Consider the following 71,027-nt stretch of genomic DNA (forward strand, 5'->3'; position numbering starts at 1 on the left):
ATTTTTACTACCGGTTCTCCAAACTACTCAAAATTTCCGCTACCGGAAATTTAAGTTAAAATTTAAGTTAAAAAACTGTATGGTTATTTACTGGAGGTAAAATTGGAAGAAGAACAAGTTAAAGAAACAATGATAGCATGGGGGAAAAAATTTTGGTTATGGAATTGACTTAAGAAATGGCAAAAATTGTGGGTGGAAAATTATAAAATGACAATGTCAATAGCATATAAGGAAAATTTGTATAAGATATTTTACAGGTGGCATCTTCCCCCGACGAGAATTGCCAGAATGTTCAAGAATAAATCGGAAAAGTGTTGGAAATGTCATCAGATACCGGACTCATATTACCATATATGGTGGACATGTGTAGAAGCCAAAAGATACTGGACTAAAATCCACACATGGTTGGAAAAAATGACAAAAAAACACATAGACTTTAAACCAGAGATTTTTTTTATTAGGAATTGTGCCAGAAACATATAACAGAGAATTGAGATATTTGATTGTGAATGTATTGACAGCGGCTAGAATTGTGTTTGCTAAAAACTGGAAAAATGAGAAAATACCAATGCAAGATGAAGTTATTAAGAAAATCATGGAATGTGCTGAAATGAGTAAATTGACATTTGAAATTAGAGAACAAGAAGATAAACAATATTATAAAATATGGGAGTTATTTTACCAATGGCTAGATACTAAAACATGGAAATGAAATATGAATTATAAAATGAATGTTATAATATAATATGTGATAATTTTTATTTTGGAATGATAATGCCATTGTTAGATAAATGACAAATGATGATAATGATATAAAGATATATATTAGATTGATATTATGAGGAACTGGATACTTAGTAAAATATGAATATGGGGATGAAGCACAAAGGATTTGTAACCAATCGACACACTGTTTGTAATTGTTAATGGAAGATGGATTTTTATGTTTTGTTTGTTTAAAAATAAAAAAAAAAATCCAAAAAAAAAAAAATCCACTACCGGTTCTGTAGAACTGGTCAGAACTGCTGAAACCCATCTCTGATTTGGTGATACTTTCAATATGTAACTTTTTTGGCTGTAGTTATTTCTTCTGTTCCTGAACTGTTGCCAAGAAAAGCTTTTGGCAGTTTGCCTAATTATCCCAAGGTCAGAGATAAACTAAAGACTGGTGTTTTGAGGACTTTGCTTTCATTTCATTTAGATTACGCTGAGAATACGCTGAGAATGAGTTACAAGGAAGACACTACTGCCTCTTTGCAGCCTCCATGTTAGGAAATGGTCATTGCCTAACTAGTTAGCCAGGCAATATATAATCCAACATTGTATGTTTGTATTGTGTAAATGTATTATGTTGCTTTAAGAATATTGCCGAGTCATTCTGCATGCTGATTGGATAAGATCTGTAGCCAATCTATTTAAGGAGAGCTTTATTGTGATTAGTTGTGTTCACTGCACCAAATTTTTACCTGCTACTATGCTGTAACTATTATTGATCTCTCTAAATGGTCAATGTTTGATCATGGGTTATTTATTAATGTTTCCTGGTATTTATTGAACTATTTTTATATTCCTGAATGTTCCTTGTATTTTTCTACAAACTGGTAAGAATATTTTATTTCCCTGAATTGATCTTATATTATTATTATTATTATTATTATTATTATTATTATTATTATTATTATTATTATTATTATTATTATTATTATTATTATTTAAATTTGTATACCGCCCTTCTCCCGAAGGACTCAGGGCGGTGCACAGCCAAAATTAAAATACATACAATACAAAATTTAAAATAATTTAAAAGCAGAATTAAATCGAATTGGCTTCCCAAAACATTAAAACCCATTACCCTTAAAATAACCCATTAAAATTTTAAGCCAGCCCAGCTTGCTGAAATAGGAAGGTCTTCAAAGCTCGACGGAAGGTCCGGAGGTCCGGGATTAGTCGTATTCCTGGGGGTATTGCACTTTATATATTGCACTTTATATATTGCACTTATATTTAAATCATAGTCATTTAACAATCCAAGACTTGGATTGTTAAATGACTATGATTTCGCTTTACCCTCAAAGTAAAGTAATATAAAACTAGTTTGTCTACATGTTATTCACAATTACTCTCAAAACCATTTCCGTGCATAAAAACTTCTGATGGTACTCTGCTTTATGAGCTCCATGACTCTGGTGGTGACACAACAATATCCTTAACACTCCAAAATGTCTACTTCTCATGTTTCACGACAACTCTGGGCACCAACTTCAACATGATGGGCTTCTTCGTCTTGAGGAATCCTTTGTCCTCCAGCTCCAAGGGGATCTTCCCCATTGACCAAAAGAAAGGGAGATAGAAAACATCACAGACATGGAATTAAACAGAGGTGATTCCACTAACAAGGTGACTACCAAGAACCGTGTTTTACATACATGCTTTTTCCTACACCTACACAATGCTTTGTTCAATTCAAATACTTCCTCCCCACCACCACCGTCTGTGTTGCAATTGACAAAGGTGCTTCACTAGGGGCTTCACTCTGCTGTGAGCATCAAATAAGATTCTATTCTCAGTTAAGACGTAGAAGCAGAACCTAGTCGTTGGAGAATCACACACAGAGAATCTCTCTCTCACACACACATACACACACACACACATGGGATGGAGTAGGCTTTTCACCCTGATAAGATGACCCTGTCTTTCCAAAGAGATCTTGCTTTCATGCGTTCATCACCTCCTTGTGTCTTTGAACAACACATATGTGTGAAACGGGAAATCGGTTGAGTAAGCTCTTTAGCAGATGAGCAGGAACCAACCCAAGTTGTAAAACTCACCGGTGTTTCTTTGCAGGTTTGGAAGCGAAATCTTTGCAGCGAAACCACCAGACCCATTTTCAGCACCAGGAGGGCGAAACGCATAGCGATGCAGTTCCTGGGACCCGCTCCGAAAGGGAGGAACACATACGGGTCTAGGCTCTCTTTGTTCTCTTTACTAAACCTGTTTGCAAATCGGAAAAAAAAATCACGGTTGAGTAAAGCTACTATTCCCAATAGTCTGTACCTCAGTTCTGTAACTCTAATTGTAACTGGCTCCTTCACCACTGGATAAACTGGACTGAGACCAATGAAGAAAGATAAATGTTTGTGGAGAGAGATCATTGTGGATCTGATGTGGTGGAATGTAGTCTGGAGTCCCAGAAGGGAGGGGCTGCATTTCAGAGGACCAAAAGACTGAAATTTATATGGTTTGGTTGGCGGGAAGAGAATTAAGATGGCCCTTCTGTATCAATTCTCAGAGTATTTTAGGAGAAGAGTGGGCATAGCTGGGGAGGTGATCGTTAACCTAGAGTTTTTATGTTCCCACGGTCTAACCCCCATTCACCCTTATCTGGTGCCAATTTAGTGCTGAACTTTAGATGATTAGATTTTTGGCTGGAGCAATAAATCTTCTGAACTGCAACTTAACGTATGTTCTGATTCTTCGCCTCTGACAAGAATATTTTTAATGATGCAAGAAGTTGCTTTAGTTTGGCAAGATTCTGTCTACAGGTGAGGAACAATGTTGTTGTTAGTTGCGAAGTCATGTCCGACCCATCGCGACCCCATGGACAACGTTCCTCCAGGCCTTCCTGTCCTCTACCATCCCCTGGAGTCCATTTAAGCTCATGAGGAACAAGAAAGAGAAGTATTTAGAAGTACTTTCTGCTTAATTAATTTGGATTTCTCGGGGAGTTATGCCCACGAATCCTTGAGCCTTCTACGGCATCCAATTAGTGACAGCTACAATGTAGGTCAACAAGGCCTATTTCTCCTATTTTGACCCACCTGTCACGGTTCAAGGAGGGAATCTTTTTTAAATGAAAAGATGGTAGATGAAATGTAATTTCCTTCATGTACTTTTACTCTTCAACTCCTATCAGTGTGGCTTGATGCCAGCTGCCCTACAGCTTTTCGTTCAGTTGTTGGGACATTAAACGAAGCCATTGTCTCAGCTGCTACAGTCAGTTTAGGCATCATTTTCTCCCATGGAGTTAATTAAGTTCCACGCACAGTTTATGGGGGTGGATCATAAAAAAATGTCCTGTGTGACTTCAGAAGGACAGAGTTCCTCACAACATACCTCTCAGGTCTGTACTCTTCGGGCTCAGGCCAATATTCGGGGATCCGATGTAGGACATAAGCGGGAATCATAACCACAGTCCCTTGTGGGATGGTCACTCCATGGATTTCCACTGTCTTTTTGCAAATTCTGTCAAGCCGTGTCCCCGGAGGGTAAAGGCGAAAAGTTTCATTCACCACCATATCGAGATATTCCATTTGATGGAGTGCGTCATAGGTGGGCGGGGTCTGCACAAAAGGCAAAAACAAAACAAAATAAAGTAATATGACATTCTAGTATATAAGAAGTGACCTGCATATAGATACGTTCGTTGTGTTGGTTGTGTACATGTGTACACATGCATGTATGCATGCATGTAGGTATATACGCACACACACAATTACACACACACATACGTATAAATACAACATACACACACACATACATATATTGCGAACTATCCTAAAAATACAAGTTCCAGGTGTAGCTATAAAAGAAGAGAGAGACATCACGATCTTTGGAACTTAAAATATACTATCCAGTGGATAATATATTTTAAATTCCAGAGATCGTGATGTCTGTTTCTTCTTTTATGTATGTATGTATATCTATCTATATCTTTCTTTCTATCTTTCTATCTTTCTCTCTCTCTCTCTCTCTCTCTCTCTCTCTCTCTCTCTGTGTGTGTGTGTGTGTGTAATTGTGTGTGTGAGCATATATATGTGTGTGTATACATTCATCACACAAAGACACACAGTTATATAGATAAAGATATGTGTGTGTGTATGTCTGTCTGTCTATCTATCTATCTATCTATCTATCTATCTATCTATCTATCTATCATCTATCTATCTATCTATCTATCTATCTATCTATCTATCTATCTATCATCTATTTATCTATCATCTATCTATCTATCTATCTATCTATCTATCTATCTATCTATCTATCATCTATCTATCTATCTACCTATCTACCTATCTTTCTACCCCCTCCCCCCCTCTCTCTATTTCTTGTGGAATAGAAATTGTGGAAAACTGGCCACCTCCCATCTAATTAAGATTCCCATTTCAGTTACGTAAGAATTGCAAAAAGGAAAAGAAATCCTGTCCTGTCAGAATAAGACTCTGGTTTTGCTCTTCTGGACAAACACATCTGCTACACTTGGGAAGCACCCAACCTGACAAGGAGGAGGGATCAAACGAGGAACTAGCCTGGAGTCACTGCGCAACCACAAAAGAACTAGGGCTGATCCCACTCCAGTTCCTTGGAGCTTTATCTAATTATTCCCAGGAGCTGGCTGCTAGACGGGGAGATTCCTGTACTATAGGCAGAACATAATAAAGTAGTTAGCTTGAACTCTGCATGTGTAGGTCTAGTTATTTGTGCCTGACAGCTCCTAAAATGACTCATCCTCAACCAAGAGAGCACCCCAAAAAAGAGAGTCTTACCTGATTGGGAAAAGTGTCATTGATCTCTTGGTACAATTTCTCTTGAACGTCGGGGTGCGTGGCCAGACAATAAGACATGAAGCTGAGGGAGGTACCGATGGTCTCATAGCCACCAAAGATAAAAAAAATTGACTGGGCCAAAATCTCTTTGTCTGTTAAAGCTGTTGGACGAGAAAGGAAAGCACAGAAGACGTTTGTGATCATCCAAACTGCATTCACTCTTACACCACACCTACACAACAGCAAATATCTCAGACTGATTTGTTGTGGCTTTCAGGGTAGGTCAATTATCCAGGGGATCCGATTTGATCAACAACTTTAGACAGCTCCCTCTCTCTCCCTCCCTCTCTCTCTCTCTGTCTCTCTCTGTCTCTCTCTCTCTCTCTGTGTGTGTCTCTCTCTCTGCCTGTCTCTCTCTCTCTGTCTCTCTCTCTCTGTCTCTCTCTCTCTGTCTTTCTCTCTCTGTCTCTCTCTCTCTGTCTCTCTCTGTCTCTCTCTCTCTCTGTGTGTGTGTCTCTCTCTCTGCCTCTCTCTCTCTCTCTCTCTCTCTCTCTCTGTCTCTGTCTCTGTCTCTCTCTGTCTCTGTCTCTTTCTCTGTCTCATCACATGAAGAACATCAGCAGCTGTATTTGCAGCTGCAGCCTGGGGAAACTAAAATACCAAATGTTAGTTTAATCAAATGAAGTTGCATCCCTTCTGGATCACGATGACCTAAAGTAAGGTAAACTGAAAATCCAAGGCGATAGTCACTTAAAGGAGTGATGTAGGTGATATCCTCCATCGAAGATTTGAAGGGATGCCACAGAGAGGAGGGGGCCAAATTATTCTCCAGAGCACCTGAGGGCAGGACAAGAAACAATGGATGGAACCTAATCAAGGAGAGAAGCAACCTAGAACTAAGGAGAAACTTCCTAACAGTGAGGACAATGACCTCGTGGTCTTAGCATTTTTTGCTAATGCTTATCTTGAGTTCATCCATGTGCCTCAATATGCTCCAAGCAACCTTATATATATATATATTTTCAAAAGCAAGATCTGTAACTTTACCTTTCTCTGAATCCCCAGAGGCGATGGCTGCAGCTTGTACGTCCATCATGAGCTGAAGAAAATCAACTCGGTTCTGGAATGGTAGAGAATGGTCATTAAGGAGATGGAACTGTCATTGATGGGTCCAATTGCCCACTGCAGAATTAGAAGGCGTGTGAGGGCTCCTTAGTGCGCTCTGAGCTTGCTTGTTTTCTTGCAATGTTTCACTACCCAACTAGGGAACATCATCAGCGGTAGAAGGGAAGGGGGAGGGTTTGTTATCATCATAGCACTGATGGTGTTATGAAACGAGTGAAAGAAAATAAGCAAGCTCAGAGAGCATCAACGACCCCACAGTTTTTCTTCCTCCTCCTCCTCCTCCTGATCATCATCATCATCACTCCACAAATCCCACTCCCTTTATTCTCCTTTATCAGAATCTGTTTGAAACGCAAGTGGAAGTTCTGAAACCTGCTTGGAACGCACAAACACACACCGAGAGCACAAAAACCCAGCTCCCGAGGGCCACGGAAGAAGAGCAAGCATGAGACGAAAAGCCCAGACTGACCGTGTGGTCCTTCTTTTGTCGATCTTCTTTGATCTTTTTCAAGATCTCGAGGAAGAAGTCTACCGAAGACTTGGGGAATATGGTCAAGTTGAATTTCTCCAGAACTGGGATAAGGAATGGGAAAAGGACTGGGGGGAAGGTGTGGGGTGAGGAGAAAAGCAAACAGATCATTTACATAAACACAACCAAGTTGCAACACAGCGACGAGAAAAACCCATAGGAGGTCTCCATGAGCTTTGTTGAGGTAAGAGATTCTAGCAAAATTGTAGTTACATCAGAAGGTAACAATCATGATTGAGGCAGCCTAAAACCAGGGGTGAAATGCTCCTGGTTTGGTCCGGTTCGCCCGAACAGGTAGTAGAAAAGGCTACTGGTTCACCGAACTGGTAGTAAAAAATGCCAAAAAAAATTTCTGACGATGAGGTGAGCGACACACAATTATGTCCTCCATGATAATGTCAAGCATGAAGGGTGGCCTATGTGGCCTAAATATGTCAAATATGAAGGGCAGCCTTTGCAGCCTACAAAGACATCTTACCAGCCAAGATTAAAGCAGGGCTGAGGAAGCTAAATCTGAGGAACTTCTTCATGTGCACAACAACCGGATCGTCGGGATGGTTGAGGGAATCAATGTTGACACTGAATGAAGTGCTGGTTACCACATCCAAGCTGTAGGCTGCAAAGATCCTGGAGGGATGAAGGAGAAGCATAGCATGGAGGTTTATTTATTTATTCATTTTATTCATTTATTTAGTTTGTCAAACATGTACGAGATAACAGGTATAAACAGGTATAAACCTGGCTAGAAGAGAAAAACACACATAAACCCTACGAAGAAGTAAGAAAATTGATACTGTACCTTTACAGGGAGGATACATAAGATATGGGTGTGGCCTACTGATGAAAGCAAACGAGCTAGAAATGGATCTATTTAGGTCTCCCACCTAGCAGTTAGAGCTTGCTAGCTGTTAGAAAGGAAAAAAGCCCAAACGGAGTAGATGTGATTCTACTGAGCTGGAGCTACAAAAAAACCTTGGTTACGTAGGGAAAATCTGGCTAGAAGAGAAAAACACACATAAACCCTACGAAGAAGTAAGAAAATTGATAACAGGTATAAGTATGAACATGGACAAGAGCACATGAAATGAGTACAAATAAATGGGGGAACAGTAGGACAAGGACGGTAGGCATGTTGGTGCACTTATGCACGCCCCCTTTACGGACCTCTTAGGAATGGGGTGAGGTTGACAGTCTAAGGTTAAAGTTTTGGGGGTTTGGGGAAGAAACCACAGAGTCAGGTAGGGCATTCCAGGCATTGACCACTCTGTTGCTGAAGTCGTATTTTCTGCAATCGAGTTTGGAGCTTGAGTTTGTATCTATTGTTTGCCCGCGTATTATTGCGGTTGAAGCTGAAGTAGTCATTGACAGGTACGACGTTATAGCAGACAATTTTGTGTACTATGCTTAGGTCAGACCGTAGGTGGCAACGTTCAAGGTTGTCCAAGCCCAAAATTTCAAGCCTGGTGGCATAAGGGATTCTATTGCAAGCAGAGGAGTGGAGGACTCTTCTCATGAAATACCTCCGGACCCGCTCAATTGTATTAATGTCCAATATACAGTGCGGATTCCAGGCAGATGAGCTGTATTCGAGGATTGGTCTGGCAAAGGTTTTGTATGCCCTAGTTAGCAGTGCAGGGTTACCGGAGAAGAAACTTCACAAAATTAGGTTAACAACTCTTAATGCCTTTTTGGCAATGCTGTTACAGTGAGCTCTGGCGCTTATATCATTTGAAATGAATACTCCTAGGTCCTTGACAGAGTGAAGGTCGTCTACGAGGTCGTATTCGCCCAGCTTGTATTTGGTGTTCTGGTTTTTGTTGCCAATGTGTTCAACCATTAGAACCATTAGAAGCCACCTCACAATACCTTCAACAGATGATCTCAGGGAATCCTTAACAGCTGCACGAGGGATTCCACGTATTATGGAAAATGTGAATCCATTTGGATTACAAATTTGCATTACAAATTCCCCTTTTGTAAATTTCTGTTAGCAAAGGGATGCTCCCTAGCCAATCTCACAGATATTACTTACAGCTTCATATCTATGGTTTCACCCTTCTCCACTTTCTTCTGGATGTTCTTCTCCAAGATTTCATTATAATGGTTGATGATGGGCATCATCTGAAAGGAAGACCAACGGAGAAGATGCTGAAGACACTTTATAGAATGAAAGCAACAAGTCAGCTCAGAGAGCCATTTACTTTTTTTTTTTTAATAGTTTTTATTAATAATAAAAAGAAAAAACAAAACCAACATAAATACATTGAAACAACATACAAAACGAACACACATCAATTCAGTCCAATGACTGACTCTTAGAAGATATTACAACGGTGGGTTATTTTTCATATTTCTATTTGTATCAATATCTACAGTCACCTATTTACCTAGTTATATATGCACACTAGAACATGGCAATTCGGCTTTTCTGGAGCATGGCTCTGACGAGCGCATGTGCACGATGTTTCTGTGCGACCATTTCAGCACTCAGTGCTGAAAAGGTTCGCCATCACTGCTCTATGCTAACTAAGGCAGACTTCGCTTCAAATCAACCGCTGACAATGCTTAAGGGCAGCTTTCTTGGTTTTCTTCAGGCAACACAAGAATCCTTGAGAAGTCCAAAGGGCCTCCAACCTGTTGTGGCTCCATCCTCCGAGCCTATTTTATCGGAGAAAGAAGGCTCCGAACATGAAGGAGAGGAGACGGCCAGGCCTCCCTCTCCAGGACCCTCCTCTCTGGCAATGCCTCAGGTGTCTCCCGAAGGAGAAGAGATTGGCCAGGAGCCAGGTGTTTCCAAGCCATCGGATAGTGACGAAGAAACATTGTGGTTGGACCTACGCCAGCGTCAGAGAGACAAGCGTGAGCAGCAGAAAAGGAGGTGTGCCAGAGATTAAGTTGAGTCACTGGACCACACCCCACAGGCTATAAAAGGGAGTGTGGTGGCCATTCGGACTCTGTGACGGACAAAGCTAATCTCTAGTGAGGCACTTTGCACCTTCGGGCACAACATCTATTTGCCGTGGATTTAATTACAAACTGGACTATTCAAACTGTGTGTATTTTTGTCTGTGTTATCGGAGTAAAAACTCTTGGCAGGCAGCCACGGAGTTGCTGCCAAGTTCCTTATCACTGACGTTGTGTGTTTAAAGAGTTTATTTAACCCTCGGCTGGCTGGTTGGTTGTGTGCATGGTACGGGGACAGAACACAACCCTCATCTCTTACCTCTTTCAGCCTTCCACTGGTGAAAGTGGGAGACAAGGCACTGCGAATCTTCTTCCACTGTTCATCGACAACGACGGTTATGGCTGTGTCCAGATTTCCATTCAGACCAAAGTCCTGAATAAGGTGAAAGAGCAAGAAAATAAAAACAGAAATGCCTCCTGTTATTCTTCTCTGTCCTTTCTTTTCAATTTGCTGTATTCTTAACTAAGTATACTATCTATCTATCTATCTATCTATCTATCTATCTATCTATCTATCTATCTATCTATCTATCATCTATCTATCCATCTATCTCTATTATCTGTTTATCATTATCAATCTCTCTATCTATCATCTATCAATCATCTCTCTATCATTATCAATATCTATCTATCCATCTATCAATTATCATTGATAATGATAATTATCAATATCTATCTATCTATCTATCTATCTATCTATCTATCTATCTATCTATCTATCTATCTATCTATCTATCCATCTATCCATCTTTCTCTATCATCTGTCTGTTTTCTGTCTGATAGACAGACAGACAGATATCTACTACTATTCTGGAATTCAAGATGGCATATATATTGTTCCTTCTCCAATCTCTTCCACAACCATTATATGAGTTAGGTTGAGAAAGAGTGATTGGCCCAAAGTTACCCAGGTGGCTTCCAGTTTTGAGGGAGACCTTGGACCCAGGTCTCCCCAGGGTCAGCCCAACATCTAAACCACAATACTAGGCCTGCTCTTCTAAATTCCCTTGCAGGACTTCTATTTCCCAGCCCCAGTGAAGTTCTCACAACCTCAAGTTAGGATACCTACCCGGCGATTGGTGAAATAAGTATAGAATTCTTTAACCAGGATGGTTTTAATGAGGGCGGGATCCAAAATGGCCATCACAGGTTGCCGGCCATCAAATATTCTAATTGTCAAAATATAAAAAGATTTGAAATGTAGACTATTATCTTTATAAGAAGACAGGATCAAGGCTTCCTATTTTTCAGCTAAACAATTGGCCAAGCAGAGAACATGGTCCTAAGGTTTGGTTCTCGACTCAAAAGGGATGTGTGAGGAGGTCCTTGGTGCTCTCTGAGCTTGGTTGTTTTCTTGCAGACATTTCACGACTCAACAAGGTAACATCATCAATCCCAGCTGCAACATACACAGCCCTCTGGATACCAATAAAGGAGAATATCTGTAGCTCAGGGTTGAAGTGAAGGGTCCTTGGTGCTCTTTGAGCTTGCTTGTTTTCTTGTTTTCTTGTTTTCTTATTTTCTTGTTTTCTTGTTTTCTTGTCTTCTTGTTCTTCTTGTTCTTGTTCTTGTTCTTGTTCTTGTTCTTGTTCTTGTTCTTGTTCTTGTTCTTGTTCTTGTTCTTGTTCTTCTTCTTCTTCTTCTTCTTCTTCTTCTTCTTCTTCTTCTTCTTCTTCTTCTTCTCCTCCTCCTCCTCCTCCTCCTCCTCCTCCTCCTCCTCCTCTACCACCACCACCTCTCCACAAACACAACTCCCTTCTAGCACTGATGATGTTCTCTAGTTGGGTCATGAAACTTCTGCAAGAAAACAGCCAAGCTCAGCGAGCACCAAGGACCCCTCATGTCAACCCCGAGCTACAGATATTCTCCTTTATTGGTATCCAAAGCGGTGCGTATGTTGCAGCTGTGATTCTGCACAATTGATTACCCCTTAAGGAATTGAGGAGGAGAGGAACTAAGGACGGGGCTCTCAGGAATGGCAAGAGGCTATCCTGCCTACAACTCTCCCTGGTGATCAAAACCAAATTAAATAATGCAGTTCTTAGAGAATCACGGGGTGAACTGTGAAGTCCTTCTGGAGGGGACATTCCGACAGGTGACTTACCCCCAGATCTTGCCATATTTCTCAAAGCATCTTTGGTCGAACTTCAAAACACCCTGTCGAATTAAAGAAGGAGATGTGTGAAAACTTGGCAATGAAATCCTTTCTCCAGCCAAGACTGGAAGAGTATAAGGGGCCATTAAAAATGCTTCAATCCATGCATGTTGAGTCTCCATTGATGTGATGTTACAGTTAAACCGATACGGGGACAAGAGTTTCAGAATGAAGACCGAGGGATTCTAAGAGAGGTGCCAAAGAAAGGCAGATGGCTTCAGAGGTACTCCTCAGCTTACAACTGAAATAAACGGTCCTAAGTTGAGGACTAGCTGTACTAGTTGCCCTTGATTCTCCTGAATCTTCTTTTGAGGAGGCCAAGAAGAGGTGACACTAGTCACAATCATAATCCTCCTCCTCTTTTAATGACCCCATAATCCCTTGCGGGGTGGAGTCCGGGCAACTGAATGGAGCTGAGCGTTTACATGTTGCCAATGCGGAGTTTTGTTTAGCAGTTATATTCTCAGTGTGCCCAGAGAGAGAAATAACTGCCTGTACCTAGGATCGAACTCACAGCCTCCTGATTGTGAGGCGAGAGCTCCACCTCTAGGCCACCGCAACACTCCTGACACAAGTCACAATATCCCCCACAATTTAGGAAAGGGGAAAAAAGAAGGACCCCTTTTCACCCAAAGTCATTCAGTTGGTCTACAAGCTACTAGTACAACACACTCACATTCCGATATTCATGGAAAGTTCCGATAAAAGGCAGGGGTCTTGGCCCAGGAATTCCCAACTTCTTAAAGAAATTATACGGCCAGATCCCATAACTGGAAAACAAAACAAAATAAAAGAATATCAGCAGGATAATCAGGCAGGACAAGAAGCAATGGGTGGAAACTCATCAAGGAGAGAAGCAACCTGGAATTAAGGAGAAAGTTCCTATCAAGTGAGGACAATTAACCAGTGGAACAATTTGCCACCAGGAGTTATGGGTGTTTCATCACTGGAGGTTTTGAAGAATAGATTGGACAACAATTTGTCTGAATTGGGTGTGGGGTTTCCTGCCTACACAGACGTTGGACTGGAAGACCTAAGTCCAGAAAAGAAGCACTTCAAAACTGTTCAAGCAGACAACTCCCCGTTATGTAAGGAGGGGAAAGGCAGTCCAGCACAATAATGCTTGCAATGACTTATTATCACAACTGATCTCCATAAAAGTGAATTTTGCCTCCCAGTGCAATTGATTTCCTGGTCCAGTCTTGCTAACAGGAAGAGTGACATTGATAGCTATTAATTAGCCACACCGGGTGAGTTTTGTATGTGCCCAGCCGGATTGTGCCACCATCTGGATATCGCAGGCTCTGCGGTTTTTCATCTCCTATTCTTTTGCATGTAGCTCAAAGTTGCTTGGAGTAGAGCAAGAGGAAAATGACAGGAAGAAGAAGAGAGGAGAGCAAAGCAGAGAAGGGAAGGGAGTAGAGGAGATGAGAGGAGAGGAGAGGAGAGGAGAGGAGAGGAGAGGAGAGGAGAAGAGCAAGTAGAGTAGAGTAGAGTAGAAGAGAAGAGAAGAGCGAGTAGAGTAGAGTAGAGTAGAGTAGAGTAGAGGAGAGGAGAGGAGAGGAGAGGAGACTAGAGAAGAGAGAGTAGAGAAGAGAAGAGAAGAGAAGAGAAGAGAAGAGAAAGGAGGAGAGCAGGAGAAGAAAGGAAAGAAGAGAGAAGAGGAGATAAAAGAAGAGGAGAGCAGAAGAAGTGGTGAAGAAAGGAAAGGGGGGAAGAGAGAACAGGAGAGGAGATAAAGGAAAAAAAGAGGAGAGGAGAAGAAAAGTATAACAGAGAAAAAAAAAACACACCCTAAAACCAAATCAAATGAAATCACAACTTAACAGAACTACAATCAAATCACCGGCTGGAAATTCCGCTTTTACGCCCCGAAAGCGCCCCAGCCCGTTGCCCCTGCCCTGCAACTCCGGGGAGGGGTTTCCCCCCTTTTGCCCCCCCCCCCACCTACAGCATCAGCAGCCCCAGGAGCAGCAGGAGGAGCGCCCAGGTCTCCAGCGCCCAGCCGAGGACCGGCTCCCCCATGGCCAGCGCTTCTGCACGGCCTCCGGCGACCTTGGCAGCTTCTGAGCCGCGGCTGGGAGTCCCCGAGGTTTTGTAGCCGCCCTCGGGGCTCCTCCTCGGGCCGGCCTCCTGGGGCCACTCCCCGGTAGGATGACCAGCCCTGGAACGCCCGGCCAGCCCAGGACTAGGCAGTTCGAACAGCTGGAGAGGCTCGCTCCTCTCCTCCTTTTTCTCCTTCTTCTTTCTCTTCCTTTCCTGTCTCCTTCTCCACCACCATTCCTTCTTTTCCATCTCCTTCCTTCCCCGTTCCTTCTCATTCACCATCATTCCTTCTTCTTCTCCTTTGTTCTCTTTCTCCTTCTCCTCCTCCTCTCTTCCCTTCCTGTCTCCTTCTCCACCCCAATTCCTTCTTTTCCATCTCCTTCCTTCCCCATTCCTTCTCCTCCACCATCATTCCTGCTTCTTCTCCTTTGTTCTATTTCTCCTCCTCCTCTCTTTGTTTCCTGTCTCCTTCTCCACCATCATTCCTTCTCTTCCATCTTCTCCTCCTCTTCCCCCATCATTCCTTCTCCTTCGTTCTCTTTCTCCTTCTCCTCTTCCTCTCTTCCCTTCCTGTCTCCTTCTCATCCACCATCATTCCTTCTCCCCCATCTTCTTCTTTTTCTTGGACCAGTTTCGCTCTCCATCCATGCTGCTGATCCTGGGGCGCACCTCTGCTCTCTCGATGCTTGATGTGTCTGCTGTTCCCTGCGTCTGCAGGAGAGTCCATTCCTCCAGGAACCAGATTCTGCTTGTGTGACCTTGGAGCAGAGCTTCCCACCTTTTGCACCTTCCTCACTGCTGGGAATTCCAACTTCTGGCCGGTGTCTTGGTGGGAAGCAGCCGGGTTCAGAAGAAGAAGAAGGGTGTGAGCTGTCCAGTTGTGGTACTGAAGAGGCTTGCCAAGGAGAGGGAGGGCTCTCCATTCGAACAGCAGCTTAGGAGATCCCTTCCTCTGCAGGATGTGGTCATTCTCCTTGGGCGCTGTGCAGTCACCTCCATCGTTTCTTTTCTTTTTCAGAATCAGAATAGAGCTGGAAGGGACCTTAGAGGTCTTCTAGTCCAGCCCCCTACACCATTTCAGACAAGTGACTTTTCCAGTCCCTTCTTAAAAACCTCCAGTGTTAAAGCACCTACAACTTCTGGTGGCAAGCTGTTCCACTGGTTAATTGTCTTCACTGTTAGGAAGTTTCTCCTTCATTCCTTTTACTTTACTGCATGCTTATTTTCCCTTTCTTTTCGATTTTTCTTTCGATTTTTTCTTTTCGGTACTTTTTCTTTTTCTTATTATTCATTTTTTAGTTTGTATTAATTTTTATCTTTTTAAGTGTAAGTTTTAACGCAGCTGCTGTTTAGAAAAGGCAATGTCGAATACTTGCCAAGTATCTAAACGGTACCTGTTTTCTTCATCTTTTGATTTAGTTCTGCAACACTGTCAGAAATTTTATCACGGGGGCCTCTTTGTTTTTATCCAACACTTCTGGAAATCTGGCGCGTTAAGAAGAATGCCGCACCAACTTATTTTTGTTCTGTAGGCAACAATTTTTTTTTTTTATCCCCACGCGTGTTGATTCCCAAGGCTCAGAAGAGAAAAAAAAATGAAATAAAAATATGTAGCTCAATCAATATTCCGCACCCTTTATAAATTTATGCAAATTAGACAGTAGGAACGATCTATTTGGGATGATTTATTCTGCAATGATGGATCTTCCACGTAATTTCCCAGGGATGAGAAAGAAGGCCGAACAGCCATTCATAACCGAAGAATGATTGAGTGATGCCTCGTCTTCTCTTTTCTCTGAATGTTTGATGGCCAGGAGACAGTCATGGCCACCCCGGATCCTCTCGTCATTAAAGTCTCCTCCGTCAAAGACTCCAGACCCAGTTGACTGACTGCCAGGGAGCGATCCACCAGAGAAGCTGCTGTGAATTAGGAGCTGTAAAGTTGAGAGCGCTTTCATAAACAGATTCCCTTTAGACCAGGGTTAGAGGTACATTGGGAAAAAAAAACTAGATGAAAATGACTGGATTGAGATCTACAGTTAGAATTTGAACCAAGATCCTGTGAGGTGTTAATACCACTTTATAATGCCTTGGTAAGACCACACTTGGAATCCTGCATCCAGTTTTGGTCGCCATGGTGTAAAAAAAGATGTTGAGACTCTAAAAAAGAGTACAGAGAAGAGCAACCAAGATGATTAGGGATCTGGAGGCTAAAACATATGAAGAACGGTTGTATGTCTAGTTTAATGAAAAGAAGGACTAGGGGAGATATGATAGCAGTGTTCCAATATCTCAGGGGCTGCCCCAAAGAAGAGGGAGGCAAGCTATTCTCCAAAGCACCTGAAAACAGGACAAGAAGCGATGGGTGGAAACTCATCAAAGAGAGAAGCAACTTAGAACTAAGAAGAAATTTCCTGACAGTGAGAACAATTAACCAGTGGAACAAATTTGCCTCCAGAAGTTGTGAATGCTCCAACACTGGAAGTTTTAAAGAAGAGGTTGGATAACCATTTGTCTGAAGTGGTGGAGGGTTTCCTGCCTGAGCAGGGGGTCCTGGCAGCTACAGCTGGAGTTTCATAATGACATGGAGAGCAAAGCACCATCTACTGCAAATACCCTCTACCAGGTCATTTATTGCTAGGATGATTTACTCAGCCCCTAAAAAACCATATCCAGAGGTTTTCTGGATACCCAAAGAAGACACAGAGACAACAATCTCACCATGGATTAACTATTTCTGCTTGGCTTCATTAAGGTTGCCGACACAGGTTTTGCTGAATTTACAGATGTGGGGCAGATTCTTCCTTTTGGAGAGTGGGGCAAAACCCCCACAGCTGGTTTTGAAGGCATCTAAAATTGTATCTTTTATCTAAGGTAAATTTTGTAAAAGTTCCCCTTGCACATATGTGCTAGTCGTTCCCGACTCTAGAGGGCGGTGCTCATCTCCGTTTCAAAGCCGAAGAGCCAGCGCTGTCCGAAGACGTCTCCGTGGTCATGTGGCCGGCATGATTCAATGCCAAAGGTGCACGGAACGCTGTTACCTTCCTACCAAAGTTGGCTCCTATTTTTCTACTTGCATTTTTTACGTGCTTTCGAACTGCTAGGTTGGCAGAAGCCGGGACAAGTCACGGGAGCTCACCCTGTTATGCGGCGCTAGGGATTTGAACTGCTGAACTGCCGACTTTTCGATCAACAAGCTCATTGTCTTGGCCACTGAGCCACCGCATCTCTAAGGGTACCTTAGCACAGTAGGTAATATTTGGGTCTTCTAATCTAGCCATATCTTAAGACTTCTTCAACCGCTTTGCCAAGATCTTTCTCCCAAAATAGAAATCTTTCCCTCCAGGCCTAAACTCTATTATGTCATCTGATCGACACCCAGAATTGCGTTGTGTAATGGGATGAGGTCACTTTGTATTAAGTGAGCATTATTCCAGGTCTTGAGAACTGGCTTGGTGGAGGACATCTACTTCACAGGTAGAAAGTCCAATATCTGACATTTCCTGGTAAGATTAAAGCTGTTGAAAAACTCAGGGGTTTCCCCCGATACTTTGTAATGACTGCCCTACTCAAAAGTTGTGTTTAGACAGGATGCTAGTATGTTTTTATTGTGAAATCTTTTCGTGACCAACAGGTGCTTTTCCTCTCTCCAGGTACAGCAGCTCTTCACAAAACCTCTTTTATGTATTTCATCACCATTCTAGTCAAGGGACTCTGAGGCAGCCCGCAGGGAGATGATGTAGGAGCTTCCTTTGGCAGAAGAAGAATGAAACTTAGAGAGGACTCAGAGACCTGCACTGGTACACAATGCGGCTCCTTGGATGCTTTGATTGGCATGAGTCACTCAAAATGAAGTTTGTTTGTTTGTTTTGTTTTATTCAATTTATATACTGCCCTACTCCCGAAGGACTCAGGGCGGTGATCAGGCACAGAATAAAATACAGAAATACAAAAGTTAGAAACAATTTAAAACCAAATTAAATGATTTAGCCCAAGACAATTAAAAATCCCAATAATTTCAAGCAAATTAAAATTTCAGTTTAAAAAATTAAAAAGAAAAGGGAGAAAATTTGGCCAGGCCGGCTTGCTGGAATCGCACGGCGTGAGGTGTTTATTAAATAAACAGGTTTATTATTATTATATTCTTTTTAAAAAGTGAAGACAGGAGGGATTCCAAGAAAAATTGGGAGGGAGGCAGGGAGGGAAGGAAGGAAGGAAGATGGAGGGGGAGAGAGGAAGGAAGGAAGGAAGGAAGGAAGGAAGGAAGGAAGGAAGGAAGGAAGGAAGGAAGGAAGGAGTAGGAAAGAGGAAGGGAAGAAAAGGGAGGGAGGGAATGAGGAAGAAAGAAAGAAAGAAAAGGGAGGGAGGGAGGGAGAGTGGGAGAGTGGGAAGAAGGAAAGGAAGGGAAGGAGGGAGAGAGAGAGGGAGGGAGGAAGAAAAGGAAGGGAGGGAAGGAGAGTGGGAAGAAGGAAGGGAAGGGAAGGAGGGAGAGAGGGAGGGAGGGAGGGAGGAAGAAAAGGAAGGGAGGGAAGGAGAGTGGGAAGAAGGAAGGGAAGGGAAGGGAAGGGAGGGAGGGAGGGAGGAAGGAAGGAAGGAAGGAAGGAAGGAAGGAAGGAAGGAAGGAAGGAAAGGAAGGCACCACTGCCTCTTTGCAGCCTCCAGAATGTCTACTCCTCATGTTTCACGATGACTCTGGGCACCAACTTCAACATGATGGGCTTCTTCGTCCTGAGGAATCCTTTGTCTTCCAGCTCCAAGGGGATCTTCCCCATTGACCAAAAGAAAAGGAGACAGAAAACATCAGAGACATGGAATTAAACAGAGATGATTCCACTAACAAGGTGACTACCAAGAACTGTTCTGACCTAGGCTTCCCCAGCAGCCGAGTCCTCGTCCCGATAAACCCCTTTTATTTAATTTACAGTGAATTCCTCTCCAGCAAAGTCTTTCGTCTCCCACCGTCTTTCAAGATCGTTCACAACTACCGACCTTTATCAGGCTTGGAGAGTGGCCCGGCCGATATCTTTCAGACGCCCGCAATACTTGGCAAGAATGCAGGAATGAACTAATTGTCTCCTGCAAACTCCACTCCCTTTTTGCTCCCCTGTTATTCCCTCTGGGAGGGGCCCTTCATCGTCCACCTGTGGCCTTACTCCTGAGTTGACCCTTGGTCCCTAGCTGTTCCCTTCTCCTGGCAGCTCTGCGTATCTGCACACTGGGAACAGGATCCAGCTGTTCGTCTGCCTCACTGATGTCCGACTCCGAAGGCAGCTGACAACTGTCAGACGGCCCTGGCTCCCTCTCTGCCTCCGACGCAGAGCCCTCATCAGAGCCTTCCCCAGACTCCAGGACTGGCCCATGTTCCTCCCCAACCTCTTCACTGTCCGAATCTGCTGCCAGATCTGCTGGCTGCTGACAGGCCACAACAAGAACCATGTTTTACATACATGCCTTTTCCTACGCCTGCACAATGCCTCGGTTATATTTTGTTCAACTCAAATACTTCCCCACCCCCACCACCACTGTCTGTGTTGCAATTGACAAAGGCGCTTCACTAGGGGCTTCACTCTGCTGTGAGCATCAAATAAGATTCTATTCTCAGTTAAGACGTAGAAGCAAAACTATGTGTTCGAGAATCACACACACACGGGATGGACTAGGCTTCTCACCCCGATAAGATGACCCTGTCTTTGCAAAGAGATCTTGCTTTCACGTTCATCATCTCCTTGTGTCTTTGAACAAGAAATATGTGTGTGTTGTGGTTTGCTGGCAGTCTGCGGAGCTGGCAGCAGAGTCGGACAGTGAGGAGGCTGGGGAGGAACATGGGCCAGTCCTGGAGTCTGGGGGAGGCTCGGACGAGGGCTCTGCATTGGAGGCAAAGATGAGGCCAGGACCATCTGGGAGTTATGTGCTGACTCCGGAGCCTCCAGAATCTGATGTCAGCGAGGCAGAGGAACGGGGGAGCCTGTTCCCAGTGCGCGCATGCACAGAGCTGCCAGAAGGCAAGAACAGTTAAGACAAAAGGGGCGACTCGGGAGTAAGGCTTGGAGATGATTGGCCCCTCCCATAAGACATAAAGGAGGAGCAAAGGCACATGAGCCTTTGCAGGAAGCAACTTTGTTCGTGCTGGTTGGTTTAAATTCTGAAGCTCCGTTTTGACTCTGTGCTCCGTGCGGCCTTGCAAAATTAATTGCCAATTAGGTCTTTGGCAGCGTGTCAAGGGAGATAAAGGTGGGTGCTTACCAGCCTTATCCCGAAGGACTGTGGGAGACTTCTGTTGGGCTCTTTACAAACTATTTGTACGGGCTGTGAATGAACGGAATTCACAGCCATTGAAATAAAAAGAGGGTTTTTGGGACTAATTGTGTGCTTTTTACTGTCTCATGGAGCCTAGGTCAGAACAGTGTGAGACGGGAAATCGGTTGAGTAAACTCTTTAGCAGATGAGCAGGAACCAACCCAAGTTGTAAAACTCACCGGTGTTTCTTTGCAGGTTTGGAAGCGAAATCTTTGCAGCGAAACCACCAGACCCATTTTCAGCACCAGGAGGGCGAAACGCATAGCGACGCAGTTCCTGGGACCCGCTCCGAAAGGGAGGAACACATACGGGTCTAGGCTCTCTTTGTTCTCTTTACTAAACCTATTTGCAAATCAGAAAAAAAATCACGGTTGAGTAAAGCTACTATTCCCAATAGTCTGTACCTCAGTTCTGTAACTGTAATGTAACTGGTTCCTTCACCACTGGATAAACTGGACTGAGACCAATGAAGAAAGATAAATGTTTGTGGAGAGAGATCATTGTGGATCTGATGTGGTGGAATGTAGTCTGGATTCCCAGAAGGGAGGGGCTGCATTTCAGAGGACCAAAAGACTGAAATTTATATGGTTTGGTTGGCGGGAAGAGAATTAAGATGGCCCTTCTGTATCGATTCTCAGAGTATTTTAGGAGAAGAGTGGGCATAGCTGGGGAGGTGGTCGTTAACCTAGAGTTTTTATGTTCCCACGGTCTAACCCCCATTCACCCTTATCTGGTGCCAATTTAGTGCTGAACTTTAGATGATTAGATTTTTGGCTGGAGCAATAAATCTTCTGAACTGCAACTTAACGTATGTTCTGATTCTCTGTCTCTGACAAGAATATTTTTAATGATGCAAGGAGTTGCTTTAATTTGGCAAGATTCTGTCTACAGGTGAGGAACAATGTTGTTGTTAGTTGCGAAGTCATGTCCGACCCATCGCGACCCCATGGACAACGTTCCTCCAGGCCTTCCTGTCCTCTACCATCCCCTGGAGTCCATTTAAGCTCATGAGGAACAAGAAAGAGAAGTATTTAGAAGTAGTTTCTGCTTAATTAATTTGGATTTCTCGGGGAGTTATGCCCACGAATCCTTGAGCCTTCTACGGCATCCAATTAGTGACAGCTACAATGTAGGTCAACGAGGCCTATTTCTCCTATTTTGACCCACCCGTCACGGTTCAAAGAGGGAATCTTTTCTAAATGAAAAGATGGTAGATGAAATGTAATTTCCTTCATGTACTTTTACTCTTCTACTCCTGTCAGTGTGGCTTGATACCAGCTGCCCTACAGCTTTTCGTTCAGTTGTTGGGACATTAAACGAAGCCATTGTCTCAGCTGCTACAGTCAGTTTAGGCATCATTTTCTCCCATGGAGTTAATTAAGTTCCACACAAAGTTTATGGGGGTGGATCATAAAAAAATGTCCTGTGTGACTTCAGAAGGACAGAGTTCCTCACAACATACCTCTCAGGTCTGTACTCTTCGGGCTCAGGCCAATATTCGGGGATCCGATGTAGGACAAAAGCGGGAATCATAACCACAGTCCCTTGTGGGATGGTCATTCCATGGATTTCCACTGTCTTTTTGCAAATTCTTTCAAGCCGTGTCCCCGGAGGGTAAAGGCGAAAAGCTTCATTCACCACCATATCGAGATATTCCATTTGATGGATTGCGTCATAGGTGGGAGGAGTCTGCACAAAAGGCGAAAACAAGACAGAATAAAGTAATATGACATTCTAGTATATAAGAAGTGACCTGCATATAGATACGTTCGTTGTGTTGGTTGTGTACATATGTACACATGCATGTATGCATGTATGTAGGTATATACGCACACATACAATTACACACACACACATATAAATACAACATACACACACACATACATATATTGCGAACTATCCTAAAAATACGAGTTCCAGGTGTAGCTATAAAAGAAGAGAGAGACACCACAATCTTTGGAACTTAAAATATACTATCCAGTGGATAATATATTTTAAATTCCAGAGATCGTGATGTCTGTTTCTTCTTTTATGTATGTATGTATATCTATCTATATCTTTCTTTCTATCTCTCTCTCTCTCTCTCTCTCTCTCTCTCTCTCTCTCTCTCTCTCTCTGTGTGTGTGTGTGTAATTGTGTATGTGTAATTGTGTGTGTGAGCATATATATGTGTGTGTATACATTCATCACACAAACACACACAGTTATATAGATATAGATATGTGTGTCTGTCTGTCTGTCTGTCTGTCTGTCTATCTGTCTGTCTGTCTGTCTATCTATCTATCTATCTATCTATCTATCTATCTATCTATCTATCTATCTATCTATCTATCTATCTATCTATCTACCTATCTACCTATCTACCTATCTACCTATCTTTCTACCCCCTCTCCCCCTCTCTCTATTTCTTGTGGAATAGAAATTGTGGAAAACTGGCCACCTCCCATCTAATTAAGATTCCCATTTCAGTTACGTAAGAATTGCAAAAAGGAAAAGAAATCCTGTTCTGTCAGAATAAGACTCTGGTTTTGCTCTTCTGGAAGAACTCATCTGCTATACTTGGGAAGCACCCAACCTGACAAGGAGGAGGGATCAAACGAGGAACTAGCCTGGAGTCACTGCACAACCACAAAAGAACTAGGTCTGATCCCACTCCAGTTCCTTGGAGCTTTATCTAATTATTCCCAGGAGCTGGCTGCTAGACGGGGAGATTCCTGTACTATAGGCAGAACATAATAAAGTAGTTAGCTTGAACTCTGCATGTGTAGGTCTGGTTATTTGTGCCTGACAGCTCCTAAAATGACCCACCCTCAACCAAGAGAGCACCCCAAAAAAGAGTCTTACCAGATTGGGAAAAGTGTCATTGATCTCTTGGTACAATTTCTCTTGAACGTCGGGGTGCGTGGCCAGACAATAAGACATGAAGCTGAGGGAGGTACCGGTGGTCTCATAGCCACCAAAGATAAAAAAAAATGACTGGGCCAAAATTTCATTGTCTGTTAAAGCTGTCGGACGAGAAAGGAAAGCACAGAAGACGTTTGTGATCATCCAAACTGCATTCACTCTTACACCACACCTACACAACAGCAAATATCTCAGACTGATTTGTTGTGGCTTTCAGGGTAGGTCAATTATCCAGGGGATCCGATTTGATCAACAACTTTAGACAGCTCCCTCTCTCTCCCTCCCTCTCTCTCTCTCTGTCTCTCTCTGTCTCTCTCTCTCTCTCTCTCTGTGTGTGTGTCTCTCTCTCTCTGCCTGTCTCTCTCTCTCTGTCTCTCTCTCTCTGTCTTTCTCTCTCTGTCTCTCTCTCTCTGTGTCTCTCTGTGTCTCTCTGTCTCTCTCTCTGTGTGTGTGTGTGTCTCTCTCTCTGCCTGTCTCTCTCTCTCTCTCTCTCTGTCTCTGTCTCTGTCTCTGTCTCTCTCTGTCTCTGTCTCTTTCTCTGTCTCATCACATGAAGAACATCAGCAGCTGTATTTGCAGCTGCAGCCTGGGGAAACTAAAATACCAAATGTTAGTTTAATCAAATGAACACATTGTGGGGTGAGGTGTTTTTCCCAGTTGACTAAGCCTTCCGTCCTTCTGAGATCAATAAAATGAGGACCCAGATTGTTGGGGGCAATATGCAAATAATTCTTCTACATTGTAAACTACCCAGAGAGCGCTATAAACCATTATGGGGTAGTAGATAAGCCGAAATGCTATTGCTATTGAATTCTGGCACAGTAAAGGAAAAGCAGAGAGAGAGACCAATGGAATACCGCAACCAATTTTGGTCATCGTACTGCAAAAAAGATGTTGAGACTTTGGAAAAAATTCAGAGAAGAGCAGCTAAGATGATCAAAGGCCTGGAGACTAAACCACATGAAGAACGGCTGCAGGATTTGGGTCTGGCTAGTCTAAAGAAAAAAAGAATGAGAGGTGACATAATAGCAGTCTTCCAGTATCTGACGGGCTGCCACAAAGAAGAGGGGGTCAAATTATTCTCCAAAGCACCAGAAGGCAGGACAATGGTTGGAAACTGATCAAACTGACAATTAACCAGTGGAACAGCTTGCCACCAGAGGTTGTGGGCGCTCCATCACTGGGGGTTTTTAAGAAGAAACTAGGCAGTCACTTATCTGAGATGGTATAGGTTCTCCTGCTTGAGCAGTGGGCTGGACGAGAAGACCTCCATGGTCCCTTCCAGCTCTATTCTATTCTAATTCTAATAGATCTAAAATTAATCAACCTTAAACTTCCAGAGTCTTTAGATTCTTCTCTCTTTCCCTTCGCTTTCTCCTTTCAAACTCACTTCAACTAACGTTAACTAAATTTTGCAGAAAACAACCTAAAGCTGTCAATAAGCCATAGGCAAGCATAATTATAGTTTAAGGCTATATTTGAATGGTGACTAATTTAAAATTTGATCTCCTTCTGGTCACTCTGTTCTAAGAGGCAGGCATGGAGAGCGAGAAAACTTAAAGGAAGAGGTCTGAAGTTAAAGTTGCATCCCTTCTGGATCGCGATGACCTAAAGTACAGGTAAGCTGAAAATCCAAGGCGATAGTCACTTAAAGGAGTGATGTAGGTTTTATCATCCATCAATTATTTGAGGGGATGCCACAAAGAGAAGGGGACCAAGTTATTCTCCAGAGCACCTGAGGGCAGGACAAGAAACAATGGATGGAACCTAATCAAGGAGAGAAGCAACCTAGAACTAAGGAGAAAGTTCCTAACAGTGAGGACAATAACCTCGTGGTCTTAGCATTTTTTGCTAATGCTTATCTTGAGTTCATCCATGTGCCTCAATATGCTCCAAGCAACCTTATATATATATATTTTCAAAAGCAAGATCTGTAACTTTACCTTTCTCTGAATCCCCAGAGGCGATGGCTGCAGCTTGTACGTCCATCATGAGCTGAAGAAAATCAACTCGGTTCTGGAATGGTAGAGAATGGTCATTAAGGAGATGGAACTGTCACTGATGGGTCCAATTGCCCACTGCAGAATTAGAAGGTGTGTGAGAGCTCCTTGGTGCTCTCTGAGCTTGCTTGTTTTCTTGCAGATGTTTCACTACCCAACTAGGGAACATCATCAGCGCTAGAAGGGAAGGGGGAGGGTTTGTTATCATCATAGCACTGATGGTGTTATGAAACGAGTGAAAGAAAATAAGCAAGTGCAGAGAGCATCAACGACCCCACAGTTTTTCTTCCTCCTCCTCCTGATCATCATCATCATCACTCCACAAATCCCACTCCCTTTATTCTCCTTTATCAGAATCTGTGGAAGTTCTGAAACCTGCTTGGAACGCACAGACACACATCGAGAGCACAAAAACCCAGCTCCCGAGGGCCACGGAAGAAGAGCAAGCATGAGACAAAAAGCCCAGACTGACCGTGTGGTCCTTCTTTTGTCGATCTTCTTTCATCTTTTTCAAGATCTCGAGGAAGAAGTCTATGGAAGACTTGGGGAATATGGCCAACTTGAATTTCTTCAGAACTGGGATAAGGAATGGGAAAAGGACTGGGGGGAGGTGTGAGGTAGGGAGAAAAGCAAACAGATCATTTACATAAACACAACCAAGCTGCAACACAACGACAAGAGAAACCCGTAGGAGGTCTCCATGAGCTTCTAAGAGATTCTAGCAAAATTGTAGTTACATGAGAAGGTAACAATCATGATTGAGGCAGCCTAAAACCAGGGGAGAAATGCTTCTGGTTTGGTCCGGTTCGCCCGAACAGGTAGTAAAAAAGGCTACTGGTTCACCAAACTGGTAGTAAAAAAATGCAAAAAAAATTAATTCTGACGATGAGGTGAGCGACGCACAATTGTGTCCTCCATGAAAATGTCAAGCATGAAGGGCGGCCTATGTGGCCTACAAAGACATCTTACCAACCAAGATTAAAAGAGGGTTGAGGCGGCTAAAACTGAGGAACTTCTTCATGTGCACAACAACCGGATCGTCGGGATGGTTGAGGGAATCCATGTTGACACTGAATGAAGTGCTGGTTACCACATCCAAGCTGTAGGCTGAAAAGAACCTGGAGGGATGAAGGAGAAGCATAGCATGGAGGTTTATTTATTTATTCATTTTATTCATTTATTTAGTTTGTCAAACATGTACGAGATAACAGGTATAAGTATGAACATGGACAAGAGCACATGAAATGAGTACAAATAAATGGGGGAACAGTAGGACAAGGACGGTAGGCATGTTGGTGCACTTATGAACGCCCCCTTTACGGACCTCTTAGGAATGGGGTGAGGTTGACAGTCTAAGGTTAAAGTTATGGGGGTTTGAGGACGCAACAATGGAGTCAGGTAGGGCATTCCAGGCATTGACCACTCTGTTGCTGAAGTTGTATTTTCTGCAATCGAGTTTGGAGCTTGAGTTTGTATCTATTGTTTGCCCGCGTATTATTGCGGTTGAAGCTGAAGTAGTCATTGACAGATACGACGTTATAGCAGTCAATTTTGTGTATTATGCTTAGGTCAGACTGTAGGCGGCAATGTTCAAGGTTGTCCAAGCCCAAAATTTCAAGCCTGGTGGCATAAGGGATTCTATTGCAAGCAGAGGAGTGGAGGACTCTTCTCATGAAATACCTCCGGACCCGCTCAATTGTATTAATGTCCAATATACAGTGCGGATTCCAGGCAGATGAGCTGTATTCGAGGATTGGTCTGGCAAAGGTTTTGTATGCCCTACTTAGCAGTGCAGGGTTACCGGAGAAGAAGCTTCACAAAATTAGGTTAACAACTCTTAATGCCTTTTTGGCAATGCTGTTACAGTGAGCTCTGGCGCTTAGATCGTTTGAAATGAATACTCCTAGGTCCTTGACAGAGTGAAGGTCGTCTACGAGGTCGTATTCGCCCAGCTTGTATTTGATGTTCTGGTTTTTGTTGCCAATGTGTTCAACCATTAGAACCATTAGAAGCCACCTCATAATACCTTCAACAGATGATCTCAGGGAATCCTTAACAGCTGCACGAGGGATTCCACGTATTATGGAAAATGTGAATCCATTTGGATTACAAATTTGCATTACAAATTCCCCTTTTGTAAATTTCTGTTAGCAAAGGGATGCTCCCTAGCCAATCTCACAGATATTACTTACAGCTTCATATCTATGGTTTCACCCTTCTCCACTTTCTTCTGGATGTTCTTCTCCAAGATTTCATTATGATGGTTGATGATGGGCATCATCTGAAAGGAAGACCAACGGAGAAGATGCTGAAGACACTTTATAGAATGAAAGCAACAAGGCAGCTCAGAGAGCCATTTACTTTTTTAAAAAAAATATATTTTTGTTATACATTTTCCTTTATTATACATCACATTTCCAGTTTTACTGGCTGTATCAGGTCCTTTTTAAGTCCAAATAGTATTATACACTCTGAGGATATCCATTATTCTCGTAGGCATACAGTATAGTCTCTTTTAAATACATAATGTTGTACGTCATCGTTATAACCATTGTTTTCATAGTTATGCCATAAAACTCTATAGCAGTGATGGCTAACCTTTTTCTCTTCGTGTGCCAAAAGCACACCCCCACGCATGGGTGCACAACCCCCCATGTCCCTCACGCATACACACATGACCCCCCCAGCTTTTCCAGAGCATGATCTCTTCGCAGGCTCTGCAGTTCCAAAAACTGTGCATGCATGCTAGCCAGCTGATCATTGGGCCCGTATGCACACTAGAACATGGGAATTCGGCTTTTCTGGAGCATGGCTCTGACGAGCGCATGCGCACGATGCTTCCGTGCGACCTTTTCAGCACTCGGTGCTGAAAAGGTTCGCCATCACTGCTCTATGCTAACTAAGGCAGACTTCGCTTCAAATCAACCGCTGACAATGCTTAAGGGCAGGTTGGGTTTTCTTCAGGCAACACAAGAATCCTTGAGAAGTCCAAAGGGCCTCCAACCCTCATCTCTTACCTCTTTCAGCCTTCCACTGGTGAAAGTGGGAGACAAGGCACCGCGAATCCTCTTCCACTGTTCATCGAGAACGACGGCTATGGCTGTGTCCAGATTTCCATTCAAACCCAAGTCCTGAATAAGGTGAAAGAGCAAGAAAATAAAAACAGAAATGCCTCCTGTTATTCTTCTCTGTCCTTTCTTTTCAATTTGCTGTCTTTTTAACTAAGTATACTATCTATCTATCTATCATCTATCTATCATCTATCTATTCATCTATCATCTATCTATCATCTATCTATCCATCTATCTCTATTATCTGTTTATCATTATCAATCTCTCTATCATCTCTCTATCTATCATCTATCAATCATCTCTCTATCATTATCAATATCTATCTATCCATCTTTCTCTATCATTATCAATATCTATCTATCTATCTATCTATCTATCTATCTATCTATCTATCTATCATCTATCTATTCATCTATCATCTATCTATCATCTATCTATCCATCTATCTCTATTATCTGTTTATCATTATCAATCTCTCTATCATCTCTCTATCTATCATCTATCAATCATCTCTCTATCATTATCAATATCTATCTATCCATCTTTCTCTATCATTATCAATATCTATCTATCTATCTATCTATCTATCTATCTATCATCTATCCATCTATCCATCTTTCTCTATCATCTGTCTGTTTTCTGTCTGATAGACAGACAGACAGATATCTACTACCATTCTGGAATTCAAGATGGCATATATATATTGTTCCTTCTCCAATCTCTTCCACAACCATTATATGAGTTAGGTTGAGAAAGAGTGATTGGACCAAAGTCACCCAGGTGGCTTCCAGTTTTGAGGGAGACCTTGGACCCAGGTCTCCCCAGGGTCAGCCCAACATCTAAACCACAATACTAGGCCTTCTCTTCTAAATTCCCTTGCAGGACTTCTATTTCCCAGCCCCAGTGAAGTTCTCACAACCTCAAGTTAGGATACCTACCCGGCGATTGGTGAAATAAGTATAGAATTCTTTGACCAGGATGGTTTTAATGAGGGCGGGATCCAAAATGGCCATCACAGGTTGTCGGCCATCAAATATTCTAATTGTCAAAATAAAAAAAGATTTGAAATGTAGACTATTGTCTTTATAAGAAGACAGGATCAAGGCTTCCTATTTTCCAGCTGAACAATTGGCCAAGTAGAGAACATGGTCCTAAGGTTTGGTTCTCGACTCAAAAGGGATGTGTGAGGAGATCCTTGGTGCTATCTGAGCTTGGTTGTTTTCTTGCAAACGTTTCACGACTCAACAAGGTAACATCATCAATCCCAGCTGCAACATACACAGCCCTCTGGATATCAATAAAGGAGAATATCTGTAGCTCAGGGTTGAAGTGAAGGGTCCTTGGTGCTCTTTGAGCTTGCTTGTTTTCTTGTTTTCTTCTTCTTCTTCTTCTTCTTCTTCTTCTTCTTCTTCTTCTTCTTCTTCTTCTTCTTCTTCTTCTTCTTCTTCTTCTTCTTCTTCTTCTCCTCCTCCTCCTCCTCCTCCTCCTCCTCCTCCTCCTCCTCCTCCTCTTCCTCTTCCTCCTCCTCCTCCTCCTCCTCCTCCTCCTCCTCTACCACCACCACCTCTCCACAAACACAATTCCCTTCTAGCACTGATGATGTTCTCTAGTTGGGTCATGAATTGTCTGCAAGAAAACATGGAAGCTCAGAGAGCACCATGGACATCACAACCCTCCTCCTCCTCCTCCTCCTCCTCCTCCTCCTCCTCCTCCTCCTCCTCCTCCTCTTCCTCTTCCTCCTCCTCCTCCTCCTCCTCCTCCTCCTCCTCCTCCTCCTCCTCCTCTACCACCACCACCTCTCCACAAACACAATTCCCTTCTAGCACTGATGATGTTCTCTAGTTGGGTCATGAATTGTCTGCAAGAAAACATGGAAGCTCAGAGAGCACCATGGACATCACAACCCTCCTCCTCCTCCTCCTCCTCCTCCTCCTCCTCCTCCTCCTCCTCCTCCTCCTCCTCCTCCTCCTCCTCCTCCTCTTCTTCTTCTTCTTCTTCTTCTTCTTCTTCTTCTTCTTCTTCTTCTTCTTCTTCTTCTTCTTCTTCTTCTTCTTCTTCTTCTTCTCCTTCTCCTTCTCCTTCTCCTTCTCCTTCTTCTTCTCCTCCTCCTCCTCCACCACCACCACCAGCACCACCTCCTCTCCACAAACACAACTCCCTTCTAGCACTGATGATGTTACCTAGTTGGGTCATGAAACGCCTGCAAGAAAACAATCAAGCTCAGAGGGCACCAAGAACCCCTCATGTCAACCCCGAGCTACAGATATTCTCCTTTATTGGTATCCAAAGCGGTGCGTATGTTGCAGCTGTGATTCTGCACAATTGATTACCCCTTAAGGAATTGAGGAGGAGAGGAACTAACCCTCAGGAATGACAAGAAGCTATCCAGCCATACAACTCTCCCTGGTGATCCAAACCAAATTAAATAATGCAGTTCTTAGAGAATCACGGGGTGAACTGTGAAGTCCTTCTGGAGGGGACATTCCGACAGGTGACTTACCCCCAGATCTTGCCATATTTCTCAAAGCATCTTTGGTCGAACTTCAAAACATCCTGTCGAATTAAAGAAGGAGATGTGTGAAAACTTGGCAATGTAATCCTTTCTCCAGCCAAGACTGGAAGCTTCAATCCATGCATGTTGAGTCTCCATTGATGTGATGTTACAGTTAAACCGATACGGGGACAAGAGTTTCAGAATGAAGACCGAGGGATTCTAAGAGAGGTGCCAAAGAAAGGCAGATGGCTTCAGAGGTACTCCTCAGCTTACAACTGAAATAAACGGTCCTAAGTTGAGGACTAGCTGTACTAGTTGCCCTTGATTCTCCTGAATCTTCTTTTGAGGAGGCCAAGAAGAGGTGACACTAGTCACAATCATAATCCTCCTCCTCTTTTAACGACCCCATAATCCCTTGCGGGGTGGAGTCCGGGCAACTGAATGGAGCTGAGCGTTTACATGTTGCCAATGCGGAGTTTTGTTTAGCAGTTATATTCTCAAGTGTGCCCAGAGAGAGAAATAACTGCCTGTACCTAGGATGGAACCCACAGCCTCCTGATTGTGAGGCGAGAGCTCCACCTCTAGGCCACCGCAACACTCCTGACACAAGTCACAATATCCCCCACAATTTAGGAAAGGGGAAAAAAGAAGGACCCCTTTTCACCCAAAGTCATTGAGTTGGTCTACAAGCTACTAGTACAATACACTCACATTCCAATGTTCAAGGAAAGTTCCGATAAAAGGCAGGGGTCTTGGCCCAGGAATTCCCAACTTCTTAAAGAAATTATACGGCCAGATCCCATAACTGGAAAACAAAACAAAAGAAAAGAATATCAGCAGGATAATCAGGCAGGACAAGAAGCAATGGGTGGAAACTCATCAAGGAGAGAAGCAACCTGGAATTAAGGAGAAACTTCCTATCAAGTGAGGACAATTAACCAGTGGAACAATTTGCCACCAGGAGTTATGAGTGTTTCACCACTGCAGGTTTTGAAGAAGAGATTGGACAACAATTTGTCTGAAGTGGTGTGGGGTTTCCTGCCTACACAGACGTTGGACTGGAAGACCTAAGTCCAGAAAGGAAGCATTTGAAAGCTGTTCAACCAGATAACCCTGTTATGTAAGGAGGGGAAAGGCAGTCCAGCACAATAATGCTTGCAATGACCTTGCAAGGTCACTTGAATGCAGTTCAACCAGACAACCCCGTTATGTAAGGAGGGGAAAGGCAGTCCAGCACAATAATGCTTGCAATGACTTATTATCACAACTGATCTCCATAAAAGTAAATTTTGCCTCCCAGTGCAATTGATTTCCTGGTCCAGTCTTAATTAGCCACACCGGGTGAGTTTTGTATGTGCCCAGCCGGATTGTGCCACCACCTGGATATGCTCTGCGGTTTTTCATCTCCTATTCTTTTGCATGTAGCTCAAAGTTGCTTGGAGTAGAGCAAGAGGAAAATGACAGGAAGAAGAAGAGAGGAGAGCAAAGCAGGGAAGGGAAGGGAAGGGAGTAGAGGAGAGGAGAGGAGAGGAGAGGAGAGGAGAGGAAAAGAGCAAGTAGAGTAGAGTAGAAGAGAAGAGCAAGTAGAGGAGAGTAGAGTAGAGTAGAGTAGAGTAGAGTAGAGTAGAGTAGAGTAGAGGAGAGGAGAAGAGAATAGAGAAGAGCGAGGAGAGGAGAGGAGGGGAGAGGAGAAGAGAAGAGAGAAGAGAGAGGAGAGGAGAGGAGAAGAGCAAGTAGAGTAGAGTAGAGTAGAGTAGAGTAGAGTAGAGTAGAAGAGAAGAGAAGAGAAGAGAAGAGAAGAGAAGAGAAGAGAAGAGAAGAGAAGAGCGAGGAGAGGAGAGGAGAGGAGAGGAGACTAGAGAAGAGAGAGTAGAGAAGAGAAGAGGAGAAGAGAAGAGAAGAGAAGAGAAGAGAAGAGAAGAGAAGAGCGAGTAGAGTAGAGTAGAGTAGAGGAGAGGAGAGGAGAGGAGAGGAGAGGAAGGAGAGGAGAGGAGAAGAGAAGAGAAGAGAAGAGAAGAGCGAGTAGAGGAGAGGAGAGGAGAGGAGAGGAGAGGAGACTAGAGAAGAGAGAGTAGAGAAGAGAAGAGAAGAGGAGAAGAGAAGAGAAGAGAAGAGAAGAGCAAGTAGAGTAGAGTAGAGTAGAGTAGAGTAGAAGAGAAGAGAAGAGAAGAGAAGAGAAGAGAAGAGCGAGTAGAGTAGAGGAGAGGAGAGGAAGGAGAGGAGAGGAGAAGAGAAGAGAAGAGAAGAGAAGAGAAGAGCGAGTAGAGTAGAGTAGAGGAGAGGAGAGGAGAGGAGAGGAGACTAGAGAAGAGAAGAGAAGAGAAGAGAAGAGGAGAAGAGAAGAGAAGAGAAGAGAAGAGAAGAGAAGAGAAGAGAAGAGAAGAGAAGAGCGAGTAGAGTAGAGTAGAGTAGAGTAGAGGAGAGGAGAGGAGACTAGAGAAGAGAGAGTAGAGAAGAGAAGAGAAGAGAAGAGAAGAGAAGAGAAGAGAAGAGAAAGGAGGAGAGCAGGAGAAGAAAGGAAAGAAGAGAGAAGAGGAGATAAAAGAAGAGGTGAGAAGAGGAGAGCAGAAGAAGTGGTGAAGAAAGGAAAGGGGGGAAGAGAGAACAGGAGAGGAGATAAAGGAAAAAAAGAGGAGAGGAGAAGAAAAGTATAACAGGGGAAAAAAAAACCACCCTAAAACCAAATCAAATGAAATCACAACTTAACAGAACTGCAACCAAATCACCGGCTGGAAATTCCGCTTTTACGCCCTGAAAGCGCCCCGGCCCGTTGCCCCTGCCCTGCAACTCCGGGGAGGGGTTTCCCCCCTTTTGCCCCCCCCACCTACAGCACCAGCAGCCCCAGGAGCAGCAGGAGCAGCGCCCAGGTCTCCAGCGCCCAGCCGAGGACCGGCTCCCCCATGGCCAGCGCTTCTGCACGGCCTCCGGCGACCTTGGCAGCTTCTGAGCCGCGGCTGGGAGTCCCCGAGGTTTTGTAGCCGCCCTCGGGGCTCCTCCTCGGGCCGGCCTCCTGGGGCCACTCCCCGGTAGGATGACCAGCCCTGGAATGCCCGGCCAGCCCAGGACTAGGCAGTTCGAACAGCTGGAGAGGCTCGCTCCTCTCCTCCTTTTTCTCCTTCTTCTTTCTCTTTCTCCTTCTCTCCTCTCTTCCTTTCCTGTCTCCTTCTCCACCACCGTTCCTTCTCCTCCACCATTATTCCTTCTTCTTCTCCTTTGTTCTCTTTCTCCTCCTCCTCCTCCTCTCTTCCCTTCCTGTCTCCTTCTCCACCACAATTCCTTCTTTTCCATCTCCCCACCACCATTCCTTCTCCTCCACCATCATTCCTTCTTCTTCTCCTTGGTTCTCTTTCTCCTTCTCCTCTTCCTCTCTTCCCTTCCTGTCTCCTTCTCCACCACAATTCCTTCTCCTTCTCCTCCACCTCCTCTCCCCACCATTGCTTCCCCTCCACCATCACTCCTTCTTCTTCTCCTTTGTTCTCTTTCTCCTCCTCTCTTTGTTTCCTGTCTCCTTCTCCACCACCATTCCTTCTCCTCCATCTCCTCTTCCTCCCCTCCACCATTCCTCCTCCTCCCCCATCATTCCTCCTTCGTTCTTTCTCCTTCTCCTCTTCCTCTCTTCCCTTCCTGTCCCCTTCTCCTCCGCCATCATTCCTTCTCCCCCATCTTCTTCTCCACCTCCTCTGCCACCATCACCATTCCTTCTCCTTCTTTCTTTCTCCTCCTCTCTTCCCTTTCTGTCTCCTTCTCCTCTATTTTCTCCTCTGCCACCACCACCATTCTGTCTCCTTCTCCTCCTCCTCCAGCATTTCTTCTCTGTCTCCTCCTCTTTTTTCTGGAGTTTTGCCCCAAGCAGAAAGAGGTTTCCTCTCCTTTCTGGGACCCCTTTGTACCCAAGCAAGCACCCTTCCCCTTTGCACCCTGGACTAAGCAGAGGCAGCCCTTGCTGCTTGGGCATCTCTTTTCATTCTCACCCCTCACCCCCCATGTTTCTCTTGGACCAGTTTCGCTCTCCATCCTCTGCTGATCCTGGGGCACCTCTGCTCTCTCCATGCTTGATGTGTCTGCTGCTCCCTGCGTCTGCAGGAGAATCCGTTCTTCCAGGAACCACATTCTGCTTGTGTGACCTTGGAGCAGAGCTTCCCACCTTTTGCACCTTCCTCACTGCTGGGAATTCCAACTTCTGGCCGGTGTCTTGGTGGGAAGCAGCCGGGTTCAGAAGAAGAAGAAGGATGTGAGCTGTCCATTTGTGGTACTGAAGAGGCTTGCCAAGGAGAGGGAGGGCTCTCCATTCGAACAACAGCTTAGGAGATCCCTTCCTCTGCAGGATGTGGTCATTCTCCTTGGGCGCTGTGCAGTCACCTCCATCGTTTCTTTTCTTTTTCAGAATCAGAATAGAGCTGGAAGGGACCTTAGAGGTCTTCTAGTCCAGCCCCCTACACCATTTCAGACAAGTGACTTTTCCAGTCTCTTCTTAAAATCCTCCAATGTTAAAGCAACTACAACTTCTGATGGCAAGCTGTTCCACTGGTTAATTGTCTTCACTGTTAGGAAGTTTGTCCTTCATTCTATCTATCTATCTATCTATCTATCTATCTATCTATCTATCTATCTATCTATCTATCTATCTATCTATATCTATCTATCATCTATATCTATCTATCTATCTATCTATCTATCTATCTATCTATATCTATCTATCATCTATCTATCTATCTCTATCTATCTCTATCTATCTCTATCTATCTATCTATCTATCTATCTATCTATCTATCTATCTCTCTCTCTCTCTCTCTCTCTCTCTCTCTCTCTCTCTATCTATCTATCTATCTATCTCTCTATCTATCTACCATCTATCTACCATCTATCTATCTATCTATCTATCTATCTATCTATCTATCTATCTATCTATCTATCTATCTATCTACCATCTATCTACCATCTATCTATCTATCTATCTATCTATCTATCTATTTATCTATCTATCTATCTATCTATCTACCATCTATCTATCTATCTATCTATCTATCTATCTATCTATCTATCTATCTATCTATCTATCTATCTCCTTCTGCTCCGTATTTGTGTGGTTTAGTGCCAGGATCCAAGGATTTTTTATTTATTTTTTTAAAAAGAGAAAAAGTCTGGACGTAAAACTAGGCCAGCTCTGCAATTGCTAAGCCATTTTAAATTTGTCATTTTCTCCGGAATAGTTAATGCAGATTATGAGTGTAGATCATAAAAGGCTGAGCACGGGGCTGCAGACACTGAATGTCACACAATGATAAATGGGCTATTTAATCATCGGCGCGCACACACACACACGCACACACACACACACACACACCTGCTTTCCAAGGCTTGATTTGCATGCAGCAGGATAGTCTCCTTGCCACAGACTTTTCTTGGGCCTGAACAATTCTGGTTCTTAAAATATGATGTATCCCGAAAGGGGTGATGGTAGGTCCAGTTCCTCTTGGTTGCTCATTTCATTGACATCTCCTTCTCCTCCTCCTCTACCATCATTCTTTCTCCTTTTCTTCTCCTTCTCCTCCCTGTCTCCTCCTCCTCCACCATCATTCTTTCTCCTTTTCTTCTCCTCTCTGTCTCCTCCTCTTCCTTCTCTTCCACCATCATTCCTTCTCCTTTTCTTCTCCTTCTCCTGTCTCCTCCTCCTCCATCATTCTTTCTCCTTTTCTTCTCCTCTCTGTCTCCTCCTCCTTCTCCTTCACCATCATTCCTTCTCTTTTTCTTCTCCTTCTCCTCTCTGTCTCCTACTACTCCACCATCATTCTTTCTCCTTGTCTTCTCCTTCTCCTCTCTGTCTCCTCCTCCTCCTCCTCCACCATCATTCCTTCTCCTTTTCTTCTACTTCTCCTCTCTGTCTCCTCCTCCTCCACCACCACCATCATTCCCCCCTCCTCCTCCTCCATTTCTTCTCCTCCTCCTCCTCCACCATCATTTCATCTCCAGCTCCATCATATTCCTTCTCCTTCTCCTCCATTTCTTTTCCTCCACCACCATCATTCCATCTCCTCCTCCATCCTATTCCTTCTCCTTCTTTTCCACTATTATTCCTCCTCCTCCTGCATTTCTTCTCTTTCTCCGCCATCATTCCAGCTCCTCCTCCATCATATGCCTTCTCCTTCTTCTCCTTCTCCATTTCTCCTTCTCCTCCACCATTGTTCCATCTCCTCCTCAATCATATTCCTTCTCCTTCTTCTCCACTATCATTCCTCCTCCTCCTCTGTTTCTTCTCCTTCTCCACCATCATTCCATCTCCTCTTCCATCATATGCCTTCTCCTTCTCCAGTTCTCCTCCTCCACCATCATTCCATCTCCTCCTCAATCATATTCCTTCTCCTCTTCTTCTCCTTCTCTTCCACATCATTCCTTCTCCTCCATCATTCCTTCTCCTTTTTTCTTCTGCTCCTTCTCTTCCACCATCATCCCTTTTCCTTCTCCTTCTCTACCAGGATTCCTTCCCCTCCTTCTCTTCCACAATCATTCCTTCTCTTTCTCCTTGTCCTTCTCTTTCTCTTCCACCATCATTCCTTTTCATTCTCCTTCTTCTCCAGCAGCATTCCTCCTCCTCTTCTTTTCTTCTGGTGTTTTGTTTGTCTTCCTTAGTTCTGAAAGTAAAAATCCAAATGAGAAGTCTGCTCATTTAGTCTCCTGACTCATATCCTATTATTTTATGGATTGAGGGTCAACCAAGTAGTATTTATACATAGATGGAAACTTTAGAGAAATCTTTAGAGAAATCCTTTAGAGGAAGAGAACTGGGTTATTATTTCAGTTTTCTAACAATCAGGTTACCAGCATAGAGATAAATTCTGTTCCCACATCCACTCACGAGTCCCTAATGATTAGAAATTTTGGAGTATACGCTTGCCACCTATATATTTATTTGTTAGGGATATGTATCTTTTCTTTCTTCTAAGGACAAAATATTGTCTTAAAGGTCTGATCTGGACACGAAATATTTCTGAAAATAAAATGTGAGGGAAGAAGTCTCAAATAACTTCCTTGCTTGTTTTGGTTGTTCATACAAACCTTAAATCAGTTTGCAATAACATCAAAAAGTAGAAAATAAACAAGCCATTAAAAAAAGAAATATTAGTATTTCATGGTTTCAGCATAATGAGGCGAAGACAATTTTATTCACCAATGTAGTTAGCAGGAATGGATTTCTCAGCCTGCACAAAATCGAAAGAGACTAGCGGATTATGATATATTGAACTAGCCATGGTTAAGCTAACCGTAATTTTACACCATGTGTAAATTTGGTCATGGAGAAAACAGAGATGGGGGAGGGACAATTTTTCCTCTCACTTCCATCTCATTAAAAAGGTTACCCAATCATTATTATTCCATTTTTAATTATTATTATGTATTCGATTTTTAACCCATCTTCATTACTTTGTAGGTAACTCAAGGTGGTGAACATCTTTCCTCCTCCTCTTTTTCCCCTCATAACAACCCTGTGAGGTGGGCTGGATGGAGAGAGTGAGTGGCTGGCCCAAAATCATTGAGCTGACTTTCATGCCTAAGGCAGGACTAGAACTCCTCGTCCCCTGGTGATTGGCCTAAAGTCAGCCAGGCGCCTTTTGAGCCAAAGCTGGGACCAGAGCTCACGTCTCCTGCTGATTGGCCCAAAGTTACCCAGCTGTCTTTCATGCCTAAGGCAGGACTAGAATTCACAATCTCCTAGTGATTGGTCAAAGACATTGAGCAGACTTTCATGCCTAAAGCGGGACTAGAATTCACCTTCTCCTGCTGATTGGCCCAAAGTTACCCAGCTGTCTTTCATGCCTGAGATGGGACTAGAACTCCCGATCTCCTAGACAAGCTGTCAGCTTGCAAAGCATCCCTGTCCTGCTCTTGAGTTGCCATTGGAAAGGGGCAGGGGTGGGTTCTACTTACCTTTACTACCGCTTCGAAACGGGGCCGCATGCTAGCGCACGAGCTTCTGCGCATGCGCGCAATCTTCCTGATGACGTCGGGGTTGGTGGGCAGAGCCTCCCGCTGGTTTTACTACCAGTTCTATAGGACTGGTCTGAACTGGGGGCAACCCACCACTGGAAAGGGGGGGGAAAACTGATGGAACGGCATGGCAGCCAAAGACAGATGCACATTCCAGGCTTATCTCTCTCAAGGCTCTGTCCCAGGGTTACTTACAGCGGCCAAAGGGGAGTGATCTCTACAACCCACAAAGTTGCTTTGTTGGTAAATATGATTGATGACACACCCTGGGGTGAGGGGGAAACAGGGGCCGTAAATTACGTGGGGTCAGAGCTGGCTTCACTTGGGAACGTGCTGACATGAATAAATCCTAATAAATAACTGGATTTCTTTTGAAGCTTGGCTCGAGGCTCATGATTTAATTCGGGCACCAGCACCTTAGCCAATAATCCCAACTGGCTCATTTTACCTGGTAATGTGATGCACAAAAGTGGTTCTTTTCCCAGCATTTTTGCATCTGCCTAGTTTATATGTTTGACCTCTCTGGGCTGCCCCAAGCCTTGAACCAAAGTAAAGAGAAGAGATTGACATCAAGCAAAAATTCATCATGTAGAATCTGGTCAGTCTGGTCAGTCAAGGAAGAGGTTCTGCCTTAGCTTTCAGTTAAGGCCCAGGAGGCTTCCTTAAGCAGAGGGCATGATGCAACCACACAGCAATTAAATCCAAGTCCATTCTTTTGCTTTCGCTGAAAGGATTAGCAGTTAATTGCCACCCTGCTGCAAACGGGTTTCACAACGGGAAGCCTCCGGCACGCAAGGAATCCATTTATTTATTTGTCGGTCTCTCGTTTTCTCCAGTTTTCAAGGAATGTCCAAAATGAGAGGGGGGGGGAGAGAGAGGGAGAGGAGAGAGAGGGAGGAGGAGAGAGAGGGAGAGAGAGAGAGGGAGGGATGGAGGGATGGAGGGAAGAGTAGAGGGAGGGAGAGAGAAAGAGAAAGAGGGAGAGGAGAGAGGGAGAGGAGAGATGGAGGGAGGGAGAGAGAGAGGGAAGGGAGAGAGAAAGGGAGGGAGGGTGGAGGAGAGAGAGGGAGGGAGGGAAAGAGAGAAAGAAGAGAGGGAGGGACAGAGAGAGAGAGGGGAAGGGAAGGGGAGAGAGGGAGGGAGAGGGAAAGGGAGGAAAGTAGAAAGGAGGGGGAGAGAGAGGGAGGGAGGGTTGAGAGAGAGAGAGAGAGATGGCTGCACTGTAACATGTGACCTGAGACCCCTTCTCTCCTATCCTTACCAAAACCTTGTGAGAAGGGGGGGAGAAAACTTATTTAGAAATTCCGAGGAGCAGAGAGTATTTATTATTTTTTTTTTATTAAATCCAATTCCTTGGGAGGCTGAAAATCCCAGAAACAATTTTTGGGTCAGTAAACGACAGGAAGAATCGGTTCAGCTATGGAGAATTTGCTGAATTTTTGGTTTACACCCCAAAACTGGCTTTCCTCAATACAATTGGCCCTGAAAGTGTAACTTTTAACCAAGTTTAATTTATTTATTTGCCGTAGGAAGGGAAGACGATTGCATTATGAAGGTTTATGAAGGAACTGGGGATGTCTAGTTTAATGATAAGAAGGACCAGGGGAGACATGAGAGCAGTCTTCCAGTATCTCAGGGGCTGCCCCAAAGAAGAGGGAGTCAAGCTGTTCTCCAAAGCACCTGAAGGCAGGACAAGAAGCAATGGGTGGAAACTCATCAAGGAGAGAAGCAACCTAGAATCAAGGAGAAATTTCCTGACAGTGAGAACAATTAACCAGTGGAACTACTTGCCTCCAGAAATTGTGGGTGCTCCATCAGTGGAGGCTTTTAAGAAGAGATTGGACAACCATTTTGTCCAGAATGGCATAGGTTTCCTGCTTGAGCAGGTGGTTGGACTAGAAGACCTCTAAGGTCCCCTTCAACTCAGTTATTCTTTTTCTCCCGTTTCTGCTCACAAAGAACATTCTGGAAGAAGGGCTCGTGCTCCTTGCTAACATCTATAAAATAAGATGGATCTCAACATCTTTGATCGCTCCTGTTGCGCCGTCTTCCTTCTGCGGCTTCTCATTCCGCATTTCATAATTTTGTACTTTATGGCAATTCTTTACGGTGATATTTTAGAACAACTGTTAATATTTAATATCTTGTGAGCCCGGCTGGGACTTTATGGAGGAGAAGAGGCGGGTGATAAATGTTTTAAATTAAAGGGTGGGAAGGGGGAAAAGGATAAGACATCGACGAACTCTCCGAAACTCGCTGAGCTGCGACTCACAGCGTCGCTCATCCTGGCTGGGAATGATGGAGGTTGGAGTTGAACATCTTTGACATCCTATTCTGCCTTTAAATAAAACAAGAAAGTTGTTTTATTTAAAGAAAGAAGGTTGCGAGAATTTGTGATGTGTTTTTTTTTTAAAAAAATATACTTCAAAATAATAATGAGGACCCAGTTTGTGGGGGCAATAAGCTGACTTTGTATAAATATACAAAAGTATGAAGGCTATTGCTTAACGCATTGTAAGCCGCCCTGAGTCTCCGGAGAAGGGCGGCATATAAATCAAATTAAAATAAATAAATAAAATAAAATAAAATAATCCTCACAACCATTTGTTTACTGACTGTATGAAGTTATAACAGCACTGGAAAAAGTGACTTATGACTGTTTTTCACACTTGTGACCATTGCAGTATCCTCACGATCAAGGGATCAAAATTCGAACCCTTGGCGACTTGCATGCATGGTTGCAGAGTCCCGGGATCATGTGACACTCGTTTGCGACCTTCTCACAAGCATTTGGACTGAAACAACCAATGATAATAATGAAGACCTTGAATCCCATCAAACGTCCACATCTGCCTTTCCTAGATCCTTGGGAAGGACTTGAGAGGTGGAGAAAAATTCCAAAATCAGTCTAAACATCTGGTTGACTGAGTGATCAACCATGATAATAAAAACCTTGAACCCCATCAAACATCCACATCTGCCTTCCCAGATTCTTGGGAAGGACTTGAGAGATGGACAAAAATGCCAAAAGCAGCCTAAACATCTGGCTGACTCTGCAATCAACCATGGTAATGAAGACCTTGAACCCCATCAAACATCCACATCTACTTCTCCTAGATCCGTGATGGCGAACCTATGGCACGCGTGCCACAGGTGGCATGTGGAGCCATATCTATGGGCATGTGAGCGTTGCCCTAGGTCCAGCTCCAGCGCAGCTGATTTTTGAGCCTTCTGGACCCACCAGAAGTTGGGAAATTAGCTGTTTCCAGCCTCCAGAGGGCCTCCCGGGGAGTGGGGGAAGGCTGTTTTTGCCCTCCCCAGGCTCCAAAAAAGCCTCTGAAGCCTGGGGAGGGCGAAAAACGGGCCTACTGGGCCCACCTACTGGGGCCATCGTGTGCCAAAAGTGGGGGGGTCACGTGCACATGCACAGGGGGGTGGGGCTTGGGGGGCATTGAATTATGGGTGTGGGCACACACATGCGTGCCCCCTCTGCACTCCCCCTGCTTTTGGCACATGACGGTGAAAAGGTTAATCATCACTGTCCTAGATCCTTGGGAAGGACTCGAGAGATGGACAAAAATGCCAAAATCAGTCTAAACATCTGGTTGACTGAATGACCAACCATGATAATAAAGACCTTAAACCCCATCAAACATCCACATCTGCCTTCCCAGATCCTTGGGAAGGACTCGAGAGGTGGACAAAAAAAAATGGTCAAAACCAATCCAAACATCTGGTTGACGATGTGACGAACACTAATATCGATTGCCAAAAGATTTTGAATAGCCTTTGGCCCACCTCCTCCTGGAGATTGGTTTTCGTGGCCTTTTCATTGCTTGTAGGTTGCACCATAAACAGGTGTTCTGCAGTCCTCCAACTGTAGTATCTGACACATCCCCAAATTTCCAGGCTGCTAAATAAACCAAAACCCAACTCTTATGTGAAATATCATCTCTGGACATGAAAGAGAGAAGATCTCCTCCAGTGTTTGCAACCTATTTAAATCCCCCCCCCTTCAAAAAAAGAAATGTCATCAATTCACATTTGGCTTCTCTCTTCATTAGGAGACCTGTTTATCTGATTTGCATATCCAGCTGAGCTGGTGCTGGCTTACTCAATTTATCTCCTCCGCAGAAACCGCCGGTTACCAGACAAGAAAAGTAGACATTAAAATAGAAATCGGGAAAAAGCAGAAAAGGGAGAGGGAAATATCCCCGAGACATTCGAAAGAGGGGAGGAAAAAAAAAAAACCCCATGCTTAATAAATGATAAACATGCAGGAGACGACGTTTCTGGAAATAAATCAGCTTTTTTCATTAAGATATGGATGTAAAAGGAGTTTTTGGATGGTCTCCTAGGGGAGACAACGCTGTAATTACGGAGTGACCTACTCCGCTTAATAGCCTATCTACTTTTAGATCAAAATCAGACTCCTTTTTCCTTGCTCAATATCACTGCATCAAAAGTCAGAGACCATCGGCTGCAATCTGAAGACAATAAACCGAAATCACAAAAAAAACACAGGAGAAGTAAATAGTTAAACAACTGAGAAAGGGATATTTGTTTTTGTTCTGCCCTCAGGCGCTCTCCTATCACCCCTTGTCCATCTCTTTGCTCGGTATGTCTGGACTAACGAAGAGAAGGATGAGGGGTGACACGTTAGCTGTCTTCCCGTATTTGAGGAGATGCTACAGAGAGGAGGCAGCGGTGGACGAGGGACGGACAACCTGTTCTCCAAAGCATCAGAAGGCAGGACGAGAAGCAACGGATGGAAACTAGTCAAGGAGAGAAGCAACTTGGAATGAATGTCTATGGAGATTCTCCGCCATCCAAGTCATGGTTGTCCCAAAGGTGCTTTTTCAAGAGGCAACTGGACTTTCTGGTTATTTTCTTTGAAGATGTTTTGCTTCTCATCCAAGAAGCTTCTTCAGAACTTCTTCTTCAAGTTCTATGGAAATTCTCAGTCCTCCAGGTCATGGTTGTCCTAAAGGTGCTCCTTCATGAGGCAACTGGATTTTCTTTGAAGATGTTTCTCTTCTCATCCAAGAAGCTTCTTCAGAACTTCTTCTTCAAGGTCTATGGAGATTCTCAGTCCTCCAGGTCATGGTTGTCCTAAAGGTGCTCCTTCACGAGGCAACTGGATTTTCTTTGAAGACGTTTCACTTCTCATCCAAGAAGCTTCTTCAGACCTTCTTCAAGTTCTATGGAAATTCTCAGTCATCCAAGTCATGGTTGTCCTAAAGGTGCTCCTTCATGAGGCAACTGGATTTTCTTTGAAGATGTTTCTCTTCTCATCCAAGAAGCTTCTTCAGAACTTCTTCAAGGTCTATGGAGATTCTCAGTCCTCCAGGTCATGGTTGTCCTAAAGGTGCTCCTTCACGAAGCAACTGGATTTTCTTTGAAGACGTTTCGCTTCTCATCCAAGAAGCTTCTTCAGAACTTCTTCAAGGTCTATGGAGATTCTCAGTCCTCCAGGTCATGGTTGTCCTAAAGGTGCTCCTTCACAAGGCAACTGGATTTTCTTTGAAGACGTTTCGCTTCTCATCCAAGAAGCTTCTTCAGAACTTCTTCTTCAAGGTCTATGGAGATTCTCAGTCATCCAGGTCATGGTTGTCCTAAAGGTGCTCCTTCACGAGGCAACTGGATTTTCTTTGAAGATGTTTCTCTTCTCATCCAAGAAGCTTCTTCAGAACTTCTTCTTCAAGGTCTATGGAGGTTCTCAGTCATGCAGGTCATGGTTGTCCTAAAGGTGCTCCTTCACGAGGCAACTGGATTTTCTTTGAAGATGTTTCTCTTCTCATCCAAGAAGCTTCTTCAGAACTTCTTCTTCAAGGTCTATGGAGATTCTCAGTCATCCAGGTCATGGTTGTCCTAAAGGTGCTCCTTCACGAGGCAACTGGATTTTCTTTGAAGATGTTTCTCTTCTCATCCAAGAAGCTTCTTCAGAACTTCTTCTTCAAGGTCTATGGAGGTTCTCAGTCATGCAGGTCATGGTTGTCCTAAAGGTGCTCCTTCACGAGGCAACTGGATTTTCTTTGAAGATGTTTCTCTTCTCATCCAAGAAGCTTCTTCAGAACTTCTTCTTCAAGGTCTATGGAGATTCTCAGTCATCCAAGTCATGGTTGTCCTAAAGGTGCTCCTTCACGAGGCAACTGGATTTTCTTTGAAGATGTTTCTCTTCTCATCCAAGAAGCTTCTTCAGAACTTCTTCTTCAAGGTCTATGGAGATTCTCAGTCCTCCAGGTCATGGTTGTCCTAAAGTTGCTCCTTCACGAGGCAACTGGATTTTCTTTGAAGATGTTTCTCTTCTCATCCAAGAAGCTTCTTCAGAACTTCTTCTTCAAGGTCTATGGAGATTCTCAGTCATCCAGGTCATGGTTGTCCTAAAGGTGCTCCTTCATGAGGCAACTGGATTTTCTTTGAAGACGTTTCACTTCTCATCCAAGAAGCTTCTTCAGAACTTCTTCTTCAAGGTCTATGGAAATTCTCAGTCCTCCAGGTCATGGTGGTCTCAAAGGTCCTTTTTCAAGAGGCAAGTGGACTTTCTGGTTTTTCTTTGAAGACATTTCGCTTCTCATCCAAGAAGCTTCTTCAGAACTTCTTCTTCAAGGTCTATGGAGATTCTCAGTCCTCCAGGTCATGGTGGTCTCAAAGGTCCTTTTTCAAGAGGCAAGTGGACTTTCTGGTTTTTCTTTGAAGACATTTCGCTTCTCATCCAAGAAGCTTCCTCAGCTCAGAGAAGCTGAAGAAGCTTCTTGGATAAGAAGTGAAACGTCTTCAAAAAAATACCAGAAAGTCCACTTGCCTCTTGAAAAAGGACCTTTGGGACAACTTGGAATTAAGGAGAAATTTCCTGATGGTGAGAACAATTAACCAGTGCAGGGGTCAGCAACCTGTGGCTCTGGAGCTGCATGTGGCTCTTTCACCCCTCTGCTGTGGCTCCCTGTCTTTCCTCACAACAACCCTTTCAAGACTGCCACACTAGACAGGAAGACGGCAGAGCTCATTCCAGATTTACAGATCACTTCAACTACATGATCCCTGTCACTCAAAATATGCCTCACAACCACCAATAGGCGACGACACCGCCGGCACACAATTCATTGAGCTTTTCCACCCCCGGTCGGCCAACCATGGATAAATCCAAGAAAAGAAAAGTTTCAGAAGAAAACGGAACATTTAATTCAACTCCATTAGTGTCCCCACTCCAGGGGAAGGAAACTGTAAAATCCCCATTCCTTCCCCAATCCAGGGAAGGATACTGTAAAATCCCCATTCCCTCCGCACTCAGGGGAAGGATACTGTAAAATCTCCATTCCCTCCCCACTTTCCAGGGGAAGGATACTGCAAAATCTCCATTCCCTCCCCACTCCAGGGGAAGGATACTGTAAAATCCCCATTCCCTCCTCACTCCAGGGGAAGGATACTGTAAAATCCCCATTCCTTCCCCAATCCAGGGAAGGATACTGTAAAATCCCCATTCCCTCCGCACTCAGGGGAAGGATACTGTAAAATCTCCATTCCCTCCCGACTTTCCAGGGGAAGGATACTGCAAAATCCCCATTCGCTCCCCACTCCAGGGGAAGGATACTGTAAAATCCCCATTCCCTCCCCACTTTCCAGGGGAAGGATACTGCAAAATCTCCATTCCCTCCCCACTCCAGGGGAAGGAAACCTGCAAAATCGCCATTCCCTCCCCACTCCAGGGAAAGGATACTGTAAAATCCCCATTCCCTCCCCACTCCAGGGGAAGGATACTGCAAAATCCCCATTTCCTCCCTATTAGCTGGAACTCGGGAGGCAGAGAATAGATGGGCGCGGGGCCAGTCAGAATTTTTACTACCGGTTCTCCGAATTACTCAAAATTTCCGCTACCGGTTCTCCAGAACTGGTCCGAACCTGCTGAAGCCCATCTCTGATGTGTGGCATACGTTGGCCATCTAGTAAAATAATAAGGCTACAAATACATCAATAAATACAAATAATTCCATTGCATTCATATTGCGTTTGTTCAATAGAGCAAAGGGGAGATATTTTGCAATTCACAATTGGCCTACTTCCTAGATGGCTTCCGGTGGATCACACGGCCTTGTGCAATCATGCTGGTCGCATTGCCTCACCCTTGTATCTTTCAGTCGCAAGACCCAGTTCAGCCAGCAGAAGAAGGAAGTTATTTCAGCTTGTTCTATAAGTCTGGGAAATCCCTTTGCCAGGACTGCCCTCTCCTTGTCTCCTTCTTTCAGGACCTTTTCATCACCCAGGCATTAAATCACAGACAGTAAAGCATGTGATTGTGTAGTTGAAGTGATCTGTAAATCTGGAATGAGCTCTGCCGTCTTCCTGTCTAGTGTGGCAGGCTTGAAAGGGTTGTTGTGAGGAAAGACGCCCTCTACTGGAGGAGAGAGAGACCAGCAGGTTGTATCTGATAGATCGATAGACCAAAATAGATGATAGATAGATACAATGGTGGGATTCAAGTAATTTAACAACCGGTTCTCTGCCCTAATGATTTCTTCCAACAACCAGTTTGCCAAACTGCTTAGAAAGTTAACAACTGGTTCTCCCAAAGTGGTGCGAACTGGCTGAATCCCATCACTGGATAGATAGATACCGTAGATAGATAGATAGATAGATAGATAGATAGATAGATAGATAATTAGATAGATGTAGATAGATAGATAGATAGATAGATAGATAGTTAATTAGATAGATAGATAGCTAGATAGTTAATTAGATAGATAGATAGATAGTTAATTAGATAGATAGCTAGATAGATAGATAGCTAGATAGTAAATTAGATAGATGTAGATAGATAGATAGATAGATAGATAGATAATTAGATAGATAGATAGATAGTTAATTAGATAGATAGAAAGATAGATAGATAGATAGTTAATTAGATAGATAGATAGATAGTTAATTAGATAGATGTAGATAGATAGATAGATAGATAGTTAATTAGATAGATAGATGTAGATAGATAGATAGATAGTTAATTAGATAGATAGATAGATAGATAGATAGTTAATTAGATAGATAGAAAGATAGATAGATAGATAGTTAATTAGATAGATAGATAGATAGTTAGATAGATGTAGATAGATAGATAGATAGTTAATTAGATAGATATAGATAGATAGATAGATAGTTAATTAGATAGATAGATAGATAGATAGATAGATAGATGATAGATAGATAGATAGATAATTAGATAGATAGATAGATAGATAGTTAATTAGATAGATAGATAGATAGATAGATAGATAGATAGATAGATAGTTAATTAGATAGATAGATAGATAGATAGTTAATTAGATAGATAGATAGATAGATAGATAGATAGATAGATAGATAGTAAATTAGATAGATGTAGATAGATAGATAGATAGATAGATAGATAGATAGTTAATTAGATAGATAGAAAGATAGATAGATAGATAGTTAATTAGATAGATAGATAGATAGATAGATAGATAGATAGATAGATGTAGATAGATAGATAGATAGATAGTTAATTAGATAGATAGATAGATAGTTAATTAGATAGATAGAAAGATAGATAGATAGATAGTTAATTAGATAGATAGATAGATAGATAGATAGATAGATAGATGTAGATAGATAGATAGATAGTTAATTAGATAGATATAGATAGATAGATAGATAGTTAATTAGATAGATAGATAGATAGATAGTTAATTAGATAGATAGATAGTTAATTAGATAGATAGATAGATAGATAGATAGATAGTTAAATAGATAGATAGATAGATAGATAGATAGATAGATAGATAGATAGATAGATAGATAATTAGACAGATGTAGATAGATAGACAGACAGACAGATGTGAGGTCCTTGGTACTCTCTGCTTTCTTGCAGGCATTTCATTACCCAACTAGATAATATCACCAGTGCATTCATAGGATTGCAAGGCACCCATTGTTGATTGTAGGAGAAAGACCTGGGGTGATGGGATCCAGAACATCTGGGGGGGACAGAAATAAAAGAACCTGCATAAAATGCTTGCCAGAGACATATAATAAAGAATTGCAATATTTAATCGTGAATGCTGTTAATCGTAACAGCAGCTAGAATTGTATTTGCTAAAAACTGGAAAGGAGAAAGGATACCTACTGATGAAGAAATGATTAAGAAAATGATGGACTGTGCTGAAATGAGTAATTTGATGTTTGAAATTAGAGAACAGGAAGATAAACAATATTATTTGATAATGGGATTTATTTTATCAACGGATAGATAATAAAACGTGGAGATAAGTATGAAATATGAAGTGGAAGTTTGAGATAAAATAAGGGAAATATTTCTTCATGAAAATAAGCTTTGGTCATATATTAATACTTTGAAGATGGGATTGAGCACAAAAGGATTTTAACTGATTGATACACTGTCTGTGATTGTTCGTGTCAGATGTAAATGCCTTATTCTCCAATGTGTAAATAATGTATATATGGAACATCAGAGGTTAACTTATTCTTTGGACTTTAATGTATTCATAACTTACCACTCCCATTCCTAGCTCCACCCCTTGTATATATAAGGAGCCACCCTCACCATTCTCGTCGCTTCTACCTTGAATATTCAGTGAATATAGAATGCCTATCATAATTAAAAAGAAATATATTTAAAGCTCTAACTCTTATTATCTTTATTGAGTCTGATCCTGAAAATATTGCAACAAACTGGTAGCAGAGGATGGTTAATTGACTCAATAAGTAATTAAAAATGTCCAAGAAAGATAGGCCCAACACCAGGGCCTACAGCAAAGAAATAGAAACTGATCAAGAGATGATCAACGAATCCACCAATGCGATTTCGAGAGAATCCGAAGAATACACCACTGAAGAAGAAGAACTAATGAGTGAAAATAATGACCAGAAAGAAATCGAAATAGAAAATAACGAACTCAGGTCAGAGATATTAAAGATACTAAAAAGCCAAAAGAATGATGAAAGTCTCATCGCGGACCTCCAGGAGATGCTGAAGAACAGCGGAGCAGCGAGAGAGAAAAACGTCATTAAAGAAAAACCCAAAGATCAAAAAACCGTAAGTGAGATGACTACTGAGAAAATAGTTGTTAAAAAGAAAAGATGTGATCCCGCGCGAAATTTTGAATGGCAGCCATCTTGGTTTCAACGAACTTCAAAAGAGAATGGAGCAGAGCCAATCAAAACGCTCAGTTCAAAATTTCTGGCGCGAAAAACACTATCAGACGAAGAAAGTGAGAAAGAAGTCTCAAACTCTTCAGATGATCCAAAATCAGAAAGTGAAGACGATTTAACAAAATCTCAAGTAAAATCAGCAATGAAAACGCTTTTTGCTGCTTTTGGGCCAAGACTGAAAATTACCAAGACATCTACGAAGAAGCAAGAAATCAAACCGGCGACTCAAGACCTGCACGCTCCCATCCTGACTTCGAAAGCGACGACGCCCGAGCCCAGAGAGCCATGCCGATTTCGCCCTACACCACAGGCAAGATCGAATACCAACGCACACAAAAAGAAGAAAAGAACCGTCGCCACCACCAGAACCCCAAAAACCGAGCCAGAGACCGACTCATCTGAGGAGGAGCGGATCGAGAGAGCTGAAAGGGAGAGAACCTTCCACGACGCCACCAAAGAAGAAATGAGCAACGCGCATGTGCGAAACTACGTAGACGACCCAGAAGGACTTGAACTGGCCAGAGAACCGCGCAGACTCATTGCAAGCATCCCAATGCCGTTCTGTAATTTCCTGCACTTGAGAGATCACGGACTGCCCCAGGTTGTAAGTAATGGACAGAATAATGTAGGTAACTTACCCAGTGACTTCCCAAAACTTAGAATTGATGGCATTAATTTACAAGAGTGGTATCAACAGCTTCAGGTTATTTTCATGAAAGAAAATTTACTATTCTTTATAACTAGCCCTCCAAGAAGACCTTGGACTTTAAAAATAGATTGTTTACATCATAGAGCATTTTTCATAATAATATCTAGCGTGTCTCCTGCAATATATCATAGCATCAAACCAAACCTAACTGTATCAGAAATAATTCAATGCATGTTTAATCTATTTCACAGCGATAGCGTAGCTACAACCACAAGAATGTCTAAGGATTTCTTTTCCTCTAGAGTAAAACCAGGGGTTTCTATAAGTGAGCATTTGATAAATCTAAACAAAATAAGAGCTGAGCTACAATTGAGGGGGGAAGTGATTTCAGATCAAACAATGAAAAGTGTTATTATCAATTCACTTGATCCATCATGGGATAGCTTTATGTCACACTTAGATACCATTAATTTGGGATATTTATCCATAGAAAGTCTATCTAACAAATTGATAGCAGAAGACAATTCAAGAAAAAATCGATCCAGTAACCAAACAGACCACAAACCTTTTAGGAAAGTAGTCTTTCAAGATAAACATAATGAGGCCTTTAGATGCTACAATTGTGGATCCAGGGAACATAGTAGAAGAGACTGCCCCAAAGTCTCAAGAGAGAGACATAGACCAGAATATAGGAGCAAATATAATTACAGACAATCTTCCACAGATAGACACAAATATAGAAGTCCACCAAATTACAAAGAAGGTAGAAGGGGTAGAGAAAATTCAAAAGAGAGGAAATCTGGGTCACTGAATGGGCTAAATAAACAAGACAGCACCAGAACACAGCAGGATGAGAATAACAATTGGCTTATTGATTCTGGTGCAACAAATCACACCACCAACAACAAAAGTATATTATCTTCATTTATAGAAGATAAGTTTGTGATAAAGGTAGCTAATCAAGAAAAGGTTCAAGTACTAGGCAAAGGAAATGTGACCTTGCCTGGTCTAGGGAAAATAGAGGGGGTATTATTAATCCCAGAAATACCTCACAACATACTAAGTGCCATAAAATTAAGCAGAGAATCTGATATCAATATAGTTTTCTCAAAGGGGAAAGCAACTATAGAAAAGAACAAAACAAATGTAGGTACTGTAATGATAAAAGGAGGTCTACCCTATCTGATAACTAAAGAAAGATGTTTACATAACATTGATTCAAATATGGAAGATTGTATTGAAGCAGATGATGAAAATGTCAGTAACAGTGACAATGATGAGTGTAGAATAACTCATGATCACAAAAATACATACAAGGAAAAGAAACCAAAAATAGGTAAACCAATTCATGATGAGTGTGCTCACATCTTACACAGGAAGTTAGGACATGCAAGCTTTCCTGTAGTACAAAAAATGACTGAACACGCAGAAGGTGTCAAAATAAAAAATTGTGAAAATTATTTGGAATGCTCAGTATGTAAATCCACCAAACTAAAAACCAGTCCCAGACCAAAAAAATCTAACAGATCAACTAACAATATTTTTGATTTGGTACATATGGACTTAGTTGGTCCATTAAGTCCCTCAATTACCTATAGAAAACGTTACTTTCTAACAATAGTGGATGACTACAGCCGATATGGTTTTGTTTACACATTAAAACACAAGGATGAAACATTTCAGAAATTTAAGGAATTCTACAAACGTATAGAAACACAACATAATATCAGAATAAAGCAAATTATGACAGATAGGGGATGTGAATTCATGTCTAAAGAATTCTCCCAATGGTTAAAGGATAGAGGAATGTTACATTTCACGTCCAATCCTTTTTCTGCATTTCAAAATGGAGTTGCAGAGAGGAAAAATTCCACACTACAAACCATGATTAGGTGCACATTAGAGGATGCTGGTTTAGGCAAACAATTTTGGTCAGAGGCATTACATTATTCGAATTACACTCAAAATAGAACCTGGTCCAGTATTGTGAATAAGACACCATATGAGGTGATGTACAATAGAAAACCCAAATTATCACACATGCACATATTTGGAGTCACTGCAGACGTACACATACCTAAACAATTGAGGAGAAAGGGAGAAAACGTATCCAGGAGATTAAGATTCATGGGATACGAAACTGGAACCAAAGGGTACAGATTTATTGATAGTAATAACAAATTTATAGTATCCAGAACAGCTGTGTTCCATGAACAGGCCAATTGGTCAAAATTGCACCTTAATGAAATATTTCCTAATAAATGTAAAGATACGATATCTTGCGAGGAAGGAACAACAGAAAATCAAAATATTAACAAAAGTAAGAACAAAACCAAAACTTGGACTAATAGTCAGCATAAAATAAAGACAGACACATTAACAAAAAAGGAAGCTAGATATTTGCATGATAACCATAGCAAGCCTGAAAGAACTATTAGAAACAATAGAAACCAAATACCAAATAAATACAAAGATTACATAATGCATATGAATGGAGAACAAATAACACCTAATACATATGAAGAAGTATTGAAACTTCCACGTGAAGAAAGAGAAAAATGGGAACTAGCTATGGAAAAAGAGATGGAAAGTTTACAAGGATTAAATGTATTCACACCTGCGATCGCACCTAAGGATAAAACAATTATAGGTACCAGGTGGATTTATAAAATTAAGAACTTAGAAGGAGGCAATACCTTATACAAGGCTAGACTAGTTGCACAAGGCTATGCACAAAAATATCCAGAAGACTATACTGATACATATTCACCCACAGTGAGAACAGAGAGTGTCAAAACAGCCCTTGTAGTAGCATCTGCACTCAATCTGGACGTATTCCAATATGACATACAGACCGCATACTTACATGCAAAATTAGATAAGGAAATATATGTAAGAGCACCACACAGTCAATACACTAATAAGAACGAAATTTGGTTATTAAATAAGAGTCTGTACGGATTAAAGCAATCCGGCAAAAGATGGTACGATTGCTTGGTAAAAGTACTTAAGACCATGGATTTCAACGCCACCACTGCTGATAACTGTTTCTTTGTAAAAAAGAGTAATGATCATATTGAATTTGTATTAATTTACGTGGACGATATTTTATACATTGGAAAGCATAAAGAGAGCAGGGAAATCTTTGTAAATAAGTTAAATGAACACTTCTCACTGAAATCTCTGGGTAAAGTGAATAAATACCTTGGTGTGCAAATTAACAAAACTAAAAGGGGATTCAAACTTACACAGAAAGATAAAATCATCGAACTCCTAAACAAATGTAACTTAAATAATGCCAAAACCTGTGACACCCCTATGCAAACTGATTTTCTTAGAAACACTGATGAATCTTCCCCTGAGTTTAAAGACAACACATTTTACAGATCAGTTATAGGTTCACTCCTTTATATATCTAATTGGACTAGGCCAGATATTGCATTACCTCTCAATCTATTGTCAAGATATGTTAGTAAACCAACCTTGTATCATTGGGAAGCTGTCAAAAGAATTCTAAGATATCTGAAGGGTACATTAGATTTTTGTTTAATGTTGGAACCCAATAATGACAGAGAACCAAAAATTACTTGTTATGCTGATGCAGATTGGGCTGGTGATACATCATGCAGAAAGAGTACTTCTGGTTATGTTTTTCTATTGAATGATTGTCCAGTTTACTGGTATACTGGTAAACAAGAACTAGTAGCCACTTCTACTACAGAAGCGGAATATGTTTGTTTGTCCAAGGCTGCAAATAACCTTGTATGGTTCAATGATCTGATCACTGATGTTTGGAAGAAACCCACTTTACCATTTATTATGCATGAAGACAATAAAGCGGCCATTGAAATATCCAGATCCGATGCAATTGGACAAAGGTCCAGGCATATTGATATAAAGTTTAAGCATGTGAGACAATTGTCTCAAGACGGATTCATTAAAGCAATACATTGCGATACTTCTGAACAATTAGCTGACATATTAACAAAACCCTTACCTTCTAAACAACACAAATATTTAACTTCTAAATTATATGTATTATATTGTCCTGAATCAGAATGTAATTGGTGTTGTGTAACGAACCGGCATTTAGAGGGGGATTTGTCAGATGTAAATGCCTTATTCTCCAATGTGTAAATAATGTATATATGGAACATCAGAGGTTAACTTATTCTTTGGACTTTAATGTATTCATAACTTACCACTCCCATTCCTAGCTCCACCCCTTGTATATATAAGGAGCCACCCTCACCATTCTCGTCGCTTCTACCTTGAATATTCAGTGAATATAGAATGCCTATCATAATTAAAAAGAAATATATTTAAAGCTCTAACTCTTATTATCTTTATTGAGTCTGATCCTGAAAATATTGCAACAGTTCGGAATGATGTTGTTTTTATGTTTTATTCTTATTTTAAAATAAAAATTGATTAAAAAAAAAAGAACCTGTGTAAAATGCTGCTTCTCTGTACGCTGAAAAGATTTTTGCTCCTTCCTTACAGGATGGTAACGGTTGACTGGGAACCGTGTGTGCTGGGAACATATTTTGGAATTTAAACTTGGCAGTGTTGATTTTTGCTTAGCGCTTCTAGGCAAGAGCCTTGATAGTACAGGGGTTTAGTGCACCCTGTCATTAACACAGCTGCCTGCAATTTCTGCTGGTTCGAATCTCTCCAAGGCTCAAGGTTGACTCAGCCTTCCATCCTTTCTAAGGTAGGTGAAATGAGGACCCAGTTTGTGGGGGCAATAAGCTGACTTTGTATAAAACATACAAAAGAATGAAGGCTATTGCTTAACGCATTGTAAGCCGCCCTGAGTCTCCGGAGAAGGGCGGCATATAAATCAAATTAAAAACAAAACAAAACCAGGAGTCCTTTTGCTGCGTTGTTTGATTGGTACGATGTTCCACGGAATTGTTGCTTTTCGTCCAAGTGGCATTTTAGTTACAGGTTCGGTGAGAAAAAAGGCATATAATTAAGCGGCACGAAAACCAGATGCAGGCTCATCCTAAAAAAGAAGAAATTGGCTAACAGTGTACACAGGCTCAAAAATACAATTATGCATGCTTTTGATTTATCCCAGGTTGCTGAAAGCAGCCCAAAGCGATGCGTCAAGAGCCAAGGAAGAAGGAGTTGGATGCTCACTTCCCCTCTCAAAATTAGCCCAACCTGCTTCTCTGGGGCAAACAGTGATGAATGGGTCCAATTAACTCTTGCCAGGCAGGGCTAGACAAGTAATCTAGTTAGCGCTCAGGGTAAGGATGGCCAGAGGTGCCCCTGCTCAACCCAGACGGTGGGATAATAAGTTTTTGCTGGATGGTTTGTTGGTTCAGACAAATATTAGCCACCAGTTGTATATACTGAAGAAAATTAAATGCCGTTTGTTTTTCCTGGAACCTAGTGTGGTGGAGTTTGCCATTCAAAAAAGTCAAGGTGGCTCTATCTCTCTCTCTCTCTCTCTCTCTCTCTCTCTCTCTCTCTCTCTCTCTCTCTCTATCTCTCTATCTCTCTATCTATCTATCTATCTCTCTATCTCATATCTATCTATCATCTCTCTATCTCTAATTGCTCTAATCTGTCACTCATCTCTGTTCGTTCTATCTATCCATCTATCTATCCATCCATCCATCTCTCTCTCTCTCTCTCTCTCTCTCATATCTACCATCTCTCTATCTCTACTTGCTCTAATCTGTCACTTTATCTCTCTGTTCGTTCTATCTATCCATCTATCTATCTATCTATCCATCCATCCATCCCTCCCTCCCTCCCTCCCCCCTCTCTCTCATATCTACCATCTCTCTATCTCTACTTGCTCTAATCTGTCACTTTATCTCTCTGTTCCATCTATCTATCTATCTATCTATCTATCTATCTATCTATCTATCTATCTATCTCATATCTATCTATCATCTCTCTATCTCTAATCTGTCACTCATCTCTGTTCTATCTATTTATCTATTCATCCATCCCTATCTATCTATCTATCTATCTATCTATCTATCTATCTATCTATCTATCTATCTATCTATCTCTAATCTGTCACTCATCTCTGTTCTATCTATTTATCTATTCATCCATCCATATCTATCTATCTATCTATCTATCTATCTATCTATCTATCTATCTATCTATCTATCTATCATCTATCATCTCTCTATCTCTAATCTGTCACTCATCTCTGTTCTATCTATTTATCTATTAATCCATCCATATCTATCTATCTATCTATCTATCTATCTATCTATCTATCTATCTATCTATCTATCTATCTATCTATCTATCTATCTATCTATCTATCTCTAATCTGTCACTCATCTCTGTTCTATCTATTTATCTATTCATCCATCCATATCTATCTATCTATCTATCTATCTATCTATCTATCTATCTATCTATCTATCTATCTATCTATCTATCTATCTATCTATCTATCTATCATCTCCCCCCCCTCTCCATCTAATTTTTAAACCACCCATCTCCCTCACAGAGGGACTTTGGGCATAGAACAATGAAATATTAAAATATAAAACCAACTGATAAAAGTTAAACTTTCTGGTTGTTTGATGGTGTTAAAGGTATCTATCGCCCCAAGATGTAAGCTGTTCCAACTTAAAACTGCCTTTTTGCAATTGACCGATGGGGATTTTGTCAATGCCAATGGGGTTTATTCTGTTATTTATCAATGCAGCTGCAGTGTCTTTGCCCGTCCACAGATCGATCTCTCTTGTTCCTTTCCTGAATCCTCAAAGAGTGCGGAGGAAAGAATCTTTCCAGTAGGGGGCCTCCTTCTGACAACCTTGATTGATTACCCACATTGATTACGCAAATCTGACCAGTCAATGACTGACAGCAAAGCAGCGCCCTCTGCTGGATCTTGCACAGCAATGCATAAGCTTGCTGCACTCACCTCAAAGGACACCCCCCACCCCTCAATCTCTGGTGCCAACGCTTGCAAGGAGAATCAATGTGTGGCAGGTGAAGATCCCCAAGTCTTGGGAAAGTAGCATTTATATTTGCGATAGGAGAGGAAGAAGGGCTAATATTTTTTCAAGGCAGGATCATTGCTGAAACTTTACCTGTGTGTGTGTGGGGGTGTGGGCAGGGGTGTATGTGTGTTAGCTGAATTTTTTAAAATAGCGTGGATGGGAGGTATTTCATTTTAAGCGTTAACATCTCAAGAGAGTATTGACCTCTGGAATGGAACTCTAGAATTTTATAGGCATAAACTGGTGAGAAGCCTTCTTAATCATCTCTGATCTTATTCCAGGTTCTGTCTCCATGATCTACTGTAAGGTAAAGGTAAAGGTTCCCCTCACACATATGTGCTAGTCGTTCCCAACTCTAGGGGGCGGTGCTCATCTCTGTTTCAAAGCCGAAGAACCAGCGCTGTCCGAAGTCGTCTCCGTGGTCATGTGGCCCGCATGACTCAACGCCAAAGGCGCACGGAACACTGTTCCCTTCCCACCAAAGGGGGTCCTTATTTTTCTACTTGCATTTTTTTTTTACGTGCTTTCGAACTGCTAGGTTGGCAGAAGCCGGGACAAGTCACGGGAGCTCACCCCGTTCCGCGGCACTAGGGATTCGAACCGCTGAACTGCCGACCTTTCGATCGACAAGCTCAGCGTCTTAGCCACTGAGCCACCACATCCCATGATCTAGTGTAAAGTTTCTCAAACCCAGCAAGTTTAAGTTGGGTGGACTTCAACTCCCGGGATTGAAGCCGGTTGGGGAATTCTGGGAGTTGAAGTCCACCCAGCTTAAAGATGCCCAAGTTGAGAGTGGTGTGATTTCTCGAGGCAGCCCAAATCTTGACCTCGTGCAAAATGTTGAGATGAAACTTTGGGCTCTGTCCTGTGATTGGCATAAGGTTGATTGGAATCAATTGCAGTTAATTGCTTTCTGAGCGGACTGTCCTAGATGATCCAATATTTCTGGCAAACAAGACTTTAACCAACCTGAGATGACTCAAAGTTTTTAGCCCCAAAGAAGAGCTTTTTCGTACACACGAACAACAGATGCTAAATCCAGGGTAAATAATAAAAAGGACCTTTGTGATTAATCCTATGGTTAGAGCTGTTGCATACTAACGCCTAGCCTCTAATGCATGGTGATGAGAGTAGAGGAATAAAATTCAATTTTGGTGTCTCACGGATATCCAATTCTGCAGCGTTTCAATCGGCCTCCCTCTTCCAATTCGCTTGTAACCGAATAAGCTCAGCCAATAAAAACAGAATTACAGAGATGAATGTGGAGTGGAAGAGCAGAAATTACTTTGTTAGTGTCAACGAGTTTTAAAAGAACCACATTTGATATCTTCCATTTGGAAGGCAAACAGGAGACGGGAACTCTTTCTCAAGCGATTCCTCTTATTTTGGGAAAACGCTCTCACGAGCAGGCAACGCCTCTTTGGATCAATTCTCTCTTTGGAGAAATGGCGTCTGTTAAAAGTTCATTTCTTTTTTTATTTTTATTATTATTATTTTAGGGATGGTTTTTTTTTTGTTTGCAAAAAAACCCCTATTCTTTCCAAACTATTTGCTTAAAGAAAAGTGAGAGCTGCACTAACTTGAAGAGCTGCACGGCTGGGTCCTTAATTCAAGTTGATGGGAAAAATCTCCACTTCGGGGCAAAACTGTCAGATAGTTTTCTTGGCTGGGGAAAAAAAAAAAAAGGATTAGTTGGCTTCTGAGATTTTTTTTTCCCCCAAAGCTTCCAAGCCAGCCAACTCAAGACTGGAATTCCTTAGTAGATGCTAACCAAATATCAACGATTGCGCATAGTTTTCTGGTATCTGCATAGTTTTGCATGCTGATTGATGTAACTGATACCTTATTGAAAGGTATCAATCAAATGAGAGACAGATGTTCCTTGACTTATGACGGGCTGCTTAGCGACAGCTCGAAGTTATGACGGACCCCCCAAAAAACTACTTACGATCCAGTTCTGAAGTTCTGTGAACCAGGCTCCTTCATGGTCATTTAACTGCATGTTGGGTATTGTTGTGGCCCCGCCCTCTGAGCCTATCCCATCGGAGGAAGAAAGCTCCGAGCATGAGGAAGAGGAGTCAGCCAGGCCTCCCTCTCCAGGCCCCTCCCCTCTGGCACTGTCTCAGGTGCCGGCCGAGGGAGAGGAGATTAGCAGGGAGACAGGTGGCTCGGATGAGAGCGAGGGAGAGACATCATTCCTGGACGCACGCCTCCGAAGGCGTGATAAACGATTGCAGCAGCTCAGGAGGCGTGCTAGGGATTAGAACTGAGTCACTGGACCACACCCCAGAGACTATATAATAGAGGGTGGTGGCCAGTGATCCCTGTGACGAACAAAAATAAACCTTGGATAGTCACTAGAGCCTCGTCCGAAACTGCTGAGAGGAATATTTATTTTTGTTGGACTCTTGTACGCTGAGTATATTATCTTTCTGTTTCTCTGGAAATAAAAGCACTTGGCAGACGGTGTGTATATCGCTGTCAAGTTGGAGATAAAGACCTGGGTGTGTGCCAAGTGCTTCCTTAACCCTCGGCTGGCTGTGTTTTTGTGTGTGTGTGGACGGGGACAGATCAGGTATTGGGTACTTACGAAATGATCTTCCTTTATGGCTGTTTGAATTGCCCCGCGATCACCTTTACAACATTTTTGGCATTTTAAATGCTGGTTTTTAGACAAAACTGTCCCATTGTGAACAATTGGCTCGCTTTACGACGGCTGCGAAAAAAAGTTGTAGATCTGATTTCACTTTATGGCGGTTGTCCTGGTCTGCCCGCAGCCTACGGAGCTGGCAGCGGAGTCGGACAGCGATGAGGCTGAGGAAGAACATGGAGTCTGGGGAAGGCCAGGATGAGCCCCCAGATTCTCGGATTCTGAGATAAATAAGATAGACTAGGGGTCAGCAACCTGCAGCTCTGGAGCCGCATGTGGCTCTTTCACCCCTCTACTGCGGCTCCGTCACTCAAAATATGCGTCACAACTGCCAATGTGCAACACCCACCGGCACATGATTTATTGAGCTTTTCAATAACCATGGATATAATCCAAGAAAAGAAAAGCTTCAGAAGAAAACAGAATGTTTAATTCAACTACATATGCTAGTTTTGTGGCCGCTCAAGAAATAGTCAGGCACGGGAAGGCTCCCATATTTTGTGGCTCCCGGTGTTTTCTTTTCTGTGGGAAATGGGTCCAAATGGCTCTTTGAGTGTTTAAGGTTGCAGATCCCTGAGATAGACAGATGGATGGATGGATGGAGGGAGGGAGGGAGGGAGGGAGGGAAGGAAGGAAGGAAGGAAGGAAGGAAGGAAGGAAGGAAGGAAGGAAGGAAGGAAGGAAGGAAGGACTTGCCTCCAGAAGTCATAGGTGCTCCATCACTGGAGATTTTTAAGAAGAGGCTGGACAGTCACTTGTCTGGAATGGTACAGGGTCTCCTGCCTCAGCAAAGGGTTGGATTGGATGACCTCCAAGGTCCCTTCTAACTCTGTCATTCTATATTCAGCCGTTTCCTTTTTTCTAAAACTAAGGTTAGACGAAAGAACATTGAGAACTTCCATCGCCACGATCTTGTAGAGAACCAGAGTAACAGATGGGGTAGATCCTGAATAATTATTATATTATATTTCCCCCCCCCCGTTTGCAGAGAAGTTATCCCGCATTTCTAATTTTAGTAGAGGGGGAGCAAAGTTAAGGCACGGTGACCTACAGTATTTGCAAAGCGGTAAACCTAGCAAATCTTCCGCGGTATTTCTGGGAGAAGAATATAACAGAGGCTTTGCAGAAGAAGGAAGATTGTGATCTCAGTACGGAGGATATCCTACCCTTCCCGGTGGTTTAATGATAGTTGACAGCACATTTTTCTTTCCCTCTTTTTAACTAAGGCTGGTTAGGGAACAAAAAGAGGATCAGGAGTGAAATTATATGTGAAAGGATTCGCGGCTTAGCTGTAGACCTGCCACCGCTCTCGGTCCAGCCTGTGATCAGAAGTCTTTTGAGAAAAAAAAAAAGTTCTTTCTTTTTCTCTCTCCATCCTGGTGTTTTGCTTCAGTAGGCTTTGTCCAACCGATCGATACAATGAAATAATTACGCTTACCTGTTCAGCTCTGAAGACCATCTGGATTCGGTGATGAAGTGTTGTAATTTCTTCTAAAAATACACAACAACTTAATTAAGACCTATCAGGTAGATCCAACCCGTCCCCCCCTGCCTCCCCCCCATTTGTCCATAACGTTCACAAGGGGTGGGGGGCAATCATTAAGCCCGCATCTCTAAGGCCTGGGGGAAGCTACGGCTGAAGAGCTGAGAGAAATGGCGTCTTCTCTCCAGAGTCATCCTTATTTCTTACTGGTCCCCTTTGGGCCAGCTTTATTTAATCGCGAGAAAAGGAGTTTTGCGCTTGACTGGTTGATCGCCCCGTCTAACTCTTTCCATCTGTGATCCAAAATGCCAGCCTTGAAATCTGGAACTGTAGCTATTGTGGGATTTTATTTTTTATTGTTATTCTTATTTATTTTTATATGCCGCCCTTCTCCGGAGACTCAGGGCGGCTTACAATGCGTTAAGCAATAGCCTTCATCCTTTTGTATATTTTATATAAAGTCAGCTTATTGCCCCCCACAAACCGGGTCCTCATTTTACCCACCTTAGAAAGGATGGAAAGCTGAGTCGACCTTGAGCCTGGTGAGAATTGAACTCGCAGTAATTGCAGGCAGCTGGATGTTAAATGCTGCCTTAGTAGAAGGCATTAACCTCCTACGCCACTCAGGCTCCTCACTCAGGGATGGGAGAGCCATGAAGACCAGCTACATGACTTGGGGCCAATCACTAGGAGTTGGTGAGTTCTAGTCCTGCCTTAGCCATGAAAGCCGGCAGGGTTACTTTGAGCCAATCACCAGGAGACAGTGAGTTCTAGCTTTGCCTTAGCCATGAAGACCAGCTAGATGACTTTGGGCCAATCACTAGGAGATGGTGAGTTCTAGTCCTGCCTTAGCCATAAAGGCTAGCTGGGTGACTTTGGGCCAATCACCAGGAGACAGTGAGTTCTAGCCTTGCCGTAGGCATGAAAGCCAACTGGGTGACTTCGGGCCAGTCATTCTTTTCTCAGACCAACCTACCTCACAGGATTGTTGTGGTTGGGGAAAAAAGAGGAGGAAGAAGGTTGTTGGATATGTTCACTGCCTTGAGTTATTTATAAAAATAATAAAGGTGGGATACAAATAAATAAAACTAAATATTTGCTTATGTTCAGATTTCACATTCCAGCTTCTGTTGATTTCTGACTTAGGACCCATTGAAGAGTCTTCACCAGAAAGGAAGACGAGAAAAACAGTTGCTTTCCTTACACGAGAGCATAGGAAGCCTCCTTTGAGGAGTAATTGGAGGAACCCTTCCAGCATTAAGGTAAAGGTAAAAGTTCCCCTCGCATATATCTGCTAGTTGTTCCCGACTCTACGGGGTGGTGCTCATCTCCATTTCAAAGCCGAAGAGCCAGCGCTGTCCGAAGACGTCTCCGTGGTCATGTGGCTGGCATGACTCAATGCCAAAGGCGCATGGAACGCTGTTCCCTTCCCACCAAAGGTGGCCCCTATTTTCCTACTTGCATTTTTTACCTGCTTTCGAACTGCTAGGTTGGCAGAAGCTGGGACAAGTCACGGGAGCTCACCCCGTTATGCGGCACTAGGGATTCGAACCGCTGAACTGCCGACCTTTCGATCGACAAGCTCAGCGTCTTAGCCACTGAGCCACCAGGTCCCTTCCAGCATTACTGGAGAGTAACTCCTTCCCAACCTGAGTATTTGAAGAAGGAAGAAACATGAGGCTCACCCATACGTTCTTTCCACCAGAGGTGGCATTCAGCTGGTTTGGTCAAACCGGTAGCGGAAAACCCCGGCTCTATGCTATCCTATTTAAGCACGTTTTTGAGGCCAGGAGCATGTGTGGAAGGCCGGCGCATACATTTGTGAACCGGTAGGGAAAGTAAGTGAATACCATCCCTGCTTAACACCCATTGTTGAAACTGGAGGAAAGCATTCTGATAGAAAAGCCATTATCCCAACCGCTTACCTTTCCTCATATCTCGGTGATGTGGGTCCCTTTCAGAGCAGAGATTGGTTCTCCTCTTCAAAGCCTGTGCTGGGAAAAGATTTTAGAATTCCAGGTGTGCAGAGTTCTCCCCGAGGGCACAGTTCCAAATAAGGTGGAACCGCTTCTCTTCTTCTGGAAGTTGGGCATCACGGCACTTTAAAATCTTTCCCGTCGCCTTAATTTAGGCAACCGAATTGCTGTGTAATTCAAAAGGAGGGGATTGACTTCTTGGATTAGAAAAAGAAAGAGAGGAAGAAAGAAAAAGAAAGAAAGAAAGAAGAGAGAGAGAGAAAGAAAGAAAGAAAAAAGAGAAAGAAAGAGAGAAAGAAAAAAGGGAGAGAAAGAAAGGAGAGAAAGAGAAAGAAAAAAGAAAGAGGGAGAGAGAGAGAAAGAAAAAGAAAGAAAGGAGAGAGAAAGAAAGAAAAAAGAGAAAGAAAGAGAGAAAGAAAAAAGAAAAAAAGAAAGGAGAGAGAAAGAAAGAAAAAAGAGAAAGAAAGAGAGAAAGAAAAAAGAAAAAAAGAAAGGAGAGAAAGAGAAAGAAGAGAGAGAGAGAGAGAGAGAGAGAGAGAGAGAAGAAAGAAAACCCAGACGACATTAAAAAAGCATATTTTTATTTTTAAAAAATTCTTTTAAATCATATTCCAAAGTGGTTAAAATGGTCCGGTTTTGATCATTTATGGGATTTTCAAAGGGGGAGAAGAAAAAAAAAAAATCAAAGCAAACTCATCAGCTCCATGTCTTAAAGTGTTGATTGTCTTGAAAAAAAAAATAAACCCCAAAAGACATTCACATGTACATCCATTCTACCCTGATAAAGAGAAATATACCCCCAGTTCACTGCCTGTGTGCCGCCCAGAGTCACGTCGGGATGGGCTGGCGTCGACCCGAACCGTGGCGGGCCGCTGAAATTGAGGCCAGCGCTCTTTTTCCGTGGGTGCTAGACGAACGACGAGAACCCTGTCACTGGAGTCCTTGAGCCCGGGGTGGGCTGTCCTGTCGGGGTGTAGACCCCTCCTGAACTCTGCGTCGTGATAACAGTCTGGAAGTAAGGTTCGGCCTCGCTCGCGACCCGTTCCTCGTATCTGTAAGGCGTCGAATGCTTTGTGCCCTTTTGCTGGCGTTTCCACGAATTGTAGTAGCTCGGGTCGCTCATGTAATGGTTGACGAACGAATGCTTTGGCAGCTCATCTTCATAGTCGGAATCCGTCCCCTGTGAGCAGAGAGAGAGAAAGGATCTGTTAATGTCTCGGTCACGGTGTGGTCCAGGCGGTCATCATTTTTGGAACGGGGAATCTGTAGGATGGAAGACCGAGAGGCAGCTCTACTACAGGTTGCGGAGAAGAAGGTGAAAGACGTAACTCCCCGAAACACCAAGATGCGGGTGTCAACCCTGAAGTTGGGCGAACTCAGCGGTGAAATCCGACTGGATCTATCCGGTTTGCGCGAACCAGTAGGGCCGGTGGCGGGAGGCTCCGCCCCTCTGCCGGGATGCCATTACGTCCCGTTTTTGACTCTCTGGCTCTGCGCATGTGCAGAAGAAGCGTGCACGCCCACATTTCTGAACCGGTAGCGAAGGTAAGTGCATTTCACCACTGGTTGAACTGTGGCCATTTTCTTTTGTAGTTTTTCTCTAGAGAGCTTCAGGGCTGACACAGCCTGGAGCGGAGGGGCCAGGGAGGGAGGGGTGGTGTAGAGATAGCTGGGGGTGCTGTAGCCAAAATAACATTCTTTTCCCTGGGAATCAAGGACGTTGGTGCAGGTGTTCGAAAGGTGGAGGTGAAAGAGGTCACCTAGCAACTGGACTACATGCTGATTGGACCGTGTGATGGGCGACTCTGGGGAGAAGTGACGAAGTTTTACTTTTAACTAAATCTTCTCCCCTTTTTAAATGAAAATTTTAATTTGTTTTACATTATGGGGTATTTTAAATTTGTTCAGCCAAATTATCTAATTTGTTTTTATTCTATTTTAGATTTTTGTATTTATGTGTTTTATTCTGTGGCTGTTCACTGCCCTGAGTCCTTCGGGAGTAGGGCGGTATAGAAATTTAATAAAATAAATGAATAAACTGGGTGTAAAACCGATGGGAATCTAGAGCCGGTTTTTCACCAAGAAGATTGGCCAATTTGACATGTCCCAATAAAATGTTCTTTGAGGAAATTGCCTGCCTCGGAGTTCTTATTGAATGGGATGTATTACTTGGAACCTTGACATCGGGATTCAAGAGAGCACGGTGTAGGAATCGGGAGGCATGTGGAGTAAAGAGGCGCCATGCCTTACCTTCAGGATGGCAGGAAAGACAGGACTTTGCCTGTTCCACCTTGTCTTAATCTCCTTCAAATCTCTCCCAGGTGTGGATTAGGATGTTTACCATACTGAGCTGAATCTCGTATGTGTTTTCAGGACGTGGATCTCAACGGATTTATCCACATCCTTAGAAGGACCACAATCTCTCCTTGAGTCGATCCCTCCAACTGGACTCATCATCATCTTTTAACGACCCCATCCTCTCAGTTTTAATTGAATTCGGTTTTAATTGGGTTGTTTTAAATTTTGGGCGGAAATTATTGAATTGTTTTTTAAACTGTTTTTAAATTTTATATGCTATGTTTTATCTCGGCTGTACACCGCCCTGAGTCCCGCAGGAGAAGGGCGGTATAAAAATAAAATAAAATAAAATAAAATAAAATAAAATAAAATAAAATAAAATAAAATAAAATAAAATAAAATAAAATAAATAAAATAAAATAATAAAATAAAATAATAATAAAATAAAATAAAATAAAATAAAATAAAATGAAATAAAATAAAATAAAATAAAATAAAATAAAATAAAATAAATAAATAAATAATCCCTTGCGGAGTGAAGTCTGGGCAACTGAATGGAGCTAGCAGAATGTTTTAATGGCCAGATGCCTTCCCTGTCGCCAATGCGGAGTTTTGTTCGGCAGATATATTCTCAGTGTGCCCAGAGAGAGAAATATCTGCCTCTATCTAGGATCGAACTCACAGCCTCCTGATTGTGAGGCGAAAACTCCAACTCTAAGCCATCGCACCACTCCATCCCTCCAACTGGACTGATCAGAGAAATATTGAAGGAGGGACGTTCTCTGGAACTCTGGACCTTGGTTCCCATCTTGGTCGCTCCGGGAGGACTCTCACTTCTCTTTTAAAAGGGATTCTGTCACATGTATCACCTCTAAACTCTTTTGATTTGATTCCCCCCAGGGTTGTTTGAGACCAACGGTTAGATCTTAGAATGGCTTCTCCGCTCCCTTAGAACCGCAATCAAATCCAACCCACGGGGGCCCCATTTCGGATATTTCCTCCCCCCTTGAGTAGCATTTGGACGGTCCGGGAGGGCCCCCCTTAATTTATTATCTTTTAAGTGTGACATTCTCTATTTTATCTGTTGTTAAAAAACACATTGGAGAACTCTTGAATCTGAACGATACAGTTTGAGATGCATAAAATCAATTTTCGCTATGCAGCTGGCGGTATAATGAGAATCCTACCTGGCGCTTTCCGCGGTGAGCGAGGGGGTCCGCCCGATAAGAAAAACGGGAGGCAAACTGAAGGGGAGGGAAGGGTGTGTGTGTGTGTGTGTATAGGAAACTGGCAAGCAAATTAGGAATTATAGCTGCTTGAAAAGAGCTGCAGGGAATTGGGGGAGGGGGGGCAGGTATCCGTAATCTCCCCTCCCCGTGGCAAAAACGGCCCGTTCAGCTGTTTCTCTGAAACCAGAGGATGTTAAAGCCGTATCTGACTCTTGTTTGGTTTACAGGCCCAGCAGGGAAATGACAGACGGGAAATGACAGGAATAATGAATTCCATCCTGATTAGAAATGTCTATTTTTGTATGCATCGCTATTCCGAGAGAGATCCAGCCACCCAAAGAAGGCTAAATCTCTAAGCGCTTTTTGCTTTTTGTTCTTCCTCGTGACGTCTTCCGTGCTGTTGTTGATAAGATATACACGGCCAAAGCTTTTGACTGAAAGACGGAGTGGAATCGACGCATGGGGTGTGTGTGTGTGTCCCGCGAATTACAACCTGCCATTTACAAGTCAGAACCGAGGAAGCTTCTTGGGGGAGAAGCGAAACGTCTTCAAAGAAAAACAAAAGAAAGTCCAGTTGCCTTTTGTAAAAAAAGCCCCTTTGGGATAACCATGTCCTACCTGGATGGCTCAGAATCTCTACAGGCATTCGTTTGCAGCAAGTCCTCGACGTACGACCAGCAATTGAGCCCAAAATTTATGTTGCCCATGTGAGAAATTTGTTAAGTGAATTTTGCCTCTTTTTACGACCTTTCTTGTCCCATTTGTTAAGTGAATCGTGGTGGTTGTTAAATGAGTCACACGGTTGCTCAGTGAATGATGGGCTTCCCCATTCGACGTTGCTGGTCAGGAGGTCGCTAAAGGGGGAATCACGTGGACAATGGAACCGTCATAAATGCGAGTCGGCGGTCAAGCATCCGAAGGTAAATCATTCGTGACCGCGGGGGATGCTGCAATGGTCATAAGTGTGAAACTTTTGTAAGTTGAGGACTATCCTCAAAGTTTTCAAAGTTATAACAACAGTTGAAGGAAGTGGCTTGGGACGAGTCTTTGCTCTTAGGACCCTCGCAGCATCCTCAGGGTTACGTGATCAAAATTGGGGTGCTTGGCAAACGGCACGCCTTTATGACGGTTAACTGCAGTGGTTCGCTTAACAACCATGGCCAAAAAGGTCATAAAACTCACTTAACAACCGGATTGCTTCGCAGCAGAAACTCTGCTCCCAGCTATTCTTGTAAATCGGGGATTACCTGTAATCCAGTAATGAAAGGAAAAGGCTACGGATTGCCAGTTCCCCTGGCAGGTTACCTCTCCGTTCTGTAACAAGCTACCCTTCAGACATGATCAACTCCACGGAAGTGTCTTGAGAACAGAAGCTTTTACAAGCCAAGGATGCCCCTCTTGGATTCAAACAGGGATCGGGAGTGGAAAAGAGCTCTTTGGGGTCACAATATGGGGTCCCCTCCCAGTGGAAGATGGAAAAAGCCAAATGGATGAGGATGTAGCAGGTAAGAATTACACCTGGCTTAAGGACCTCCAGATGAATCGGCTATGTAGACATCAAGCTTGGGGTTGATGGTCTACCACGGGTGCCCAACCTTGGCAATCTTAAATTCTGTGGAGGCATCAAGCTTGGGGTTGATGGTCTACCACAGGGGTACCCAACCTTGGCAATCGTTAAGACCTGTGGAGACATCAAGCTTAGGGTTGATGGTCTACCACAGGGTTGCCCAACCTTGGCAATCTTAAGTCTTGTGGAGGCATCAAACTTGGAGTTGATTGTCTACCACAGGGATGCCCACCTTGGCAATCTTAAATCCTGTGGAGCGTCAAGCTTGGGGTTGATGGTCTACCATAGGGGAACTCAACCTTGGTAATCTTAAATCCTGTGGAGAGATAAATCTTGGGGTTGATGGTTTACCACAGGGTGCCCACCTTGGCAATCTTAAATCCTGTGGAGGCATCAAGCTTGGGGTTGATTGTCTACTATAGGGGTGCCCAACCTTGGTAATCTTAAATCCTGTGGAGAGATAAATCTTGGGGTTGATGGTTTACCACAGGATGCCCACCTTGGCAATCTTAAATCCTGTGGAGGCATCAAGCTTGGGGTTGATTGTCTACTATAGGGGTGCCCAACCTTGGTAATCTTAAATCCTGTGGAGAGATAAATCTTGGGGTTGATGGTCTACCACAGGGATGCCACCTTGGCAATCTTAAGTCCTGTGGAGGCATCAAGCTTGGGGTTGATTGTCTAGTACAGGGGTGCCCAACCTTGGTAATCTTAAATCCTGTGGAGAGATAAATCTTGGGGTTGATGGTCTACCACAGGGATGCCACCTTGGCAATCTTAAGTCCTGTGGAGGCATCAAGCTTGGGGTTGATGGTCTACCACAGGGGTGCCCAATCTTGGTAACAAGACCTACGGAGGCATCAAGCTTGGGGTTGATGGTCTATCATAGGAGCGTCTAACCTTAGCCATCTTAAGACCTGTGGACTTCAACTCCCAGAATTCCCCAGACAGCTTGAAATGGTGGAGTAAGCTAGCTGGGGGATTCTGGGAGTCGAAGTCCCTAGATCTTAAAGTTGCCAAAGTTGGATGCCTCTAGTCTACCATCTCCCTAGTGCTTGTGAATAAGGCTGGTTAGCAATATTAGCTCCAAGCATTAGGCGTGCTCAGGTTCCGGTGCTGGTACCCTGAGCTTCTCCAAATTTTCTCTGAGCCCCCTGCAGCCCTCCCTCATTATTACCCGAATGGCCTCCATCCCGGCTTACGGCTCAAAAGGAGCACGTTCCTTTTAATGACTTCAAACTATTGACTAAGTGGCAATGCAGCAGGGCCATCTCGTCTCGGCGGTGCAACGAGGCCCCAATCGCTGCATCCTCCCGACGGTTGCCAGGGCAACAGCATTGGCCCGGAATTTGATTGGGCGCTCAGGTAGATTGGAAATTGACTAGCCGAGGTGCACTGATGCCTGGGCAGCCACAAAAACAGAGAAAATGCCCCAAATATATATATATATATATATATATTTATTGGTCAGGTGGAAGAAACAAAGACTGCGAGACAAATTGGAGAGCTCCCGGGCTGGTTTCGCTTAAAGCCGGCATTGTGGGGAATTTCAAAAGTGTGGCAGCTGTCAAATTTCAGTCGGAAACAGGCTGAGCAAAAGAATTGGGTACCCTTTCTTTTTGATCGCGAGAGAGGCAAACGGCTGGGTATGCTTGAATACTTTCAAAAGGCATCAGAAGAAGAAGAAGAAAGGGGGAAAAAAATCCCCTTTTACTCTTCTATCTCCTCTCTCCAGCCTCTCCTTTCCTAGGACCGATAAATTTTGCAATTCCAGGGCTCCGACCTTCATTAAAATGCAAGATCCTGGTAGCTTGGCCACACCGGTGCAAAGCAAAAGGCCTTGGGTTCCTTACTCAAGCCCCCAATGCCTTTGCTTTGGGGGTCCACGCTCTTAGGC

General features: G+C 43.0%; 3 protein-coding genes across 6 annotated transcripts in view; all 3 read right to left on the bottom strand.

Annotated features, from left to right (window-relative positions):
- Nucleotides 1-432: 432 nt before the first annotated feature.
- LOC132709672 (cytochrome P450 3A24-like) lies at nt 433-14,366 on the bottom strand. The gene is made up of 13 exons (XM_087878677.1): nt 14,268-14,366; nt 12,993-13,086; nt 12,266-12,318; nt 11,231-11,330; nt 10,421-10,534; nt 9,230-9,318; nt 7,676-7,824; nt 7,138-7,265; nt 6,591-6,663; nt 5,544-5,704; nt 4,114-4,340; nt 2,829-2,991; nt 433-2,319 (listed from the first exon to the last, which is right to left on the bottom strand). The coding sequence occupies exons 1-13, from the start codon at nt 14,339-14,341 to the stop codon at nt 2,224-2,226; spliced, it is 1,521 nt and encodes a 506-aa protein (XP_087734803.1). The 5' UTR covers nt 14,342-14,366; the 3' UTR covers nt 433-2,223.
- A 3,851-nt stretch (nt 14,367-18,217) lies between these two features.
- LOC117660294 (cytochrome P450 3A24-like) lies at nt 18,218-34,054 on the bottom strand. The gene is made up of 13 exons (XM_087878654.1): nt 33,957-34,054; nt 31,840-31,933; nt 31,135-31,187; nt 29,573-29,672; nt 28,581-28,694; nt 27,756-27,844; nt 26,533-26,681; nt 26,036-26,163; nt 25,507-25,579; nt 23,504-23,664; nt 22,122-22,348; nt 20,839-21,001; nt 18,218-19,125 (listed from the first exon to the last, which is right to left on the bottom strand). Exons 1-13 carry the CDS (start codon nt 34,028-34,030, stop codon nt 19,030-19,032), a joined length of 1,521 nt encoding a protein of 506 aa, XP_087734780.1. The 5' UTR covers nt 34,031-34,054; the 3' UTR covers nt 18,218-19,029.
- Nucleotides 34,055-64,600: 30,546 nt separating this feature from the next.
- The window catches only part of SDK1 (sidekick cell adhesion molecule 1), a 430,408-nt gene continuing 423,981 nt past the window's right edge, over nt 64,601-71,027 (bottom strand). For all 4 annotated transcript variants that reach the window (XM_060684054.2, XM_060684053.2, XM_087878657.1 and 1 more), the window contains one exon: nt 64,601-65,216. In XM_060684054.2, the coding sequence (XP_060540037.2) occupies nt 64,944-65,216 (273 nt within the window). In that variant the 3' untranslated portion in view covers nt 64,601-64,943. The remainder of the gene's footprint in view (nt 65,217-71,027) is intronic.

Source organism: Pantherophis guttatus, chromosome 14 (assembly GCF_059756535.1).
Source record: "Pantherophis guttatus breed Tessera chromosome 14, ASM5975653v1, whole genome shotgun sequence".
Classification (NCBI taxonomy): domain Eukaryota; kingdom Metazoa; phylum Chordata; class Lepidosauria; order Squamata; family Colubridae; genus Pantherophis; species Pantherophis guttatus.

What these genes read in the sequence shown, in the direction of transcription:
- LOC132709672 (XM_087878677.1), bottom strand. Translation starts at nt 14,341, where the DNA reads ATGGGGGAGCCGGTCCTCGGCTGGGCGCTGGAGACCTGGGCGCTCCTC. An exon ending in CTTTCCATGAATATCGGAAT is followed by an intron (nt 12,319 to 12,992) that starts GTGAGTGTGTTG and finishes TTAATTCGACAG; the next exon opens with GGTGTTTTGAAGTTCGACCA. An exon ending in CCCTGCTTTAATCTTGGCTG is followed by an intron (nt 7,266 to 7,675) that starts GTAAGATGTCTT and finishes CCTTCCCCCCAG; the next exon opens with TCCTTTTCCCATTCCTTATC.
- LOC117660294 (XM_087878654.1), bottom strand. Translation starts at nt 34,030, where the DNA reads ATGGGGGAGCCGGTCCTCGGCTGGGCGCTGGAGACCTGGGCGCTGCTC. An exon ending in AAATATGGCAAGATCTGGGG is followed by an intron (nt 29,673 to 31,134) that starts GTAAGTCACCTG and finishes TTTGACAATTAG; the next exon opens with AATATTTGATGGCCGACAAC. An exon ending in CCAGTGGAAGGCTGAAAGAG is followed by an intron (nt 27,845 to 28,580) that starts GTAAGAGATGAG and finishes TCTTCCTTTCAG; the next exon opens with ATGATGCCCATCATCAACCA.